This window comes from Amia ocellicauda, unplaced genomic scaffold (assembly GCF_036373705.1).
Source record: "Amia ocellicauda isolate fAmiCal2 unplaced genomic scaffold, fAmiCal2.hap1 HAP1_SCAFFOLD_90, whole genome shotgun sequence".
NCBI lineage: Eukaryota > Metazoa > Chordata > Actinopteri > Amiiformes > Amiidae > Amia > Amia ocellicauda.
Genome location: NW_027103015.1, coordinates 85,054 through 146,001, shown reverse-complemented (window position 1 = coordinate 146,001; position 60,948 = coordinate 85,054). Strand labels below are relative to the sequence as shown.

Genomic DNA, 60,948 nt, shown 5'->3' with positions numbered 1-60,948 from the left:
TTCACATTGAAATTCACATTCATGTTGATGTAGGACTCGTCAACACAAAACTGTACAAAAATACATGAAATACGTAAACAATACAAACATTAAGAACAGAAACCACTTTCAATCTGACATTTCACAGTATAGAAATTAAATAAGTTTGAATTACCTCATGGTTTTCCTCAGGCTCGGAGCCAGGCCCCATGTTGCCATCAGCGTCAGAAGCTGAGCGCTCTGTGTAAGATTCAGAATAACGTTCAGCTGTGTGCGGTGGAGAGGGGAAATGGCGATGCAGAGCAGGCATAGTGTCTGTGAGACGGGTCTCTGTCCTGCTTGTCCTGCAGAGCCTCTCTTATCTGAAATGGCACTGGACACAACCAAAGCAGCAACGTCCCACAGGCAACAGGTCCTTAAGAGAGAACACTGTCAAATTTAACATTCAATAAAAGTCCACAGTTTTGACCATTTTCAGTTGAATTAATCCTCCGCATCAAATGCATTGAGACCATACACAGCTTTCAGATGCCTTGTACTTTAAGATATGTTGTATATTTAGGCTACCCTGTTATTGCTTGAATAAAATGTTATTTTAAGAGAGCAGTAAGAAAAAGGGGGAACAAAGATATATAATTCAATTAATAATTTTAAGCACTCTTGCTATTAGAAATAACTAAGATGAAGGCCTAAACTGGCTATCTAGTAACTGTTTAAAAATAAATGGTTTTCCGTGAGTGTGCTAAAGAAATGAACTTCTCATTTCTGTCATTACAGTGAACTAACTGGAATACGTACAGCATACACCTAACAATTGCTAAGAATTAAATGCTTTTCTTTATGAAATGTAAGATTAGTGCTCAAAATAATTAGACATCTATATTTCTACCTGGGCTTGATTATGTTGACAGTTTATGGCTGTGCTTTGCCATTAATCCAGATTTCACCTTGTTCTCTATGGGTTGGTTTCAGAGCATGATTAGCACTAGTTTAAGTACATTACTCAGAATATGTCACTCACCATTGTTTGGTATACAAAATGATTTAGCCTGAAGGACAATAAAGCATTGGTATATAGTACTATACTAGGCTAGCAAAAGTAATTTACCCATGTACATAAACAACCTACAGTCTGAATTCAACCTTCTTGGCTCTGTCTCACATGTACCAACTTTTAAAATCTCAATTTGACTTACTAGTAAAAGTTACAAAGTGAGAGGGATTTAACCATAGACAAAGAACGATAGGTTGCATATGCAACCCCGGTTATCTGAGAAAAGAAGGACTTCCCAAGGGGGAGGGGTTTTCAGCGTGCATCGCTGGAACGCATCAAAGACTTTTGTCTATCAAAGCTGCCATTGGCCCTTGTGCCCGTCACTCAAACAGGACCCTTCCACTTCCTGTTTGTATAAAAGGTGACGTCTGCACAAGGACTTCCTCTTTTTGCTGGGAGCTTGAACTCCCGCGCGAGCTTGCAACCCTTGGGCAGTGCTTCTTTTCTCAGATAACCGGGGTTTCACACGCAACCTATCGTTATCTTTCGAGTCAGAAGCACTGCCCAAGGGGGAGGGGTTACAGTATAACCAAACCGTCGCAAGGGAGGAGGCAGCGAGCTGGTAAGAGAGCCTGCCCCGAGGCGAACCTACTAGGAGCCGTACCAACTCTATGATAGAGCCACAGGGGCCCCTTGGGCCACATCTGTGCTGCTCAGACGCGAAGACCACAGTCACGCTGAACTGGGAAGAAACAAGCAATGGTGTATCCACAGGCAACAAGACCTTGTGCCTACCATGAAGCCTAGTAATAGCAGCCTCCTGCTCTACTAGCAGGGCTAGGAGCAGGGCCAATACCCAGACCACACCATATAAGCACAGGACGTAGTGTCGCAGCCCGTGCTCAACATACAGCGGGCTAACCAGACTAGATAGCCACTGCTGGATAGTTCAATTATGAATAATGGAACAATATACACAGTGGACCAACAAGAACCAACTCAAGTGCCTTCCGCTGGACACCACAGCAGTGGCCTCAGTACTAGCATAGCTAGGGCGGGGCCACAGACTGCTGGCAAAGGAACTATATACATAGCGAAGCACAAGTGCCCTCGCTAACAACAGGAGCAGTTGTCCATGCTAAACTTAATAAGGAGCGGACAAGCTCAACTGTATATTCTAAAGAACTATATACACTGCGGGGCGCAGGAGCCAGTTCATGCACCACACACAAGACACAGGAGCAGGTTACCCACTGCGGCAGCTAGCGGCAACAGATGCTCTACTGATGTCAATAAATGAACTATATACACAACGGGGCACAAGAGCAAACTCAAAGCCTACTGCTGAATACAGCAGCAGCGGCCCTCAGCACAGCTAGTATAGCTAGGGAGGGGCCAAGGCCTGCTGACAAAGGAACTATGTACAATGGCGGGGTACACGTGTAAAAAACACATGCACTCCCACCTATAGAATGAACTGTATACAAGTCACAGTCCGGTAGGAAGGGATAACGGTTCTGCATTGCTTTTCCCAAGCATGCTCAACAGGGGCAGACAGGGATAGAAAAGCCAGGAGCCAGTGCCTAACAGGCTACTGCGACTCAGCTGAAGCCAACACCGGATTCCCAATAGAAGGAACTGGGCCTGTCACGTCCAGCCTGTAGAACCGAACAAAGGTGTGCGGTGAGACCCAACTCGCAGCCGCACAGATGTCTGCCAGTGGGGCGCCTTGGAAAAAGGGCCCACGACGTGGCTACACCTTGAGTCGAGTAGGCCAGCAGGTGTTCAGGCACTGGGGCTCCAGTTGACTCATAAGCCGTGGTAATGGTGTCCACAATCCAGTGCGAGAGGCGCTGCTTTGAAAGCGCCCGGCCACAAACAATTGGTCCGAGCATCGAATGTCCTTGGTGCGCTTCAAATAGCACCTGAGAGCCCGCAGCAGGCACAACAGGTGTAGCCTACTCTCCTCCTCCGAAGAGAAGGGTGGAGGATGGAAAGCCATTAACTCAATAGGCCTGTTGATATGGAAAGGAGACATATCCTTCGGGAGGAATGCAGGATTAGGCCAAAGTGTAACCCTGGAACCATCTCCTGCAAAACGCACACACACAGGGTGAACAGACAGGGCATGTAACTCGCTCACACGTTTTGCTGACGTGATTGCCAGCAAAAACGCCGTCTTCAGTGACGCAAACCTTAAGTCATATGAGCAAGGGCTCAAATGGGGCCTTGGAAAGCGCGTCCAGCACTACATCAAGGCGCCATGCGGGCAAATTTCAGAAACTGCGCTGCTAAAAAATGAGGGCCCGGAGGCTCGCCATCAATCCTGACATGACATGAGGAGAGGGCGGCTAAATAAACCTTGAGCAGCCAGTAGGGCACAGATCTGGTCCATCCTGGAGCAGCATCTCGCCCCCTGTCTTTCAGGACGTGACTAGGACCCCCGGTCCCTGACAGAGGGGGCAGATCACGTCACCACTCCAAGCCGGTAGCATGTGGTGGCCACACGTGGCACAGCAGCGGGGACGGGAGGAGAAGGAACGGGGTCTCTCCATACCGTCAATACCACGCTCGTGCACTGCAACGTACGCGCGCAGCGAGCACTCCGGTCAGCCATCACCTTTTATACAAACAGGAAGTGGAAGGGTCCTGTTTGAGTGACGGGCACAAGGGCCAATGGCAGCTTTGATAGACAAAAGTCTTTGATGCGTTCCAGCGATGCACGCTGAAAACCCCTCCCCCTTGGGAAGTCCTTCTTTTCTCAGATAACCGGGGTTGCATATGCAACCTATCGTTCTTTGTCTATGGTTAAATCCCTCTCACTTTGTAACTTTTACTAGTAAGTCAAATTGAGATTTTAAAAGTTGGTACATGTGAGACAGAGCCAAGAAGGTTGAATTCAGACTGTAGGTTGTTTATGTACATGGGTAAATTACTTTTGCTAGCCTAGTATAGTACTATATACCAATGCTTTATTGTCCTTCAGGCTAAATCATTTTGTATACCAAACAATGGTGAGTGACATATTCTGAGTAATGTACTTAAACTAGTGCTAATCATGCTCTGAAACCAACCCATAGAGAACAAGGTGAAATCTGGATTAATGGCAAAGCACAGCCATAAACTGTCAACATAATCAAGCCCAGGTAGAAATATAGATGTCTAATTATTTTGAGCACTAATCTTACATTTCATAAAGAAAAGCATTTAATTCTTAGCAATTGTTAGGTGTATGCTGTACGTATTGCAGTTAGTTCACTGTAATGACAGAAATGAGAAGTTCATTTCTTTAGCACACTCACGGAAAACCATTTATTTTTAAACAGTTACTAGATAGCCAGTTTAGGCCTTCATCTTAGTTATTTCTAATAGCAAGAGTGCTTAAAAATATTAATTGAATTATATATCTTTGTTCCCCCTTTTTCTTACTGCTCTCTTAAAATAACATTTTATTCAAGCAATAACAGGGTAGCCTAAATATACAACATATCTTAAAGTACAAGGCATCTGAAAGCTGTGTATGGTCTCAATGCATTTGATGCGGAGGATTAATTCAACTGAAAATGGTCAAAACTGTGGACTTTTATTGAATGTTAAATTTGACAGTGTTCTCTCTTAAGGACCTGTTGCCTGTGGGACGTTGCTGCTTTGGTTGTGTCCAGTGCCATTTCAGATAAGAGAGGCTCTGCAGGACAAGCAGGACAGAGACCCGTCTCACAGACACTCTGCCTGCTCTGCATCGCCATTTCCCCTCTCCACCGCACACAGCTGAACGTTATTCTGAATCTTACACAGAGCGCTCAGCTTCTGACGCTGATGGCAACATGGGGCCTGGCTCCGAGCCTGAGGAAAACCATGAGGTAATTCAAACTTATTTAATTTCTATACTGTGAAATGTCAGATTGAAAGTGGTTTCTGTTCTTAATGTTTGTATTGTTTACGTATTTCATGTATTTTTGTACAGTTTTGTGTTGACGAGTCCTACATCAACATGAATGTGAATTTCAATGTGAAGAGCACGTGTCATGCTCTGTAATGCAAGGGAGCAATGAGGGGCTGTAGAGACACTCATAAGAGTAGCAGATTTAACACTTTTTTATGAACTACTAATTTGTTCTATTTTAATAGAATATGAAATGTAGTAGAAAGTTGTATCAGATCAGACCACTGGACAGAAACACCCCACCAAGACTGAGTTTTCATGTTTCTGCACATGTCACCTACAAACTGTTGACAGAGTGGATGAGGGTCTACAGCAGAGGTTCCCCATCCTGAGGTTGTGACAAAGTCAGGGTGAGTTTTGTTTAATATGTTTTTAAATTATTATTATTATTATTAAATTATTATATTGTTATTTTATATATATTATTTTGTAAGTAAAAATATGATTGCTTAATATGTTTTTGCATTATTATTACTATTATTATATAGTATTTGTTATTTATATATATGAATTTGTAATTAAAAATATGATACAATTATGTCAAATTAAATCAAAATTATAAACCACATTAATGTACATAGTAATACAACATGATACATATGATACAAAAAACATGTCTTAGTATTTTAGGGGTTGGAGGCTAATTTGACAATGTTAAAATGGGGTAAGGTTTTGAAGCCCTGGCCTACAAAGTCATTTTAAACCCCACTGCACAGCATTGTCAAAGCCCTGCTACCCGTTATCAATGCAGTTGTTAGCTCTGTATTAGACAAGTGTCTAAAAGTTGCATGAATAGATTAATAATACCCCTGTACTACTGGTAAACCTTTAAGTTTACATCATAATTTTTGTAAGTGTTGGAATATGTTGAGGGTGAGCCTATTTGTTTCTGTGTCTGTGAAATAAGCCATTTTACAAAACATAGAGTTTGTAGTGATTTTTCAGAGTTTCAGGGTTTAGTAGAATGCAGTTTTGGTTCATATAAATATGACGTTGTGCTTATTTCAGTCTGCTGTGTGTGTTTCCTGAAGACTGATTGCATTTTCACTATGTAGTTTGCAGATTATTCCTAGAAGTTATATAAATAATTTTACAAAACTTAAAATTTGCAGTAAAATACCATCTGTGCTTATTATATCCTTGCAATGTGGTCCCTATTTCTGTGTTTTGTATGTGTGTCATGCTTGCAGTTGTCACCATGTATTTGTAGGTTTGAAAAATAAGGTATTTCCAAAGGAATAGAAACTTAAGTGTTTCTCACTTTATTTACAATAGATACCTGATGTACTTTGTCGCCAGAACCTGGTATAACTTTGAAAAAGAAGCCAAGAGTGAAAGACTTAATAGAATATATATGGAATATGCTGGAAATGACATTACTCCGTACAGGTCAGTGTTTCTTTCTGTCCAATGTTGGTGTTGTGAACCAGAAATTAATGATTACAAGTATCTATACAACATTTCATGGAGTATCTTTTTCTACTTCTGACTATGTTCCATGTTGTAAAATGCTTGTTTGTCACAATAAAAGTCACCATTGTGTGTGTGTGTGTGTATTTTATTAATTCTATACATTTGAGCACAAACAAATCATATATACATATATTATTTATTACATATGAGTATTCACAAATAGTGCTTCACTGTGTCTCTCTAAGAAAAGTGGTGTGCATGTCTTTAGTGTCTATTGATAAATAAAACCTTACAAGATATATATATATATATATATATATATATATATATATTTGTGTGTGTGTGTGTGTGTGTGTATTTTATTAATTCTATACATTTGAGCACAAACAAATCATATATACATATATTATTTATTACATATGAGTATTCACAAATAGTGCTTCACTGTGTCTCTGTAAGAAAAGTGGTGTGCATGTCTTTAGTGTCTATTGATAAATAAAACCTTACAAGATATATATATATATATATATATATATATGTTTGTGTGTGTGTGTGTGTGTGTGTAATGCAATGAGATGCAGTATATTCTTAAATATGATACATGTTAAGGCTACGTTTGTAACAAATATAATAAGTACAGGGCTGGTCAAAATGTACAGAAATAATTCTATACATTTCACTGTTGTTCTCTATTGTCTATTGATAAATATAAACTAAAGAGATATAGGTATGTGTGTTTATCAGTGTTTGCTTAAATATATATGTAATGACATGCAATATATGTAAGTCTATACATTTCTTAATTGATTTTTTCTTACCTTTTTATTTTGCCAACACAGTATCATCCTAAGCCTAATCATAAAACATATAAACTAAAAACACATGTGGGTTCAAATCCCACTCTGGGTAAATATTAATGTTTCTTTTTTAATTTACTAAAACAGTATCATAAAACAGTATAACCTTAAATATATATACAACGTTTATTTTTCTTATTTTTTAATTTACTAAAACGAATCATAAAACATTATAACCTAAAATAAAATATCAAACTTTTATTTTCTTATTCTCTTTTTATTTACTAAAACAGTATCATAAAACAATATAACCTATTGTTATATATATATATGTATATATATATTAAACTTTAATTTTTCTTATTTTTTAATTCACTAAAACAGTATCATAAAACAATTTAAACTAAAATATATATATATAAATCTGTATTTAAAACTTGTATTCTCTTTTTATTTACTAAAACAGTATCATAAAACAATATAACTTTAAATATATATATGTATTTAAAACTTTTCTTATTCTCTTTTTATTTACTTAAACAGTATCATAAAACAATATAACCTAAAATATATTAAACTTTAATTTTCTTATTTTTTAATTTACCAACACAGTATCATAAAACAATATAACCTTAAAAACACAGTTTATGCTATTAAACATTACACCTCCACACCAGCAGGGTGAGGTGCCCTTGGACATTCACCATGATGGATGTCACCCTAACAAAATGGCTACCATCTTACCAGATGACCTATGACCTTACAAATGGTCGATATCAGCCAAAATGGCTGATATCATCCAAGATGGCTGACAAGGGAGGGTCAAATGGTAACCCTGGGGGGTGCTGGGAAGGAGAGAGGAGTTCCGGTTCAATGGTACATAAGGAGGGAGGGTCAAAGGGTAACCCAGGGTGGTGCTGGGAAGGAGAGAGGAGTTCCAGTTCAAAGGTACATAGGGAGGGCGGGACTTCCGGCTGTCAAAATAAGTGATGCTGCCATCTATACTACTCACAGACACAGTTAGCCACAGCCACGGCTTCTTCCAATTCTCGTCAGTGTTCCAGATTCAATGTTTTTTTTCTTCAGTGACGTTGTAAACACGCACGTGGGGAGCACATCAAAACCCAGTTTTGTGATTCAGTTACAGCAACAACTGACACAGCGGAGCAGTAGGGGTTGTAGCATTTTTTGGTCCAAGGTCTGGATCACAGCGACTGAGTGGTCCGGACCTCGGCACTGTGGTCCACGGAGTGGTCCCGATCACGTAACGCAAATTGGGATGGGTTTTTGTTTTGTTTTTTTGGACACAACGTATAAAACCCATTTACTGTCAAATATATTATCGACATATCCAAACTACAAACATAATGATCATAAATGTACAATATTAATAGTATAATTCTCATTTGTAACATAGCCGATAGCTGATTTCTTTTTTAATCTTATCTATCAGACAATTTGTAGGAAGCTGTGCTAACGTTACTCTGAAAAATGCGCTTACATTGAGCAACTTTGTCATTCTGAATGAAATTATTCAAGTTATTAATTTTTCCTCATCATGACTGAAGAGAAAAGATAGCTTATTTAGAATCTTATCTTTAATTTAATGTCAGCCTATTTACATGTCCTCTGTTTGCGCTCTGCCAAGAAATGTTTTATCAACTTTGGTTAAACCATATCTTCCTTATTTTATCACTGTGAGATCTAGCAACATTAAAAACAAAAGCATAGGTTGTTTTGTTTATGTATGGTTAACATTGTAATAGTTGGTATTTTAAAGAGAGATTATAAGAGATGTATTAACGTATTGATCATCTGATGCCCTTTGTCTTTTCTTGAAGGATAATGTCATTATGAAGAAGATAAAACTTTTTTTTTTTAAACACCTCCCCCCACCAGGATTAGGGTCGCCTCCGCACTGTTTCTACTGAAACAAAAAAACAAGTGTCAATCTCTGCAGGAATCTACTCCGGCTCCCCCTTCTGGTGATGAAGAGGAACCCGAGTCCAAGATGCTTCCAACCAGCCCTCAGGCGCTCCCTTCGGGTGTAGGTCACGCTCCAGGGGGCCGGGGGAGTTAAGAGGGAGTCACTGGACGGGGACGACAAACGCCTCCAGTGACAGACGGACGCACACAGAGAGAGAAAGAGACAGAGAGAGAGAGTTGCACTTCCTCCTGCAATGCAATAAATATGCCCAAAATAAGGGACACATTCCTTAACAAAATAATGAATGCCACCCTACCTTTGACAAAACTGAGAAAAAATTAAAATGGTCAGTCCTCCTGGAGGAGGGACACACAGCCTCCCTGGCTGCCCAATATGTCACCACCTGCCACAGCCTGAGGGGCACAGTGACACATGAGCACCAGCTGTAAATAAAATGTAAATACTCATTTGTAATGCATGTCATTGTATTTCCAAAAAGGAATCTGTAAACACTAAACCTATTTTCTTTAGTTCTATGTATTAAAGATCATTTATAGTTTATTACATTTTGTTTTTCTGTACTTTTATACATCTTATTGTGATTTTGGCAGGACGCTGTCTGTCACGGCATGGCTGCTGCTGACGCACACTAATTAGGTGCTCATGTGTTGCAGCCGTGTTGTCCGCTGCTTCGCAGACAGCTTGTGAGCTCACGGCTGCATGCAATGAGCACTGAGGCGACTGTGACGTCATTGGCAGGTGTGCTTCATCTATTTAATCCCTCTCCTTCCCTGAGGGAGACAGCTAACCATTGAGAAGGAGGACTGGTGATCCTACCTCTGACTGCCCGGAGCACCCTGTTTATGTGGATGTTTTGTGTGCTGGTTTTGCCTTGTTTTCCCCTTTTTGTGTTTTTTTCTGTTGGACTATTGTGAACCCCAATAAAGCTCGGACACCGCCGGAACCCGAGACTCTCTCCGTTTATTGTGTCCGGCATTTACAATTGGTGGCCAATGTGGGGAAGCTTTGTGACATACTTACCCTGAACTCTGTACCCGGAAGGACAGCTATGGAGGCGTCTCCAGTGGAACAGTTGTTGGCCCCAGTGGTGAAGCTGCAGGCTCAAAAACAACAAACTCTCGAGACGCTTGTCCAGCAACTTCAAGTACCAACTCCTGCACCTAACCCTGCTGTGGCCGCAGCAAACCCAGCTTGGGCAGGTCTGCAGGTTCCAAAGATGGGACCGGAGGACGACCCAGAGGCTTTCTTCATCATCTTTGAACGTACTGCCCGGTGTTGCGGCTGCTCTGAATTTCTGTCCAATATTAAAGATCCTAGGCTCTCATTGTCTGATTTGGCTGGGGCACAATTGGGACATGTCTCTTGGGACCGATCACCATTAGTGACTGCAGGTGATGAGCGGGGCAGGGACAGCCTTCCCTCTGACTCCAGTCGTGTAGCAGCCAACAGTACCCTGTTGGACCCAGGGGAAGGAACGAGTTCTGGGACTCACCTCCTCTCTCCTTCTTCCCGTGGAAGGCCCAATACAGGATCCCACCTTCAACAGTTTTTCCGATTTCGCTATGGACCAGACACAGGATGATGCCCTGGGACGTATATATGACCAGGTCAGAGTTGTTGATGGTTGCATAGTGAATACACAGAGGGCACTTTGTGTTTCTCTCCAAACCAGCAGCCAAACCGGTCATGCTGGATGATGTTGCAGGCAGAATGACGTTCACCACGGTGCCTCCAGACTCTTTCACGAATACCAATCGAGCTGCACGGTGCTGGGCTGTGAGCACAGGTCCCACTAGAGGATGACGGGCCCTCATGCCACCCTCATAGAGTCTGTTTCCTCCTGTTCCTCCTCGCACAAAGAAGCAGATACTGGTCCTTCTGGTTCTTCTGATAGCACTATGGATGTGACATCCTGGCGAAGCTGGACTTCCTACTCTACATTAATTGGGCTGCAGGGAGCGCCTCATAATACCAGTAGTGACAAGGACACTAGCAAAATGCAAAACTAGAGAAGAATCAGTCAGGAAGGATAAGGAGAGAGCAATCGTCCGTGGCCACCACCTGCAAAACCATTCCCTTATTGGGGTGGTCTTGCTGTTTCCTCTCTCCGGTGCACCTGCTGTCACTTTCATTTGCACCAAAAAAGGAGACAGTGATTCACAACCGCTTAGGCTTCCTAACTGTACAGATTAATATGCCTAAAGTGTAACTGACTTGGTGTTATGCTGTGATGATTACTTGTTCCCTTATTTTTTTGAGTGGTGTATTATAGAAGATAGCCTTGAGAATGAGGCCACAGAATTGCGGGATTCCGTGACTTTCAACACTTATGAAACCGAGTCGAGGTGACGAAAAGCTAAATGTTTGGTTGGCAACATGGCTTAGATGTGCCATTCATGAAACTTGTGTTGATTCTTGAAGCCATTGGCTTTGCTTCCCTCTCCAAGTCTGTGTAATTAAGAATTGGCAGGAGCCCACGAGTTGAAACAATCAGAGGACAGAATGCAAATGAAGTGTTCTGAGAAAAGCAAAGCAGAGAAAGGACATTTTCCCGTGTGCATGTAGATGGCCGACTTTGACACGGCTTGATGAAGTCTTGAGGATCCTACCACTGCTTAAGTGCACTACTACGCTTGCCTTCAGGGAGTGTCGTCTATAACTTTCAAAAAATAGGACTCGAACTAGGCAGACGAGCACCTTGGATTGGCCTGGGTCAATGTGAGGATCGAACCCAAGATCTTGTAGTTATTAATGCCATGCTCTAACCAACTCAGCTAACCAGCCAGCAAAAGCAATCTCTCTGCCAGGCATTTGCTCATGTTTATGTAAAATGGCTGCAAAATGCATTACACACAAGTGTGAAAAGAACACTTTTGCAATTCCTAGCATTGGTGATGCTATAAACCAATCTGTCAGAAGTGGGATTTGAACCCACGCCTCCATCAGGAGACCAGAAAACCCTTCTACACTCTTCAAGGGAACAACACCTTGAGTCTGGTGCCTTATACCACTCGGCCATTCTGACAGGATGTACATGTCCACCGGGAGATTATATAGTGCTCAAGAAAACTGCGGGGACACTTAAATCACACATCCTATCTCCGTGATCGAAGTCTAGGAAACCTCAAAATCTTCACCGTACATTGCAAAATTCGTAACTCTCCCACCTTCATGCTTTTGAGACTGTACTGGGAGACACAGAAAAACTTTCTTCAAGCGCCACGTATGGATGTGCCATACTGGAGGAGCTGGACTACCTGTGCAACCTGAATGGGCTGCAGGGAGCGCCTCATATTACCAGTAGTTACAAGGACACTAGCAAAAGGCAAAACGAGAGAAGAATCAGTCAGGAAGGATAAGGAGAGAGCAATCGTCTGTGGCCACCACCTGCAAAACCATTCCCTTTTTGGGGTTGTCCTGCTGTTGCCTCTCTCCGGTGCACCTGCTGTCACTTTCATTTGCACCAAAAATGGAGACAGTGATTCACAACCGCTTAGGCTTCCTAACTGTAAAGATTGATATGCCTGAAGTGTATCTGACTTGGTGTTATGCTGTGATGATTACTTGTTCCCTTATTTTTTTGAGTGGTGTATTATAGAAGATAGCCTTGAGAATGAGGCAACAGAATTGCAGGATTCCGTGACTTTCAACACTTATGAAACCGAGTCGAGGTGACCAACAGCTAAATGTCTGGTTGGCAACATGGCTTAGATGTGCCATTCATGAAACTTGCGTTGATTCTTGAAGCCACTGGCTTTGCTTCCCTCTCCAAGTCTGTGTAATAAGGAATTGGTAGGAGCCCATGAGTTGAAACAATCAGAGGACAGAATGCAAATGAAGTGTTCTGAGAAAAGCAATGCAGAGAAAGGACATTTTCCCGTGTGCATGTAGATGGCTGACATTGACACGGCTTGATGAAGTCTTGTGGATCCTACCACTGCTTAAGTGCACTACTACGCTTGCCTTCAGGGAGTGTCGTCTATAACTTTCAAAAAATAGGACTTGAACTAGGCAGACAAGCACCTTGGATTGGCCTTGGTCAATGTGAGGATCGAACCCAAGACCTTGTAGTTATTAACGCCATGCTCTAACCAACTGAGCTAACCAGCCAGCAAAAACAATCTCTCTGCCAGGCATTTGCTCATGTTTATGTAAAATGGCTGCAAAATGCATTACACACAAGTGTGAAAAGAACACTTTTGCAATTCCTAGCATTGGTGATGCTATAAACCAATCTGTCAGAAGTGGGATTTGAACCCACGCCTCCATCAGGAGACCAGAAAACCCTTCTACACTCTTCAAGGGAAGAGCATCTTGAGTCTGGCGCCTTAGACCGCTCGGCCATTCTGACAGGGTGTACATGTCCACCGGGAGATTATATAGTGCTCAAGAAAACTGCGGGGACACTTAAATCACACATCCGATCTCCGTGATCGAAGTCTAGGAAACCTCAAAATCTTCACCGTACATTGCAAAATTCGAAACTCTCCCACCTTCATGCTTTTGAGACTGTACTGGGAGACACAGCAAACTTTCTTCAAGCGCCACGTATGGATGTGCCATACTGGAGGAGCTGGACTACCTGTGCAACCTGAATGGGCTGCAGGGAGCGCCTCATATTACCAGTAGTGACAAGGACACTAGCAAAAGGCAAAACGAGAGAAGAATCAGTCAGGAAGGATAAGGAGAGAGCAATCGTCAGACGGCACGTATGGATGTGCCATACTGGAGGAGCTGGACTTCCTGTGCAACCTGAATGGGCTGTAGGGAGCGCCTCATAATACCAGTAGTGACAAGGACACTAGCAAAAGGTAAAACTAGAGAAGAATCAGTCGGGAAGGATAAGGAGAGAGCAATCGTCTGTGGCCACCACCTGCAAAACCATTCCCTTTTTGGGGTTGTCTTGCTGTTGCCTCTCTCCAGTGCACCTGCTGTCACTTTCATTTGCACCAAAAATGGAGACAGTGATTCACAACCGCTTAGGCTTCCTAACTGTAAAGATTGATATGCCTGAAGTGTATCTGACTTGGTGTTATGCTGTGATGATTACTTGTTCCCTTATTTTTTTGAGAGGTGTATTATAGAAGATAGCCTTGAGAATGAGGCCACAGAATTGCAGGATTCCGTGATTTTCAACACTTATGAAACCGAGTCGAGGTGACGAAAAGCTAAATGTTTGGTTGGCAACATGGCTTAGATGTGCAATTCATGAAACTTGCGTTGATTCTTGAAGCCATTGGCTTTGCTTCCCTCTCAAATTCTGTGTAATAAGGAATTGGTAGGAGCCCACGAGTTGAAACAATCAGAGGACAGAATGCAAATGAAGTGTTCTGAGAAAAGCAAAGCAGAGAAAGGACATTTTCCCGTGTGCATGTAGATTGCCGACTTTGACACGGCTTGATGAAGTCTTGTGGATCCTACCACTGCTTAAGTGCACTACTACGCTTGCCTTCAGGGAGTGTCGTCTATAACTTTCAAAAAATAGGACTCGTACTAGACAGACGAGCACCTTGGATTGGCCTTGGTGGATGTGAGGATCGAACCCAAGACCTTGTAGTTATTAACGCCATGCTCTAACCAACTCAGCTAACCAGCCAGCAAAAGCAACCTCTCTGCCAGGCATTTGCTCATGTTTATGTAAAATGGCTGCAAAATGCATTACACACAAGTGTGAAAAGAACACTTTTGCAATTCCTAGCATTGGTGATGCTATAAATCAATCTGTCAGAAGTGGGATTTGAACCCACGCCTCCATCAGGAGACCAGAAAACCCTTCTACACTCTTCGAGGGAACAACACCTTGAGTCTGGCGCCTTAGACCACTCGGCCATTCTGACAGGATGTACATGTCCACCGGGAGATTATATAGTGCTCAAGAAAACTGCGGGGACACTTAAATCACACATCGGATCTCCGTGATCGAAGTCTAGGAAACCTCAAAATCTTCACCGTACATTGCAAAATTCGTAACTCTCCCACCTTCATGCTTTTGAGACTGTACTGGGAGACACAGCAAACTTTCTTCAAGCGCCACGTATGGATGTGCCATACTGGAGGAGCTGGACTACCTGTGCAACCTGAATGGGCTGCAGGGAGCGCCTCATAATACCAGTAGTGACAAGGACACTAGCAAAAGGCAAAACGAGAGAAGAATCAGTCAGGAAGGAAAAGGAGAGAGCAATCGTCAGACGGCATGTATGGATGTGCCATACTGGAGGAGCTGGACTACCTGTGCAACCTGAATGGGCTGCAGGGAGCGCCTCATAATACCAGTAGTGACAAGGACACTAGCAAAAGGCAAAACGAGAGAAGAATCAGTCAGGAAGGAAAAGGAGAGAGCAATCGTCAGACGGCATGTATGGATGTGCCATACTGGAGGAGCTGGACTACCTGTGCAACCTGAATGGGCTGCAGGGAGCGCCTCATAATACCAGTAGTGACAAGGACACTAGCAAAAGGCAAAACGAGAGAAGAATCAGTCAGGAAGGAAAAGGAGAGAGCAATCGTCAGACGGCATGTATGGATATGCCATACTGGAGGAGCTGGACTACCTGTGCAACCTGAATGGGCTGCAGGGAGCGCCTCATAATACCAGTAGTGACAAGGACACTAGCAAAAGGCAAAACTAGAGAAGAATCAGTCGGGAAGGATAAGGAGAGAGCAATCGTCAGACGGCACGTATGGATGTGCCATACTGGAGGAGCTGGACTACCTGTGCAACCTGAATGGGCTGCATGGAGCGCCTCATATTACCAGTAGTGACAAGGACACTAGCAAAAGGCAAAACGAGAGAAGAATCAGTCGGGAAGGATAAGGAGAGAGCAATCGTCAGACGGCACGTATGGATGTGCCATACTGGAGGAGCTGGACTACCTGTGCAACCTGAATGGGCTGCAGGGAGCGCCTCATAATACCAGTAGTGACAAGGACACTAGCAAAAGGCAAAACTAGAGAAGAATCAGTCGGGAAGGATAAGGAGAGAGCAATCGTCTGTGGCCACCACCTGCAAAACCATTCCCTTTTTGGGGTTGTCTTGCTGTTGCCTCTCTCCGGTGCACCTGCTGTCACTTTCATTTGCACCAAAAATGGAGACATTGATTCACAACCGCTTAGGCTTCCTAACTGTAAAGATTGATATGCCTGAATGCAAATGAAGTGTTCTGAGAAAAGCAAAGCAGAGAAAGGACATTTTCCCGTGTGCATGTAGATGGCCGACTTTGACACGGCTTGATGAAGTCTTGTGGATCCTACCACTGCTTAAGTGCACTACTACGCTTGCCTTCAGGGAGTGTCGTCTATAACTTTCAAAAAATAGGACTCGTACTAGACAGACGAGCACCTTGGATTGGCCTTGGTCGATGTGAGGATTGATCCCAAGACCTTGTAGTTATTAACGCCATGCTCTAACCAACTGAGCTAACCAGCCAGCAAAAGCAATCTCTCTGCCAGGCATTTGCTCATGTTTATGTAAAATGGCTGCAGAATGCATTACACACAAGTGTGAAAAGAACACTTTTGCAATTCCTAGCATTGCTGATGCTATAAATCAATCTGTCAGAAGTGGGATTTGAACCCACGGCTCCATCAGGAGACCAGAAAACCCTTCTACACTCTTCGAGGGAACAACACCTTGAGTCTGGCGCCTTAGACCACTCGGCCATTCTGACAGGATGTACGTGTCCACCGGGAGATTATATAGTGCTCAAGAAAACTGCGGGGACACTTAAATCACACATCGGATCTCCGTGATCGAAGTCTAGGAAACCTCAAAATCTTCACCGTACATTGCAAAATTCGTAACTCTCCCACCTTCATGCTTTTGAGACTGTACTGGGAGACACAGCAAACTTTCTTCAAGTGCCACGTATGGAGGTGCCATACTGGAGGAGCTGGACTACCTGTGCAACCTGAATGGGCTGCAGGGAGCGCCTCATAATACCAGTAGTGACAAGGACACTAGCAAAAGGCAAAACGAGAGAAGAATCAGTCAGGAAGGAAAAGGAGATAGCTATCGTCAGACGGCATGTATGGATGTGCCATACTGGAGGAGCTGGACTACCTGTGCAACCTGAATGGGCTGCAGGGAGCGCCTCATAATACCAGTAGTGACAAGGACACTAGCAAAAGGCAAAACGAGAGAAGAATCAGTCAGGAAGGAAAAGGAGAGAGCAATCGTCAGACGGCATGTATGGATGTGCCATACTGGAGGAGCTGGACTACCTGTGCAACCTGAATGGGCTGCAGGGAGCGCCTCATAATACCAGTAGTGACAAGGACACTAGCAAAAGGCAAAACGAGAGAAGAATCAGTCAGGAAGGAAAAGGAGAGAGCAATCGTCAGACGGCATGTATGGATGTGCCATACTGGAGGAGCTGGACTACCTGTGCAACCTGAATGGGCTGCAGGGAGCGCCTCATAATACCAGTAGTGACAAGGACACTAGCAAAAGGCAAAACTAGAGAAGAATCAGTCGGGAAGGATAAGGAGAGAGCAATCGTCAGACGGCACGTATGGATGTGCCATACTGGAGGAGCTGGACTACCTGTGCAACCTGAATGGGCTGCATGGAGCGCCTCATATTACCAGTAGTGACAAGGACACTAGCAAAAGGTAAAACTAGAGAAGAATCAGTCGGGAAGGATAAGGAGAGAGCAATCGTCTGTGGCCACCACCTGCAAAACCATTCCCTTTTTGGGGTTGTCTTGCTGTTGCCTCTCTCCAGTGCACCTGCTGTCACTTTCATTTGCACCAAAAATGGAGACAGTGATTCACAACCGCTTAGGCTTCCTAACTGTAAAGATTGATATGCCTGAAGTGTATCTGACTTGGTGTTATGCTGTGATGATTACTTGTTCCCTTATTTTTTTGAGAGGTGTATTATAGAAGATAGCCTTGAGAATGAGGCCACAGAATTGCAGGATTCCGTGATTTTCAACACTTATGAAACCGAGTCGAGGTGACGAAAAGCTAAATGTTTGGTTGGCAACATGGCTTAGATGTGCAATTCATGAAACTTGCGTTGATTCTTGAAGCCATTGGCTTTGCTTCCCTCTCAAATTCTGTGTAATAAGGAATTGGTAGGAGCCCACGAGTTGAAACAATCAGAGGACAGAATGCAAATGAAGTGTTCTGAGAAAAGCAAAGCAGAGAAAGGACATTTTCCCGTGTGCATGTAGATTGCCGACTTTGACACGGCTTGATGAAGTCTTGTGGATCCTACCACTGCTTAAGTGCACTACTACGCTTGCCTTCAGGGAGTGTCGTCTATAACTTTCAAAAAATAGGACTCGTACTAGACAGACGAGCACCTTGGATTGGCCTTGGTGGATGTGAGGATCGAACCCAAGACCTTGTAGTTATTAACGCCATGCTCTAACCAACTCAGCTAACCAGCCAGCAAAAGCAACCTCTCTGCCAGGCATTTGCTCATGTTTATGTAAAATGGCTGCAAAATGCATTACACACAAGTGTGAAAAGAACACTTTTGCAATTCCTAGCATTGGTGATGCTATAAATCAATCTGTCAGAAGTGGGATTTGAACCCACGCCTCCATCAGGAGACCAGAAAACCCTTCTACACTCTTCGAGGGAACAACACCTTGAGTCTGGCGCCTTAGACCACTCGGCCATTCTGACAGGATGTACATGTCCACCGGGAGATTATATAGTGCTCAAGAAAACTGCGGGGACACTTAAATCACACATCGGATCTCCGTGATCGAAGTCTAGGAAACCTCAAAATCTTCACCGTACATTGCAAAATTCGTAACTCTCCCACCTTCATGCTTTTGAGACTGTACTGGGAGACACAGCAAACTTTCTTCAAGCGCCACGTATGGATGTGCCATACTGGAGGAGCTGGACTACCTGTGCAACCTGAATGGGCTGCAGGGAGCGCCTCATAATACCAGTAGTGACAAGGACACTAGCAAAAGGCAAAACGAGAGAAGAATCAGTCAGGAAGGAAAAGGAGAGAGCAATCGTCAGACGGCATGTATGGATGTGCCATACTGGAGGAGCTGGACTACCTGTGCAACCTGAATGGGCTGCAGGGAGCGCCTCATAATACCAGTAGTGACAAGGACACTAGCAAAAGGCAAAACGAGAGAAGAATCAGTCAGGAAGGAAAAGGAGAGAGCAATCGTCAGACGGCATGTATGGATGTGCCATACTGGAGGAGCTGGACTACCTGTGCAACCTGAATGGGCTGCAGGGAGCGCCTCATAATACCAGTAGTGACAAGGACACTAGCAAAAGGCAAAACGAGAGAAGAATCAGTCAGGAAGGAAAAGGAGAGAGCAATCGTCAGACGGCATGTATGGATATGCCATACTGGAGGAGCTGGACTACCTGTGCAACCTGAATGGGCTGCAGGGAGCGCCTCATAATACCAGTAGTGACAAGGACACTAGCAAAAGGCAAAACTAGAGAAGAATCAGTCGGGAAGGATAAGGAGAGAGCAATCGTCAGACGGCACGTATGGATGTGCCATACTGGAGGAGCTGGACTACCTGTGCAACCTGAATGGGCTGCATGGAGCGCCTCATATTACCAGTAGTGACAAGGACACTAGCAAAAGGCAAAACGAGAGAAGAATCAGTCGGGAAGGATAAGGAGAGAGCAATCGTCAGACGGCACGTATGGATGTGCCATACTGGAGGAGCTGGACTACCTGTGCAACCTGAATGGGCTGCAGGGAGCGCCTCATAATACCAGTAGTGACAAGGACACTAGCAAAAGGCAAAACTAGAGAAGAATCAGTCGGGAAGGATAAGGAGAGAGCAATCGTCTGTGGCCACCACCTGCAAAACCATTCCCTTTTTGGGGTTGTCTTGCTGTTGCCTCTCTCCGGTGCACCTGCTGTCACTTTCATTTGCACCAAAAATGGAGACATTGATTCACAACCGCTTAGGCTTCCTAACTGTAAAGATTGATATGCCTGAATGCAAATGAAGTGTTCTGAGAAAAGCAAAGCAGAGAAAGGACATTTTCCCGTGTGCATGTAGATGGCCGACTTTGACACGGCTTGATGAAGTCTTGTGGATCCTACCACTGCTTAAGTGCACTACTACGCTTGCCTTCAGGGAGTGTCGTCTATAACTTTCAAAAAATAGGACTCGTACTAGACAGACGAGCACCTTGGATTGGCCTTGGTCGATGTGAGGATTGATCCCAAGACCTTGTAGTTATTAACGCCATGCTCTAACCAACTGAGCTAACCAGCCAGCAAAAGCAATCTCTCTGCCAGGCATTTGCTCATGTTTATGTAAAATGGCTGCAGAATGCATTACACACAAGTGTGAAAAGAACACTTTTGCAATTCCTAGCATTGCTGATGCTATAAATCAATCTGTCAGAAGTGGGATTTGAACCCACGGCTCCATCAGGAGACCAGAAAACCCTTCTACACTCTTCGAGGGAACAACACCTTGAGTCTGGCGCCTTAGACCACTCGGCCATTCTGACAGGATGTACGTGTCCACCGGGAGATTATATAGTGCTCAAGAAAACTGCGGGGACACTTAAATCACACATCGGATCTCCGTGATCGAAGTCTAGGAAACCTCAAAATCTTCACCGTACATTGCAAAATTCGTAACTCTCCCACCTTCATGCTTTTGAGACTGTACTGGGAGACACAGCAAACTTTCTTCAAGCGCCACGTATGGAGGTGCCATACTGGAGGAGCTGGACTACCTGTGCAACCTGAATGGGCTGCAGGGAGCGCCTCATAATACCAGTAGTGACAAGGACACTAGCAAAAGGCAAAACGAGAGAAGAATCAGTCAGGAAGGAAAAGGAGATAGCTATCGTCAGACGGCATGTATGGATGTGCCATACTGGAGGAGCTGGACTACCTGTGCAACCTGAATGGGCTGCAGGGAGCGCCTCATAATACCAGTAGTGACAAGGACACTAGCAAAAGGCAAAACGAGAGAAGAATCAGTCAGGAAGGAAAAGGAGAGAGCAATCGTCAGACGGCATGTATGGATGTGCCATACTGGAGGAGCTGGACTACCTGTGCAACCTGAATGGGCTGCAGGGAGCGCCTCATAATACCAGTAGTGACAAGGACACTAGCAAAAGGCAAAACGAGAGAAGAATCAGTCAGGAAGGAAAAGGAGAGAGCAATCGTCAGACGGCATGTATGGATGTGCCATACTGGAGGAGCTGGACTACCTGTGCAACCTGAATGGGCTGCAGGGAGCGCCTCATAATACCAGTAGTGACAAGGACACTAGCAAAAGGCAAAACTAGAGAAGAATCAGTCGGGAAGGATAAGGAGAGAGCAATCGTCAGACGGCACGTATGGATGTGCCATACTGGAGGAGCTGGACTACCTGTGCAACCTGAATGGGCTGCATGGAGCGCCTCATATTACCAGTAGTGACAAGGACACTAGCAAAAGGCAAAACGAGAGAAGAATCAGTCGGGAAGGATAAGGAGAGAGCAATCGTCTGTGGCCACCACCTGCAAAACCATTCCCTTTTTGGGGTTGTCTTGCTGTTGCCTCTCTCCGGTGCACCTGCTGTCACTTTCATTTGCACCAAAAATGGAGACAGTGATTCACAACCGCTTAGGCTTCCTAACTGTAAAGATTGATATGCCTGAAGTGTATCTGACTTGGTGTTATGCTGTGATGATTACTTGTTCCCCTATTTTTTTGAGTGGTGTATTATAGAAGATAGCCTTGAGAATGAGGCCACAGAATTGCAGGATTCCGTGACTTTCAACACTTATGAAACCGAGTCGAGGTGACCAACAGCTAAATGTCTGGTTGGCAACATGGCTTAGATGTGCCATTCATGAAACTTGCGTTGATTCTTGAAGCCACTGGCTTTGCTTCCCTCTCCAAATCTGTGTAATAAGGAATTGGTAGGAGCCCACGAGTTGAAACAATCAGAGGACAGAATGCAAATGAAGTGTTCTGAGAAAAGCAAAGCAGAGAAAGGACATTTTCCCGTGTGCATGTAGATGGCCGACTTTGACACGGCTTGATGACGTCTTGTGGATCCTACCACTGCTTAAGTGCACTACTACGCTTGCCTTAAGGGAGTGTCGTCTATAACTTTCAAAAAATAGGACTCGTACTAGGCAGACAAGCACCTTGGATTGGCCTTGGTCGATGTGAGGATCGAAACCAAGACCTTGTAATTATTAACGCCATGCTCTAACCAACTGAGCTATCCAGCCAGCAAAAGCAATCTTTCTGCCAAGCATTTGCTCATGTTTATGTAATATGCCTGCAAAATGTATTACACACAAGTGTGAAAAGAACACTTTTGCAATTCCTAGCATTGCTGATGCTATAAATCAATCTGTCAGAAGTGGGATTTGAACCCACGGCTCCATCAGGAGACCAGAAAACCCTTCTAGACTCTTCGAGGGAACAACACCTTGAGTCTGGCGCCTTAGACCACTCGGCCATTCTGACAGGATGTACACGTCCACCGGGAGATTATATAGTGCTCAACAAAACTGCGGGGACACTTAAACCACACATCGGATCTCCGTGATCGAAGTCTAGGAAACCTCAAAATCTTCACCGTACATTGCAAAATTCGTAACTCTCCCACCTTCATGCTTTTGAGACTGTACTGGGAGACACAGCAAACTTTCTTCAAGCGCCACGTATGGATGTGCCATACTGGAGGAGCTGGACTACCTGTGCAACCTGAATGGACTGCAGGGAGCGCCTCATAATACCAGTAGTGACAAGGACACTAGCAAAAGGCAAAACTAGAGAAGAATCAGTCGGGAAGGATAAGGAGAGAGCAATCGTCTGTGGCCACCACCTGCAAAACCATTCCCTTTTTGGGGTTGTCTTGCTGTTGCCTCTCTCCGGTGCACCTGCTGTCACTTTCATTTGCACCAAAAATGGAGACAGTGATTCACAACCGCTTAGGCTTCCTAACTGTAAAGATCGATATGCCAGAATTGCTGGATTCCGTGACTTTCAACACTTATGAAACCGAGTCGAGGTGACCAACAGCTAAATGTCTGGTTGGCAACATGGCTTAGATGTGCCATTCATGAAACTTGCGTTGATTCTTGAAGCCATTGGCTTTGATTCCCTCTCCAAGTCTGTGTAATTAGGATTTGGCAGGAGCCCACGAGTTGAAACAATCAGAGGACAGAATGCAAATGAAGTGTTCTGAGAAAAGCAAAGCAGAGAAAGGACATTTTCCCGTGTGCATGTAGATGGGCGACTTTGACACGGCTTGATGAAGTCTTGTGGATCCTACCACTGCTTAAGTGCACTACTACGCTTGCCTTCAGGGAGTGTCGTCTATAACTTGCAAAAAACATGACACTTACTGGACGAACGAGCACCTTGGATTGGCATTGGCTGATGTGGGGATCGAACCCAAGATCTTGGTGTTATTAGCACCACGCTGTAACCAACTGAGCTAACCGGCCAGCAAAAGCAATCTATCTGCCAGGCATTTGCTCATGTTTATGTAATATGGCTGCAAAATGCATTACACACAAGTGTGAAAAGAACACTTTTGTAATTCCTAGCATTGGTGATGTTATAAATCAGTGTTTTAGAAGTGGGATTTGAACACACGCCTCCATCCATCCGTCAGACGGCCAGCGCTGAAAGCTCAGAAGCCTCCGGTTTGAACCTGGCTTCCGGCGCCTGCCACCGCTGGCTCAAGCCGGAGGAGCACTCCGCCACGGAAGTTGCCGACCTGGTGGCCTTGGAGCAGTTCATCTGCCATCTCCCACGTCCTCACGTCCAACCCGAAGACCTGGAGGAGGCCTCCAGGCTGGCACAGAACCATCATTGCCTGGGACGATGCCACCTTCTGATGCCCGATGGCAGGCACCCTCCCTTCCGTTCCCAAGACCCCGACTGTCCTAGATACCAGCACGTTGCCAAACACCACACCTAAACATGTTTCTCCCCAACCCACTTCCCCTTCTTGCCTTACCCGTCCCAAAAACAAATCTGTCTCCTTAGCTCCTTCTTTTTCTCTCTCTCCCGGCAGTGTGCGGTCCCCTGGAAAAACCACGGTGATGTGCCGGCGTTGCGGGCAGCCTGGACATCGCCCGGCCGGGTGCTCGCTAGTGAAAACTATCTATCTAATATTAAGGATCATAGGCTCTCATCTGATTTGGCTGGGGCAGGTCACCTGGGTCGTGACAAGACCTTAAGCCGGATAATGGACCGATTCTTCTGGCCAGGCATCAAAAAGGTGGTAGAAAGATGGTGTGCTGCCTGTCCGGAGTGCCAGAAGACCAATGCCAGTGCAGTACCGCGGGCTCCGCTGGTACCGCTGCCTCTCATGGAGATAACATTTGAGCACATTGGGATGGATTTGATCGGTCCGTTGGAGAAAAGCTCCCCGGGGTATCAATTTGTGCTGGTCATAGTAGACTATGCCACTCGGTACCTGGAGGCAATTCATCTACGGACAATGTCAGCGACTAGGATCGCCGAGGAGCTGTTTAAGGTCTTCACTCGGGTGGGGATCCCAAAGGAAATCCTGACAGATCAGGGCTCTCCATTCATGTCAAGCGTGATGCGAGACCTCTGTAGGCTGCTGGGGATAAAGTCCATCAGGACCTCAATCTATCATCCCCAGACAGACGCCCTAGTGGAGCGCTTTAATAAAACCCTAAAGAACATGATCTGTAAGTTTGTGAGCACAGACGCTCGGGACTGGGACAAGTTATTGCCACCCCTGCTGTTCGCTGTACGCGAGGTGCCCCAGATGTCCACCGGCTTCTCTCCCTTCGAGCTGCTGTACGGGAGGCGGCTGAGGGGCATCCTCGACTTAATAAAGGAGGACTGGGAGGCGACCGCCCCCTCCCAGACCTCTATGGTACAGCACATCCTGCACCTGAGAGATCGGCTATCGGCACTGGGGAAACTTGCACAGTCGCATCTCTTACAGGCCCAGGAGCGACAACAGCGCATGTACAACAGGAGAGCCCGGTTACGATCGTTCACCCAAGGACAAGGTACTGGTGTTATTCCCAAATTCAACATCTAAACTGCTGGCTAAGTGGTAGGAACCCTTTGTGGTCACACGCCGCTTAGGGGATGTTGATTATGAGGTGTGTCGCCCGGATCGTCGGTGGGAAAAGCAGATCTATCATCTGAACATGCTGAAGAAGTGGCGAGAGGAGGAAGCATTGGGTGCTTCTAGTTCCCCCCACAACAAAGAGTCTGAAGCCGCTGTTTCTGAGGTTCGCACTGAACTCAATTTAACAAACGCCCATTTAACAAACGCCCAGAAACAGCAGGTTCGCTCTTTATTGTGCCACTTCCAGCATGTCTTTTCTCACCGACCCGGGCTCACACCTCTCATTGAACACCACATCCACACGGCACTGGACACCTGCGTGCGTGTCAAACCCTATCGCACCCCTTATTACAAAAAGTAGGCTGTCAATGAAGAGGTGCAGAAGATGTTGGAGCTGGGAGTCATTGAAAAGTCACAATCGGAATGGTGTAGCCCTATAGTCTTGGTGCCAAAGCCTGACGGCAGCACTAGATTCTGCGTTGATTATAGGGAGCTCAATGCAGTGTCTAGGTTTGATGCCTATCCGATGCCCCGTGTGGATGAGTTGCTGGATCGGCTGGGCGCTGCTCACGGAAAACCCGGGCAAGTGAACAGTTGGGAGGAGGGAGACCAAGTATCTGGGGTACCTCTTAGGAGGGGGGCAGGTACGGCCAGTCGTTGACAAAGTGACCGCTATTGCCTCCTGTCAGCCTCCTAAGTCCAAAAAGGAAGTTTGGCAGTTTTGGGGGTTTTCCGGGTATTATCGCCAGTTTCTGCCGGACTTTGCCACCCTGGCTTACCCCCTGACCGAAGTGACGCGAAAAGGTGCTCCAGATACGGTCCAGTGGACGGAGCAGTGCCAGGTGGCTTTCCAGGCGATTAAGGACCGCCTCTGCCAACACCCTTTTTTTAAATGCCTTGACTTCTCTCTCCCTTTCATTCTACAGACCGACGCCTCAGAAGTTGGAGTGGGCGCGGTCCTGTCCCAGAGTGTTGGGGGTCAGGAACACCCCGTCCTCTATCTAAGCAAACAATTATCGCCCAGGAGCGTAAATATAGCACCATTGAAAAGGAGTGTCTCGCTATAAAGTGGGCTGTGCCCTGTTTATTTAATCCCTCTCCCTCCCCGACGGAAGCAGCTAACCGACAAGAAGGTGGACTGAGTCTATTACCCCTGTCTGCCCGGAGCACCCCGATTGTGGACACTTTTTGCTTTTGCTTTTGATTTTGTTTTTGTTTTGTATCTCCGCCCTTTTTTGACATACCTGAACTCAATAAAGCCCGGACACAACCGAAACCGGAGACTCTCCCTCTCTCTCTCCCCGTTATTTGTGTCCGGCTTTCACAGTAGGCTATTCAAGAAGGGGGGCTCAAAGATGGCCAGATATAAATGTATCTATTTTATTTTATTTTATTTATTGTGCTTTGTTGGCACAGTGTTTAATGTTCAGTCTTAAATATATATTTTTTAATTGTAGTTTTGTAATTGATTTTGTCTTTGAAAAGCAAGACAAAATAATAAAAAGCACATTTTAGACTATTTAATTTATGCAATGGTGAAAAAATTGTCAAAATAACTGAAATGTAAAAAACAACAAACAAAAAAAAACTATCAAAACAATCTGATGCATTTAAAAGAACAATAACGGTCAATGCATTTGACAAATAAAAAAACCATCAAAACATTCACAAACAGTGAAACCAGTGCTATTTAGAAATAATTAATACAATCATTTCCATAATTTCTTTACGTACTGTTGGAAATATACCATCTGGCCCAGGTGATTTGTTTGTTTTTAATTCTGCTAGTCCCTTTACTACCTCCTCCTCATTTATCCTGATCTCTCTTAGGGTTTGACTGGACTGGTTGTTAACCTGTGGCATGTTATCTGTTTTTTCTTTAGTAAAAACCTCAATATCGTCAGCTCAGCATACCTTAGTATAACTTAATATAAGCAACAGAGATGCTGCTGTGAAGGAGTGCAATAGTCTCTATAGCTGCTCTGTCACAGCCACCTCAATAAATACATCAATTCATTAATCATTGTATTGACTTCAACCATTTAAACACATGTAATGTTTTGCTTTATGCTAGGGGTGGCTAACCCTGGTCCTGGATTTGAGCCCCCACCTCCCCAGGGATCTGTATTGGCAAACTGCTGAGCTGATGATATTGACTGCAAAGGGGAATCTCTCTGGAATGGTCCATTATACAGGGGAGCTAAAGACCTCCAGGAAAGCACTAACCTGTGGCCCTGGGGCCCTGGGGTTTGTCTGCCTAACGCTCGTCCTCTGTTCTTTGGGTCTGCACTGGTTCTGGTCCTATCTGACCAACCTGTTCTGAATAGGGCAGTGGTTCTCGACCTGCGGCCCGTCACACATGGAAGTGCGGCCCACGATATGACACCCACATTTAACACTACAAGCGCAGAGCCGGTCAATTTGACCGTTTTGGTTATTCAAATTTGAATTATACTGTGTTCCAAAATACACTGCGCATATACCCATTCGTGACTATTCCTAACTATATGTATTAAACATGCCTACAGCGTTTTAGCTGCATAAACACGAAAATAAATAAGTTATAAACACATTTACCTAGAATAGCCAAAATCGGGTTATTTTGACTGGTCATTTAAATACATAATAAATCAAATATAACACATAATCCTGCCTTCCCTTTACAATAGAGTCAGTCTGGCACTCAAGTGGCGATCTCTACCTGTCTACAATCTTTCATGTGCTTGAAAAACACATGCATTGTACAGCATTACAGGTGTTTTCTTACAAATGTAGTAAGATTGAGTGGATACAGTGATTACCCGCAAATCAACATGGATTTGAAACGGAGATTGAAGAGAGCTCGTTTTGGAAATTGGACAAGTAAAATCATGTTCTGTGAAATTGCAGTGTCTCACCACACAATAAGATGAGTTACAACAACCTCAACTTGAACAGAATTGTAAAACTTTAAATAACGTGTTCAGGTAACCACAAAACATATGTTCTATGAACGTTTTGTTTAATGCGCATGTGCCAAAACCATCACGTCATGATGACATACTACTTTACCGGAGTTGAGAAATTTTTTGTATTAATTAGCATGGGATAAAGTTGCTGATCATGCAAGAAAAGATGAAGTAGCCCGCGTTTGAATGATTATAGATGGACTTGTGGATTGCAAATAATGAAATTAATAAGTACAGTGGGGGAAAAAAGTATTTGATCCCCTGCTGATTTTGTACGTTTGCCCACTGACAATTAAATGATCAGTCTATAGTTTTAATGGTAGGTGTATTTTAGCAGTGAGAGACAGAATAACAACAAGAAAATCCAGAAAAATGCATTTCAAAAGTTATAAATTGATTTGCATGTTAATGAGGGAAATAAGTATTTGACCCCTTCGACTTAGTACTTGGTGGCAAAACCCTTGTTGGCAATCACAGAGGTCAGACGTTTCTTGTAGTTGGCCACCAGGTTTGCACACATCTCAGGAGGGATTTTGTCCCACTCCTCTTTGCAGATCCTCTCCAAGTCATTAAGGGTTCGAGGCTGACGTTTGGTAACTCGAACCTTCAGCTCCCTCCACAGATTTTCTATGGGATTAAGATCTGGAGAACTGGCTAGGCCACTCCTGGACCTTAATGTGCTTCTTTTTGAGCCACTCCTGTGTGTTTTGGGTCATTGTCATGCTGGAATACCCATCCACGACCCATTTTCAATGCCCTGGCTGAGGGAAGGAGGTTCTCACCCAAGATTTGACGGTACATGGCCCCGTCCATCGTCCCTTTGATGCGGTGCAGTTGTCCTGTCCCCTTAGCAGAAAAACACCCCCAAAGCATAATGTTTCCACCTCCATGTTTGATGGTGGGGATGGTGTTCTTGGGGTCATAGGCAGCATTCCTCCTCCTCCAAACACGGCGAGTTGAGTTGATGCCAAAGAGCTCGATTTTGGTCTCATCTGACCACAACACTTTCACCCAGTTCTCCTCTGAATCATTCAGATGTTCATTGGCAAACTTAAGACGGGCCTGTACATGTGCTTTCTTGAGAAGGGGGACCTTGCGGGCGCTGCAGGATTTCAGTCCTTCATGGCGTAGTGTGTTACCAATTGTTTTCTTGGTGACTATGGTCCCAGCTGCCTTGAGATCATTAACAAGATCCTCCCGTGTAGTTCTGGGCTGATTCCTCACCGTTCTCATGATCATTGAAACTCCACAAGGTGAGATCTTGCATGGAGCCCCAGAACGAGTGAGACTGACAGTTATTTTGTGTTTCTTCCATTTGCGAATAATCGCACCAACTGTTGTCACCTTCTCACCACGCTGCTTGGCGATGGTCTTGTAGCCCATTCCAGCCTTGTGTAGGTCTACAATCTTGTCCCTGACATCCTTGGACAGCTCTTTGGTCTTGGCCATGGTGGAGAGTTTGGAATCTGATTGATTGATTGCTTCTGTGGACAGGTGTCTTTTATACAGGTAACGAGCTGAGATTAGGAGCGCTCCTAATGTCAGCTCGTTACCTGTATAAAAGACACCTCGGAGCCAGAAATCTTGCTGATTGATAGGAGATCAAATACTTATTTCCCTCATTAACATGCAAATCAATTTATAACTTTTTTAAAATGCGTTTTTCTGGATTTTTTTGTTGTTATTCTGTCTCTCACTGTTAAAATACACCTAACATTAAAATTATAGACTGATCATTTCTTTGTCAGTGGGCAAACGTACAAAATCAGTAGGGGATCAAATACTTTTTTCCCTCACTGTAAGTAATGAAAGTTGAGGAAGAATGACTATTTTGTCAATTAGACTTGGTTTATAGTTGTGAAAACTTGAAAAATTAAGTTCAATTAATATGTTTTTCAGTTGACCCTGACAGTGTGGCGAGAGACGGGAAGCCACGGAATTTATGCGCTCTGTGATGTCATAGAAGTCAGCTGTGAAAGAGATCTGAGATGTCATCGCTGAACTCTCTCACAGCTGACTTCTATGACATCACAGAGCGCATAAATTCCGTGGCTTCCCGTCTCTCGCCACACTGTCAGGGTTGACTTTCTCACTCACTATGCCAGCTTTCCCAGAAACACTGCAATACGTGGATGAGTTTGTACCACTTTTGGAGGTTTTGCCCACCTGGGGCGAGGCTGTGATCCAGCTGAAAAGCAATTCGGGCATGTGGGCAGGGAAAGATGTATTTGTGATGAAGAGAAACCCAGGTCGATGATGTTTCCAACCAGCCCCAACGGTCCAGCCACAGACACACACACAAGACAGCCACAAGCACAGACTGCCACAGACACACAGACAGCCACAGATAGACACACAGACAGACACACACACACAGACAGACTGCCACAGACACAAAGACAGCCACAGATAAACAGACAAACACACAGTGTGCCTGACAAATACTTCCCCTCATAGTCAAGTCAACATGAGTCGCATTATCTAAAAGAAGAACCATTCATTTCCTTTCGTCTCAATATCAGCGAGACAGGGATTAAAAAAACACATCTGTAAATGCTACTTGTACAAGCACGCTGAGATGCCCCGTCATCAGTAGGCGTGCAGAACAGTATGGCGATAAACGTCTTGTGGGGCTCTGTGGCGCAATGGATAGCGCGTTGGACTTCTAGTGAAAAGGGCAGTGGTCATTCAAAGGTTGTGGGTTCGAGTCCCACCAGAGTCAGTGCTCACTTCATGAAGCTTACAGCTTGCTGGGCTTCCTTGTGACAGCCAGAGGTATCTTGCAGTCAAGTGCCTCGCTGACGCCTTCACTTCTTACTTTTCTGGAATGCCAACTTTGTCCCAAATCCTTGCTTGACTATCAAGACCTCATACCCTGCTTCTTTTCCTAGCCACTGTCACTGTACCAGTCCCCCTCCGTGTCAGTTGCATCTCCGGGAACAGCTGGATCAGGTGGCCTTGTACTTAAGGCCATGGACTACTAAGCCGTTGTGTTTTGCACACGTGGCTTTCTATCCCACGTGTCGGTTAAAGTGGAGAGTTTCCCCAGCAGCGGCAATGATGACAATAACTAAGGAAGTGACGAGTGCCACAGAGAAGGTGACCTCAGACTACCACTCGGGCTCCACCTCGGTCTAAGAGAGCAGCACCTGGGACGCCCAGCACGCCCCCCCCACCCTGGATCCAGCGATAATATAGAGAGCACAGAATTAAAGCGAGAAAAGTAAATTCGGATACTTGTGAAAGTCTACAGAAGCCCCCGCACTGCGACTGTCTGTTTACTCTGATGGTGCTCAATTCATGTTGCCGTTCTAGACAAGCGGCCTGTGTCATTAATGCTGGCTGAACACGGCTGATCGTGGCACAGAGCGCCAGCAATTGTGAAAAGGCACATTAAATCGGTTATGGTTCCTTTCATCACTTAGCTGGCTTGCCCTGTGTGATAAATGTCTGAGCTTTTATCGAGATCATGTATTCTACAATTTATGACAGTTGAGCAATAACATATAAACTGTTTTGCAGGTGCCTGATTTTGTGTGCCAGCCTGTTCCAGCATGGCAGCAGCTACCCAGGAATAAGTGTGTTCTGTACATAGCATAGTGCTTTGCCAAACATAGTGCATTGTTTCTCTGACAGCAGATGGTGAAAGTTATCTAATATGTAAACATTGGTACAGGATTAAGTTAGTAACTCAAAGGTGTTGCCCTTTGGGTCAGATTGCAACACAAGTGGAGGATACGCACTAAATTGCAGCCTAGTATATAATTTCCTGGGGGATTGTACGCACCTGCGGTTTAAACCAATCAATTAGCAACAAACAAATGATCCGGAGGTCCGATATAGAGCAGAGGAACAGCTTTCCAAAGCCCAGTGGGTCATAGGGAACATGTTGCCTTTGTGATTGAAAGATGCTTCTTAAATAATGCTCAATTTGCTCTGCTTGTGCAACCAATGCATATATTGTTAGAAAGTGAAATTGATAAGCGGGATACTCATTTTGCTGCCCTTATCCTTGTAGAATTTGTAATTCGTGTTCAGATCCTTTATGGAGAAAAAAATATGACATTCAATGTGCATCAATTTACTCCTCTGGCCTCAAATGTCAATAATTGGGGAGCCCTGTGAGCACATTCTGCTTCTTATTTTGAAAATGGAAATGGAAAGCTTGTTAAGCTGTTGAGGTGCACCACTACACAGTTAATATGTTTATGCTGTCAAAGACTCTCCATTTAGCAATCTACACAACATTACTGAGAGGGTATCGAATTTCTGTAGCAAATTAACTGAACCACCATTTTTTTTATAAAAAGGAAAATTAATAAAATCGTCCTGAATGGTTCAAAAACTGTACTCCTTGGTTTAAGTACATTTGAAGAAAGTACTAAGAGCAACAGGTGACCAAGTCTTGGATGGATATCATATGTATAATCACCAAATATGTATTATCAATAAACAAATGGTTCTTTCATTAGAATATAAAAACGTGACTCTTCAGAGCACCGGTCAGGCTGCAGCCTCACAGTCCTACACTGCAGTCTGCCTGTAACTTCCAGCATAACCTGACCCCGATCGTAGATCCATGCCTGGGGGCATCGAATAAATCACATAATCCTGAAATTAAATCTTATACAAACAAAATGAATAGTTATCCTATTAAAACAGTAATTTTTCATTGGCTTGGAGAGACCTGGTTAAGACCAGACGACACTATTCCATTAGTAGAAGCCTCCCCTATTGACTTCTCTTAATGCCAGAAGGCCCGTACAACAGGCCGTGGGGGGGGGGCCTAGCCACCATCTACCGCACAGACCTGCGCCTATCTACTAAGCCATTTGACAGCTTCACATCTTTTGAAATTCACCAGGTTTAGGCTTAATCCACCTTCAGCTTATAGCTGTTTATAGGCCATCAGGCCCCTATTCCTGTATTATGACCAAATTTAGCGATCTCTTATCTGACTTAGCCATACACCATGGTAAACTCATTATTTTGGGGGACTTTAACATACATATTGACATTAAAGACGACCCCCTCAGTGTTAGTTTCTTGTCCCTATTGGAGTCTGTAGGCTTCACTCAGCATGTGTCAGGACCCACACATCATCACAATCACACACTGGATCTAGTTATTAGCCATGGGGTACAGATTCACAACTTAATAATATCACCCCAGAACCAGATGATTTCTGACCACTGCCTTATTACATTTGAGCTGCCTGGAGTAGAATCAGACACACAGGAGAGGAACATAGAAACTTGCTGCCTAAATCCTACTGCTATTCATAAGTGTACTACTCTGTTGCCAAATGCTAGCTTTATCAAAACGGGATCTGTAGATGAATTATTAAATAATTTCAACAATACACTAAGCACTGCTTTAGATACAGTAGCTCCATTAAGGACACGACAGATTAAAGCAACAAACCACTCACCATGGTTTAACGAACACACTCGCTCACTTTAAACAGGATGCCGTAGATATGAACGTAAATGGAGAGCAACAAAACTTCCATATGGTCTTCCATATGGCATTATAAAAAGATACAAGCAAGCCCTGTCCTCTGCTAGGTCTGCCTACTACTCTAATTGAATAGAGACGCATAAGAATAACCCGCGTTTTCTTTTTAATACAATATCGACACTTACTAATCAGCATTTAAAGCCTTCAGAGGTTATCCCCCCCAATATTATCTGCAATGACTTCATGGATCATTTCAATAGCAAAGTTAACGGCATTAGAAAACAGACAGAAGTGGAAACACACACAAATGCTATAGCCGATGTCTGCAGTCCTTCACAGCCCCTGCCTACCTTGGACTCATTTAACGCAGTAAATCACCAGGAATTGGTCTCCTTAATTACTAAAATGAATACTACAACCTGCGCACTAGACCCTATATCCACTAAACTGCTAAAACAATCTCTGCCATTCATTATTCACATAATGCACAATATTATTAATTCATTATTAGTTTTTGGTTTTTCTCTCCTCCGTGCCTAAATGGTTTATTTATTTAAATGTTCACTTACTTTATTTTAGATCATGTAAACTGTTTACAGGTCTATATTTATTTTACTTATTTTACTTGTATTTACGTATTATTTTATTTTGCTGTACATTTGTTGTGTTTACCACTCTGTAAAGCACTCTGTGGCTACCCTGTGATTATTGATTGAATAAACTAAACCAAAAGAAGTCCAATGACACTGGTGCTTTAGTATAGGATGGCACAATTGGTGAAGTCAGCATATGTTTGCTTCGAACGTGTCCAGTGCAGAGAGTTTCTTTTACAGACTTTACTATATTTTCTGGATTGTCTGTTACATAACCAAGCTATACATATGGCTTGATTTTGTTTTCCCTTGCCTTGCCTTATACCATTTCCTAATATTTTGGTTAGGTACTGTGTTATTTTATGAGGGGTAAAAAATACATTACATTTCCTATTAAAAGTAAGATAAGACAGAGTTGAGAAAATAAAGTAAAATTAAATGTAATTTGTATATTTTGTTTAATTGTGAATGTATTGTATACAAATTACAGATTGTTTTGTTGAATTTTGTAACTTTCGGTGACAATCATGTTACACAGTTAATTTGTTTTATTTAAACTATTTGAATTCTTCTGATTAAAATATAAAAATGTAATTCTAGTAGTCCCACAGTTGGTTAGTACAATTCCTAACAGAAACTACATCATTAAATCAAATCCGGAATAAGGTTCTTTAAAAGCACCAATCAGGGGTAGGAAATAAGAACGTTTCCAAGGCATTGAATATCCCCTGGAACACAGTAAAGGCCATTATTAAGAAATGGAGATAAAATGTGAAGACTGTGAATCTGCCTAGATCAGGTCATCCTCAAAAACTGAGTATCTGGGCAAGAAGGGCACTAGTCACAGAGGCCACCAAGAGTTACAGTCTTCCACGGCTGAGTTGGGGGAGACAGTGCAGACTGCAGCAATAGCCTGGGTGCTTCACAAAAGTGGCCTTCATGGGAGAGTGGCAAAACGAAAGCCGTTGTTGAAACAAACTCACATCAAATCTCGGCTAGATGAGTCTGATAAGACCAAAATAGAGCTTTTTGGCCTCAACGCCAAGCACTATGTTTAGCGCAAGCCTAACACTGCACATCATCCTGAGAACACCATCCCTACCGTGAAGCATGGTGCTGGCAGCATCATGCTATGGGGATGCTCTGCATCAGGACAAATACAGGGCAAAATGGATGCAGCAAAGTACAGAGAAACCCTGGAAGAAAACCTGCTGGAGTCTGCAAGAGACCTGGGACTTGGGAGAAGATTCACCTTCCAGCAGGACAATGACCCCAAACATACAGTCAAAGCCACACTGGAGTGACTTAAAAACAAAAAGGTGAATGTCCTGGAGTGGCCCAGTCAAAGCCAGGGCCTCAATCCAATTGAGAATATGTGGAAAGATTTGAACATTGCTGTTCACCAAAGGTCCCCATCCAACTTGATGGAGCTTGAGCAATTTTACAAACAATGGGCAAACATTGCTGTTTCCAGATGTGCAAAGCTGGTAGAGACTTATCCACATAGACTCATGGCTATAATTGCTGCCAAAGGTGCCTCTACCAAATATTGACTGAAGTGGGTGATTACTTATGCATTCAATTATTTTCTGTTTTGTATTTGTAATTCATTTAGAACAATTTGCAGTTTTCACTTTGACATTATGGACATTTTCTGTGTTGATCAGTGGCAAAAACTACAAAAACTGATTTCCTGTTGTAACACAAGGAAATGTGGAAAAGTCCAAGGGGAGTGAATACTTTTGAGAGCCACTGTATACAGTGTATATATATGTGTGTTTGTGTTTGTGTGTGTGTATATATATATATATATATATACACACACACACGTTAAATATAAAAACATTAGCACTAGTCAGCAACTTACAACCTATTTTTATTTTTCTATTTGCAGGGTTCACACACACACACACACACACACATATATATATATATATAAATATATATATAGTTTAATTCTATAATATTTAAATATAATAGCCTACATTTAAAAATAAAATAAAAATATGACTTACCTGTACTACTCACCCATTCCCAGTCACCTCTCCCAGCTCCCTTCATTCAATCATTCAATCACATTCCTGAAACCCATGTGCACTTCCACAATGCCCCTCTGCTGCCATTCACCCTGCACCTCCCAACCTGGTTTTCTGTTCCACTTATAAACCCCTCACTGTCTCTCACACATTGTGAAGTTCTGTCAGCTCTTTCTACAATTCCAAGCATTCTTTCTTGTTTAGCATTGTCTCAGCCTTGCTTCCTTGACTTCCCGACCACGACCTTGCTCTTCCCCTGTTTGCCTGATCGCCTGACTCTTGCCTGTGACCACGACCACGTCTTTGCCTTGCCCTTGATTGCCCTGATCTGATCGTATCTGACCCACGACTGTCTGACCACTTCTACCACGCACTGCAATTGGTTCCCGTGTTCCTGTGCCCCACGGTACGTTACAGAAACTTTACCTGCTTCTTAGAGATTTGAAACGCTCTTCATTGTAACGCGTGCAGGTTACCTGCAGGTGACGGCGAGTAGTTAAGAGAAATAACCCACACGCTGGGTTGAGATCTCAGAGCAGTAAGAAACTAGACTCAACACACAACCCAATGATTGGGTTCAAATTATTACCCAGCACATTTCAGAGTGTAGACTCAGGGTAGAAAAGGCTACTCTCCATGCATGCTGGGAGAGGCTTAGAGCAAGGAGTGCTGTTTTACTCTTCTGTGTTCAACTCTCAATAAAGGAATTTAATTAAAAAACATAACATTTTGTATTTATATATTTTATTATTATTTTTAAATGACAATGCTGGAGATTTATGGGAATTTGCATATCAAATACACAAGAAAACATGAGCTATAACACAGGGAATTAAGGCTATTTAAGATTGTGGAGAACAATAATAGCAGATTATAAAATAATTGGGATTTTAAACCTGACTCTCGTGTATTATTGATAAGTGCATGCAACTTCATAATTGATCACTAATAACCACCTTGAGCATACATTGCTTTAGATCTTGATCAAGGCTGAAAGAAAGATCATCTCATTGCCAGTTTAGCTGGTCACTTTAGCCAGGTTTAGCCAGGTTACATGGTCAACCAACCAGCTTGACCAAGTTGGTCTTTCAAATGACCATCTCCCAGCATCATATTGTCATTTACCAGCTTTACCAGCATCAAACCAGCTAAACCAACTTGGACCAGCAATAGACCAGCATTGCCCATCATGAACCACCTTAGACCATCTTGGAATTGAAGCTGGTCTGAGCTGATTTTCTCAGCAGGGCAGGGAGACAGTAGACAGGTGAAATTGATAATTAAATTATTAGAAGGGAAACCACAAAACTTGAGACAGGGGTGACAGCTAGCGGTGATCTGGGGAATCCATGCAGCAGGTCCGACAACGAGACACTTGGCACCGGCAGCACATGCTTCAGTGCTCTGGGAGTGTTTATAGCCTGTGAGTTTAACACTTCATGACTGACAGCTGCCCTTCATGCCAACACAATACACATCAACAATGACTTTCATCACCATGTTAATCTGGACACTCTGCACTCAGGGTGGGAATTATTTTGATTTTATTATTTCCATTTTGTATGTATTTCTTTGTAATATCTAAACAGGCACACATCAAACTCATAGACCAAATCAGATTGTTTTCATGTATATTACATATATATGTAAGCATTGTTTTTATTCTTCGTTTCCAGAATCCAGCGGACAGTATACTGTGACTCAGACTCCATCAGTGAAATCTGTTCAGCCAGGAGAGACACTCACTGTGACCTGTAAACCCAGCAGTGCAGTGTATATTAACAACATCCTACACTGAGACCAACAGAAAACTATTTTGCCACTACCCGTCAGTCTGGGATCCCCATTATAGTGTTGGGCTGTGGTGAATGAGGGCCCAGAGTGTGAGCCATCTCTGAGTGACTGTGCTACACTGCTCCACAATATCACAATATGTACTGCTGGTCATAGCAATACAACAATAACAATACCCTGCACACAACACATGCCCTTAATAAGCTCCTTCTCTGTCAGAGGGCAGCCTGAGACACGTCTTGGAATCCAGCATGACTTCACTATTGACAAATAGTACATAGATTAAAAAAAAAAAGTTTCTACCTACATTAGTCAGCTAATGTGTCACCTCACCCCTTTCTAGAAAATAAAATGATATTTGTTACATCAGTAATACTTGCATATCATATGAAAGAGGCAGACTGGGACACAGATTAATGTGATTAGACATTAGTATTAAACTGGGATCTCTGAAAGGGGTAAAAATAGAAGAAAACCAGGAAAGTGTCCCACCCCTATCAAGTCCCACCTGTGTTCACAGCTCCCAACTCATCTAACTGTCTGTGACAGGATTTGGATGAAGGAAGCTGCTCTGCATACCTGTCCTCCCCGAGGTAACTGTATTTAAACTGCATTTTAGGTAACTTTTGTTTAATCATTCTGACAATGGATTTTATGTATTTTTTGCTTTGTTTTTATCCATCTTTAAACTACTGTTATATTATGATTTGTAACGTACAATAGTTTTAAAAGTCATCTGTCTAATTGCCACTTGGTGAACGGGTAGTTGGGGTTTCTTATTTGAATGGTTTCTTTTTTGGAGTTGAGTTGTTACAATGATCACGATTTGTTTTCACATTGAGAGTTTGGTTTTTAGTGTGGTTTATTTGTTTATTTTACTTCACTAACCCCAGTTCGCCTGTGGCATTTAAGATGAATAATTATTGAATCGTTTATTGCATATCCTGCTTTTATTCTTGGATTTTTCCTTGTAATAAACTGTTAAACATTTTGTACAATTTATTCCGGTCTCTGCTTACTTTTATTTGATTAAAAAGATCTTGTAGGGGGAAACCTGAGTTGTGCGCATTATATCTAAAACTATTTGGGCGAAACGAGTGGCATGGTCAGTAATTTAGCCAAGGGTAAATTATTATGATGCACAAGACAATATGCATTATTGTGAAAAAAAATATATAGAGAGAGAGTCTGCCCATGATGACATCTGTCTAGGTCACTCACAGCAATAATTGCCCTCATAGAAATCTTGCACAGCGTCAGGGGCGGCAGCGGGGTATGGCTTGGTTAGGCTACAGCCCCACCTTAGCACCACCATGGAACAACCAAGAATATCACCGAGCAGAATAAGTGCCAGCCAGTTCCATTTGCGTCACTGCGTCATTGCTGCGTGAAACTGCGGGCGTTAGCATGCAGTGTAGTGATGCAGCGCATCACACATTACACTGATCTGAGTCAAATTAGTTAACGCTAGCTAGCTAAGTAATTTGGGAAATTGGAACATTGTTAGCATTATTATGGATCGATCCAACCACGACAACCGGCAGATTGTGCTCCTTTGAAAACGTAAATGCCGAGTTTGAATATATTTTAAATAATAGGGTCGATTTGGAAACTGTGCTGACTTTGTCGTGTTTTGTGTGGCCTCGGCGGCCACCTCTTGTGCTCCGTTAATTACTGTAGCGCTCTCTCTCTCTATCTGTCTCTCTCGGTGTCTCTCTATCTCTTACTTTGTGTGCGTGTGTGTGAGGGGAGTGTGACGCGTGATGTACAATCCGCTGGGTTTGACAGACAATGTGAACGACTTTAAATAGCATGCATAGTAATTATTGCCTGAACTCAGTAGTAGTGACCGTCCATGTCTGTTGCTCTCGATGTAATTTTGCGTGTGAAAAAAGGAGTCAGTGCAATCGTCTAACCCAGTGGTTTTCAAACCGGTCCTGGAGTACCCCCTGCCCTGCTGGTTTTTGTTCCAACTGCAGCGTACATTTTGTTGTCTCAAATTTGCATAGCAGTTATGCTAATCAAATATAATTTTGCTTAGCAACACCAGTTGCTTGATTAGCAACTTAAATTGGTCTACCAATTATCAAAAGTGGTGATTATGATTTGTTCTCATGACATATGATATGTGCATTCGTATCTACATTACTTTGCATGCATTTTAGATTGTGAAATGCATTTTACAGATATTTGCATTGTTGTTTAATGATTGCATGTTGCAGGTGTGTGACTGTAGATAATATCCTGCCCTATGCTCATCCCTGTACCCAAGTTATACCACCAAGACTTCCATGCTTCTCCTGTAGTATGTAGTCAAGCCTTTCCAGAATCCTGCACAGTACTATCCATCTCTGCTCACAGACTCTGACTGCATTGTCTACTTATTAAATAATGCCTGCATTCACCATTGCATAGGAGAGGAACTGGTGTGCTAATACAAGTTTGAAACTCTATAGATGCATAACATTCAGCATCAGACTGAATGCAGATCATAATATCTGTCTTGACTAATACAGTTATGCAATTGACTTTCAATACAACTTCTTTATTTAACCCACTGAGGCCCCACATTTTTGCCTGATTTTACTGTTGTCATATAACTCTGTAACTACAAGGGCTAGAGGCAAGTATCTTATATGGAAACACTCAGCACAAAATGGAAATTCGGAAAATAACAAATAATTGTGTTTGCCCCACCAGAGTTAATACAGAACTCAAAAAAGTGAAGAAAATCAAAAGCGCTTATAAGAAAAAATGAATTTATTGTAAATATAACACTTTTTTAGTGCTCCAGGTAGACTTTTGACACTGGACAGTGAAACTTCGAAGTCTTATGAACTTGTGTAAAAATAACTACTCAAATCTGACCTCCAGAACAGAAATTACAGCCATTTATATTAGACTACCACCAGCCGGAATAACTATATACAAGTACATAAGAATGCTAAACAGGGAAACAGAATTCCAAACATCTGGCTTTTGAATATTGTCACTTCAGGCCTTACATAGACACAGGCTATTCTTTACAAGAGCTCCTATCTATGTTGATGCAGTAACTCATCCCAGCTACCACGCCGCCCTGGCGTTTTATTCTTGCAAACAACACACTGTCAGTGGCTTTCATAGTGCTGTAAACAGACTCCGCATGTATGATTTGTTTCTGAAAGCTGATTTGTTTTATTTATTTTGTCAGATTGCATTTTTTCTACTTTGTATTTGTTTTTTCGTGCTGTATGGCGTCTTTGTGCTGTCTGTGAATCGCCTCTATTCTGTGTGCGCCCCGTCTTCCCCATGTGCGCTCTGTGCCTCTCACACAAACACGCAGCGCAGCCAAGTGCTCGGATATGGGCGTGTCTGGTGTAATTGGAAAGCTACAGCCCTGCCCTGTATGAGTGACAGACCCGCTGGCCAATGAGGGACGGGATTCGGGTAACAGGGCACGGAGTGCGGGCCGCCTCTCGGGCGTCACAATAAAAAAATAAAAAACGCGTTTCTTAAAGGGGAGGTACCTCAGCATTGCTTATAAGCATTTTCGATGCTTGATTTGGGTCGGAAAAACGTATTTTAATGCATCGTAGAATCAACGAATCGATGAAGAAAATACATCGCAAATGGAGGTGAATTTGTCTCACTTTTTGCGATGTGAACCCTGACAAAATGTTCACTGCAACTGGGGTCTTAAATTGCTTAATTGAATCCTTAATTGACCTAACAAAGCAATATACCATTCAATTAAGTAATTAAAACCTAAATTGGAACAAAAACCAGCAGGGCAGGGGGTACTCCAGGACCGGTTTGAAAACCCATGATCTAACTCATAGCAGCCTAATGCGTGGTATTTCTAGCTACTGGGAAGGGTGCTATTTTATTGTATATGTATTCACACTGAAATTCAGACGTTGCATTACGGGTTCGCCATCCCTGCCATAGTGTGTGTGTGTGTGTGTGTGTGTGTGTGTGTGTCTGTCAGTCCGACAGAGCAGAGCAGCGGCTGCAGCTGCGTGATTTCCAATGACACCGACACGTTCAAAAGAACCGTAACGTCGGAGTTCATCAATACTACAGTCTTTAATCATTTAGCACCGGGGCCCGTTTAATACCGGGTTGGTACACAGCCCTTCTCATGGCCAGTGAAGCAGTGTTTTTTTTTTTCTTATCTAGTGAAGTGAATGTGCTAACGTTACTTAAAGGTTAAGCTTTCTAGCTGACGTTTTATTTGCTAGTCTACCAGCTCCTCACTTTTGCCATGTTCAGCTTCGCCTATCATACCTGGTGTTCATGCTTTGCAAGAAATGTGGCCATTGCCTCTCTGCTTCTTTCGATTCCTTTTCCTCTCTGTCCCCTGATTTTTGCCTTTGGTGAGGCATTTTGACTCGCTAGTCAGTTTCCGCTTTGCTGAGCTGCAAAATGCACATCAGTGTGTTCCGCACATCTGACTGGCCAAGTGTTTCGACCGCACCATTTTCACAATAACAGCGGGGGAGTGGGGTATCAGATGTCCCGCTGCGTGAGGCTTCCTCTAGTTCAACTGCGTGTTGAGCTTTCTTTTCATACTTTCCCTGCCATGGAAGATACTCTCAAAAAGTGGATACAAAATATTTGGTGTGAGCAGTTCAGCATAACCCCTCATACTAGCGTCTGCAGTCGCCACTTTCAAGAGGAAGATTTGAGTGAGCCTAAGCTCCAGCCTAAACGGTCCCGAATTAATAAATTGGACAGTTTACTGTACAACCATGATAATAAGAAATCAATTCTGTACAACATGAAAAACAGGACAAAAACAATTTCACTGATGAACAGGGGTGATTTCTAGGATTTTGAAAATGGGGTGTGGGCCATAAGGAGGCCATGATTATTACAGAGAGGTCTGCTAGGGGGGTCTGGGGGCATGCTTTTAAAATTGATTTTAAAAACTCAGTTTGTAAGTCAAGATTGAAGCAAATTACAAGGATAAGCTGAGCTATTCATAACAATCCAGCATTAATGTACCACCATATTTGCTACCATTTGCTAGTGACAAATGTATTTTAAAATGAACACAATAGACAACGGTGATGCCTTCTTGCCATGAACACAAGACAATACAGACAACTTTTCCACCCGCCTCACCCCCAAAAGTGCTTCAATATGGACACATTCCTTGAGCATGTGTTCAGTGCAAGAGGGAATGGTATTAGTGAACAAAATAGGGTCCCCTTAATATGCAAAAACAAAGAAAATGCCTGACTGGAGAGAATGGGTACACAACTCCCCCCAACATCACTAGAATGCATCTTTAACACTGTATGTTAAGTAGTCCCTTTTACAACAAAGTGTTATGACCTCAAACAAGTATTTACATGCAAAACAAAATCTATGTATTAATGTCTGAACAATAAGTTATGAGTGTAACATTCAATCCCTGGACCCTTATGTAACATTATATACTGTGCAAAAGCACTTCTTTGTTCAATACATGGCAAAAAGGTGCTAAAATGCTTTACCAAGAAAAGATCACAAAAACTTGTGAGCTAAAACATATTTTTTTAACAATCAATAACAAACAATAAATAACATTAACGATTAGTATTATTTTTACTAAAAAGAATATCATATTTGTTTTAGTTAATATGATTAATGTATATAAAAATTATTTACTTTGAAAAACCACACTATTAAATGAAAATACATTTTAACACTATAACAAGGTAATATAGTACAAATATAACTGAAGAAACAGTAACAGCTAAACACTCAAAGATAGAGGAGGAGCAACCTCCTCTGCCTCTGTGGACCAGCCTCCTCTGATGTATGGTAACCCTAAACTAGCTATCACCATTCATCAAATTGTCAGTGTCATAGCAGAAATAAAATCCAGCACAGCAAGAGTATTTCAATGGTCAACTTACTGCGCACTGTCTGGTTCTGAGACTGACCTGCAGTGCGCATTGGAGAGCAGAGCGCAGCAGCAGGTGTGTTTGATCCAGAACTGCTCTCTCGCACCTCTATGCACCAGCCTCCTCTGGTATGTAGGAAGGTAGCAGTTGCCACACTGAACACAGGGCCCGATCTGTAATCAATGTATACCAGTGATGGCACCAGTGACTTTTATAGTCTTAAACCCCCCCACCAAGAATTGGGTCTGAGTTCATGGTCATTGTGCTTGTACATTAGTTGAACTAGTTTAAGTGTATGCGTACAGTTACAATGTTACAGTATCCTTGTATGTACTCGCTTTGCTTTGTGGAATGATGTTCTTTGCTTTATTGTTGTGTGTTTCAGATGATCATTTTATCATTTTCAGAGTTAGCATAACTAAAGTTTCAGCAATAGTTTGGTGTTCATATGTGTGTAGTGTTATCGCTTTTCAATATAGTGTGCCCAGTGTGCATAATGAGAAACATGTTCAGCTCATCTGCTGTGATGTTACGGATATCAAAAATGTCAACCCTCCACAGACACACACACACAGAGACACAGACACAGACGCACTGATAGGGACAAATTTTACTCCCTTAATAAACAGGCGGACAAGGAATAATCAGGACCTGATTTAACTGAAATAATACCAAAAAAGTTTATTGAGCTACAACGAAGCGCTCCGGAGATGGTCACTGGGCAAGACACATCTAAAGTTTTTCTAAAGAACTTGCTATCATATACAAAAGGACTCCCTTTGGTTTCTGGGCAACTAGATGATGGTAATGAGGTACCTCAAACTTTAACACACACGTCTCCTGTGTCTTACATTATGTTCTTTCTATGTCCTTGGATGAAAATGTTTTTCTAAAAATCACCTGCACAGAACTACTGTACCTGTCCTCTCCGGAGCCATACACAAAGCTTAAATTCATATATGGGTTACACAATCTTGCTGCAACAATGGTGGGAATATAATATATTTGGCACTCAGACAGGGCACTGTCCCACATCACACACAGAGACACACACACACAAGCACAGACACACACAGACAGCCACAGATAGACAGACAGACACACAGACAGTGTGCTTGACAAATACTTCCCCTCACAGTCAAGTCAACATGAGCCGCATAATCTAAAAGAAGAACCCATCATTTCCTTTTGTGTCAATATCAGCGAGACAGGGATTGAAAAACACATCTGAAAATGCTACTTGTACAAGCACGCTGAGATGCCCCGTCATCAGTAGGCGTGCAGAAGAGCATCATCACCAGTTGTTCATGTGGCTCTGTGGTGCAATGTATAGTGTGTTGGACAGCCAGAGGTATCTTGCAGTCAAGTGCCTCGCTGAGACCTTCACTTCTTACTTTTCTGGAATGCTGACTTTGTCCCAAATCCTTGCCTGACTCTCAAGACCTCATACGCTGCTTCTTTTCCTAGCCAATGTCACTGTACCAGTCCCCCTCCGTGTCAGTTGCATCTCCGGGAACAGCTGGATCAGGTGGCCTTGTACTTAAGGCCATGGACTACTAAGCCGTTGTGTTTTGCACACGTGGCTTTCTATCCCACCTTCGTCGTGGGCATTCCTTGTTTGACATTTCTTGACGACTGACGCCGTGTACGTCCAATGGACAGTTCCAAGATTCGCAAGACAGAGCTACTTGTGCATTATTGCCCGCTTAACCTGGCTGCCTCTCGAGTGAGCAAAGCATGGAAAGTGGCTGCAACAGAAATCAAGACGGTGGAATCGGACAGAGTATAAACCACGCTTGTCGGGAGGGATGGGCTTGCAAGATCTTGCCTAACCCTGCTGGCACGGGCTGAGACGCCCGGTCATCTGCAGGCATGCAGAAGAGAATCTTCATCGTACAGTTTTGTGGTTCTGTGCCACAATGGATAGTGTGCTGGACTTCTAGTGACACACACACACACACACACACACACACACACACACACACACACACACACACACACACACACACACACACACACACACACTACAATTCAATATTCAATGTGCAAACAAGTTTAGCCAGAAGAAACAGAACTCTTTCAATCAATAAATCATTAATATACATTACATATCGATTCAGAATATGCATAATACAATGTAAAAGCCAGACACAGGGAGGGAGAGAATCTCTGGTTCCGTTGGTGTCCGGGCTTTATTGTGGTTCACAGGGTAAACGGGACAAGATACAAGGGGTAAAAACAACCAAAACGAAACGTCCACACAAAACAGGGTGCTCCGGGCAGTCAGGGTTGGGAGTGTCAGTCCTCCTTCTCGGCGGGTTAGCTGCCTCCGTCTGGGAAGGAGAGGGATTAAATAGAGAAGGCACAGCTGCCACTGACGTCACAATGGCCTCGGTGCTCATTGTCCGCAACCGTGAGTCCACAGCCTGTTAGCGAGGCAGCGACAACACAGCTGTGGCACATGAGCACCTCATCAGTAGACGTCAGCAGCAGCCGTGCCGTGACAGACAGCGGCCTGTCACATACAATTGTATATTTCCTGCGTTCCGTTCCTGCACTCTCTCATTCACCCATTCCAGCTGAGGCAGCCAGTGAGCCCACACACGTGCTATCCCTTCCTCTTCCTCTCACTTCACTGCTATATCAGCGATGACATAATAGAAATCGAAAGATGTATTCGTAATGAAGAGAAACCCAGGTCCAACCCTCCGGTCCAGCCACAGACAGCCACAGAAGTAGTATAGATGGCGGCATCACTTATTTTGACAGCTGGAAGTCTCGCCCTCCCTATGTACCTTTGAACCGAAACTCCTCTCTCCTTCCCAGCACCCCCCTTAGGTTATCATTTGACCCTCCCTTGTCAGCCATCTTGGATGATATTGGCTATTTTGGATGTCAGCCATCTTGGCTGACATCGGCCATTTGTAAGGTCATAGGTCATCTGGTAAGATGGTAGCTATTTTGTTAGGGTGACATCCATCATGGTGAGTGTCCAAGTGCACCTCACCCTGCTGGTGTGGAGATGTAATGTTTAATAGCGTAAACTGTGTTTTTAAGGTTATATTGTTTTATGATACTGTGTTGGAAGATTAAGAAATAAGAAAATAAAAGTTTTATATATTTTAGGTTATAATGTTTTATGATACTGTTTAAGTAAATAAAAAGAATAAGAAAAGTTATATATATATATATATATATATATATATATATATTAGGTTATATTGTTTTATGAAACTGTTTTGGTAAATTAAAAAATAAGAAAAGTTTTAAATACATATATATATATATATATATTTAAGGTTATATAGAGAATAAGAAAATAAAAGTTTTATATTTTATTTTAGGTTATAATGTTTTATGATTCGTTTTAGTAAATTAAAAAATAAGAAAAATAAAAGTTTTATATATATACAAGGTTATATTGTATACATTTGAGAAAAATAAAAGTTGTAAATACACATATACATTTTATTTTAGATTATGTTTGATTATACTGTTTTAGTAAATTAAAAAATAAGAAAAATAAACGTTGTATATATATTTAAGGTTATACTGTTTTATGATACTGTTTTAGTAAATTAAAAAAGAAACATGAATATTTACCCAGAGTGGGATTTGAACCCACATGTGTTTTTAGTTTATATGTTTTATGATTAGGCTTAGGATGATACTGTGTTGGCAAAATAAAAAGGTAAGAAAAAATCAATTAAGAAATGTATAGACTTACATATATTGCATGTCATTACATATATATTTAAGCAAACACTGATAAACACACATACCTATATCTCTTTAGTTTATATTTATCAATAGACAATAGAGAACAACAGTGAAATGTATAGAATTATTTCTGTACATTTTGACCAGCCCTGTACTTATTATATTTGTTACATTAGTGAATGCTCAAACGTAGCCTTAACATGTATCATATTTAAGAATATACTGCATTTCATTCCATTACACACACACACACACACACACACAAACAAACATATATATATATATATATATATATATATATATATATATATATATATATATATATATATATATATATATATCTTGTAAGGTTTTATTTATCAATAGACACTAAAGACATGCACACCACTTTTCTTAGAGAGACACAGTGAAGCACTATTTGTGAATACTCATATGTAATAAATAATATATGTATATATGATTTGTTTGTGCTCAAATGTATAGAATTAATAAAATACACACACACACACACACACACACAATGGTGACTTTTATTGTGACAAACAAGCATTTTACAACATGGAACATAGTCAGAAGTAGAAAAAGATACTCCATGAAATGTTGTATAGATACTTGTAATCATTAATTTCTGGTTCACAACACCAACATTGGACAGAAAGAAACACTGACCTGTACGGAGTCATGTCATTTCCAGCATATTCCATATATATTCTATTAAGTCTTTCACTCTTGGCTTCTTTTTCAAAGTTATACCAGGTTCTGGCGACAAAGTACATCAGGTATCTATTGTAAATAAAGTGAGAAACACTTAAGTTTCTATTCCTTTGGAAATACCTTATTTTTCAAACCTACAAATACATGGTGACAACTGCAAGCATGACACACATACAAAACACAGAAATAGGGACCACATTGCAAGGATATAAACAGCACAGATGGTATTTTACTGCAAATTTTAAGTTTTGTAAAATTATTTATATAACTTCTAGGAATAATCTGCAAACTACATAGTGAAAATGCAATCAGTCTTCAGGAAACACACACAGCAGACTGAAATAAGCACAACGTCATATTTATATGAACCAAAACTGCATTCTACTAAACCCTGAAACTCTGAAAAATCACTACAAACTCTATGTTTTGTAAAATGGCTTATTTCACAGACACAGAAACAAATAGGCTCACCCTCAACATATTCCAACACTTACAAAAATTATGATGTAAACTTAAAGGTTTACCAGTAGTACAGGGGTATTATTAATCTATTCATGCAACTTTTAGACACTTGTCTAATACAGAGCTAACAACTGCATTGATAACGGGTAGCAGGGCTTTGACAATGCTGTGCAGTGGGGTTTAAAATGACTTTGTAGGCCAGGGCTTCAAAACCTTACCCCATTTTAACATTGTCAAATTAGCCTCCAACCCCTAAAATACTAAGACATGTTTTTTGTATCATATGTATCATGTTGTATTACTATGTACATTAATGTGGTTTATAATTTTGATTTAATTTGACATAATTGTATCATATTTTTAATTACAAATTCATATATATAAATAACAAATACTATATAATAATAGTAATAATAATGCAAAAACATATTAAGCAATCATATTTTTACTTACAAAATAATATATATAAAATAACAATATAATAATTTAATAATAATAATAATAATTTAAAAACATATTAAACAAAACTCACCCTGACTTTGTCACAACCTCAGGATGGGGAACCTCTGCTGTAGACCCTCATCCACTCTGTCAACAGTTTGTAGGTGACATGTGCAGAAACATGAAAACTCAGTCTTGGTGGGGTGTTTCTGTCCAGTGGTCTGATCTGATACAACTTTCTACTACATTTCATATTCTATTAAAATAGAACAAATTAGTAGTTCATAAAAAAGTGTTAAATCTGCTACTCTTATGAGTGTCTCTACAGCCCCTCATTGCTCCCTTGCATTACAGAGCATGACACGTGCTCTTCACATTGAATTTCACATTCATGTTGATGTAGGACTCGTCAACACAAAACTGTACAAAAATACATGAAATACGTAAACAATACAAACATTAAGAACAGAAACCACTTTCAATCTGACATTTCACAGTATAGAAATTAAATAAGTTTGAATTACCTCATGGTTTTCCTCAGGCTCGGAGCCAGGCCCCATGTTGCCATCAGCGTCAGAAGCTGAGCGCTCTGTGTAAGATTCAGAATAACGTTCAGCTGTGTGCGGTGGAGAGGGGAAATGGCGATGCAGAGCAGGCAGAGTGTCTGTGAGACGGGTCTCTGTCCTGCTTGTCCTGCAGAGCCTCTCTTATCTGAAATGGCACTGGACACAACCAAAGCAGCAACGTCCCACAGGCAACAGGTCCTTAAGAGAGAACACTGTCAAATTTAACATTCAATAAAAGTCCACAGTTTTGACCATTTTCAGTTGAATTAATCCTCCGCATCAAATGCATTGAGACCATACACAGCTTTCAGATGCCTTGTACTTTAAGATATGTTGTATATTTAGGCTACCCTGTTATTGCTTGAATAAAATGTTATTTTAAGAGAGCAGTAAGAAAAAGGGGGAACAAAGATATATAATTCAATTAATAATTTTAAGCACTCTTGCCATTAGAAATAACTAAGATGAAGGCCTAAACTGGCTATCTAGTAACTGTTTAAAAATAAATGGTTTTCCGTGAGTGTGCTAAAGAAATGAACTTCTCATTTCTGTCATTACAGTGAACTAACTGGAATACGTACAGCATACACCTAACAATTGCTAAGAATTAAATGCTTTTCTTTATGAAATGTAAGATTAGTGCTCAAAATAATTAGACATCTATATTTCTACCTGGGCTTGATTATGTTGACAGTTTATGGCTGTGCTTTGCCATTAATCCAGATTTCACCTTGTTCTCTATGGGTTGGTTTCAGAGCATGATTAGCACTAGTTTAAGTACATTACTCAGAATATGTCACTCACCATTGTTTGGTATACAAAATGATTTAGCCTGAAGGACAATAAAGCATTGGTATATAGTACTATACTAGGCTAGCAAAAGTAATTTACCCATGTACATAAACAACCTACAGTCTGAATTCAACCTTCTTGGCTCTGTCTCACATGTACCAACTTTTAAAATCTCAATTTGACTTACTAGTAAAAGTTACAAAGTGAGAGGGATTTAACCATAGACAAAGAACGATAGGTTGCATATGCAACCCCGGTTATCTGAGAAAAGAAGGACTTCCCAAGGGGGAGGGGTTTTCAGCGTGCATCGCTGGAACGCATCAAAGACTTTTGTCTATCAAAGCTGCCATTGGCCCTTGTGCCCGTCACTCAAACAGGACCCTTCCACTTCCTGTTTGTATAAAAGGTGATGGCTGACCGGAGTGCTCGCTGCGCGCGTACGTTGCAGTGCACGAGCGTGGTATTGACGGTATGGAGAGACCCCGTTCCTTCTCCTCCCGTCCCCGCTGCTGTGCCACGTGTGGCCACCGCATGCTACCGGCTTGGAGTGGTGACGTGATCTGCCCCCTCTGTCAGGGACCGGGGGTCCTAGTCACGTCCTGAAAGACAGGGGGCGAGATGCTGCTCCAGGATGGACCAGATCTGTGCCCTACTGGCTGCTCAAGGTTTATTTAGCCGCCCTCTCCTCATGTCATGTCAGGATTGATGGCGAGCCTCCGGGCCCTCATTTTTTAGCAGCGCAGTTTCTGAAATTTGCCCGCATGGCGCCTTGATGTAGTGCTGGACGCGCTTTCCAAGGCCCCATTTGAGCCCTTGCTCATATGACTTAAGGTTTGCGTCACTGAAGACGGCGTTTTTGCTGGCAATCACGTCAGCAAAACGTGTGAGCGAGTTACATGCCCTGTCTGTTCACCCTGTGTGTGTGCGTTTTGCAGGAGATGGTTCCAGGGTTACACTTTGGCCTAATCCTGCATTCCTCCCGAAGGATATGTCTCCTTTCCATATCAACAGGCCTATTGAGTTAATGGCTTTCCATCCTCCACCCTTCTCTTTGGAGGAGGAGAGTAGGCTACACCTGTTGTGCCTGCTGCGGGCTCTCAGGTGCTATTTGAAGCGCACCAAGGACATTCGATGCTCGGACCAATTGTTTGTGGCCGGGCGCTTTCAAAGCAGCGCCTCTCGCACTGGATTGTGGACACCATTACCACGGCTTATGAGTCAACTGGAGCCCCAGTGCCTGAACACCTGCTGGCCTACTCGACTCAAGGTGTAGCCACGTCGTGGGCCCTTTTTCCAAGGCGCCCCACTGGCAGACATCTGTGCGGCTGCGAGTTGGGTCTCACCGCACACCTTTGTTCGGTTCTACAGGCTGGACGTGAAAGGCCCAGTTCCTTCTATTGGGAATCCGGTGTTGGCTTCAGCTGAGTCGCAGTAGCCTGTTAGGCACTGGCTCCTGGCTTTTCTATCCCTGTCTGCCCCTGTTGAGCATGCTTGGGAAAAGCAATGCAGAACCGTTATCCCTTCCTACCGGACTGTGACTTGTATACAGTTCATTCTATAGGTGGGAGTGCATGTGTTTTTTACACGTGTACCCCGCCATTGTACATAGTTCCTTTGTCAGCAGGCCTTGGCCCCTCCCTAGCTATACTAGCTGTGCTGAGGGCCGCTGCTGCTGTATTCAGCAGTAGGCTTTGAGTTTGCTCTTGTGCCCCGTTGTGTATATAGTTCATTTATTGACATCAGTAGAGCATCTGTTGCCGCTAGCTGCCGCAGTGGGTAACCTGCTCCTGTGTCTTGTGTGTGGTGCATGAACTGGCTCCTGCGCCCCGCAGTGTATATAGTTCTTTAGAATATACAGTTGAGCTTGTCCGCTCCTTATTAAGTTTAGCATGGACAACTGCTCCTGTTGTTAGCGAGGGCACTTGTGCTTCGCTATGTATATAGTTCCTTTGCCAGCAGTCTGTGGCCCCGCCCTAGCTATGCTAGTACTGAGGCCACTGCTGTGGTGTCCAGCGGAAGGCACTTGAGTTGGTTCTTGTTGGTCCACTGTGTATATTGTTCCATTATTCATAATTGAACTATCCAGCAGTGGCTATCTAGTCTGGTTAGCCCGCTGTATGTTGAGCACGGGCTGCGACACTACGCCCTGTGCTTATATGGTGTGGTCTGGGTATTGGCCCTGCTCCTAGCCCTGCTAGTAGAGCAGGAGGCTGCTATTACTAGGCTTCATGGTAGGCACAAGGTCTTGTTGCCTGTGGATACACCATTGCTTATTTCTTCCCAGTTCAGCGTGACTGTGGTCTTCGCGTCTGAGCAGCACAGATGTGGCCCAAGGGGCCCCTGTGGTTCTATCATAGAGTTGGTACGGCTCCTAGTAGGTTCGCCTCGGGGCAGGCTCTCTTACCAGCTCGCTGCCTCCTCCCTTGCGACGGTTTGGTTATACTGTAACCCCTCCCCCTTGGGCAGTGCTTCTGACTCGAAAGATAACGATAGGTTGCGTATGAAACCCCGGTTATCTGAGAAAAGAAGCACTGCCCAAGGGTTGCAAGCTCGCGCGGGAGTTCAAGCTCCCAGCAAAAAGAGGAAGTCCTTGTGCAGACGTCACCTTTTATACAAACAGGAAGTGGAAGGGTCCTGTTTGAGTGACGGGCACAAGGGCCAATGGCAGCTTTGATAGACAAAAGTCTTTGATGCGTTCCAGCGATGCACGCTGAAAACCCCTCCCCCTTGGGAAGTCCTTCTTTTCTCAGATAACCGGGGTTGCATATGCAACCTATCATTCTTTGTCTATGGTTAAATCCCTCTCACTTTGTAACTTTTACTAGTAAGTCAAATTGAGATTTTAAAAGTTGGTACATGTGAGACAGAGCCAAGAAGGTTGAATTCAGACTGTAGGTTGTTTATGTACATGGGTAAATTACTTTTGCTAGCCTAGTATAGTACTATATACCAATGCTTTATTGTCCTTCAGGCTAAATCATTTTGTATACCAAACAATGGTGAGTGACATATTCTGAGTAATGTACTTAAACTAGTGCTAATCATGCTCTGAAACCAACCCATAGAGAACAAGGTGAAATCTGGATTAATGGCAAAGCACAGCCATAAACTGTCAACATAATCAAGCCCAGGTAGAAATATAGATGTCTAATTATTTTGAGCACTAATCTTACATTTCATAAAGAAAAGCATTTAATTCTTAGCAATTGTTAGGTGTATGCTGTACGTATTCCAGTTAGTTCACTGTAATGACAGAAATGAGAAGTTCATTTCTTTAGCACACTCACGGAAAACCATTTATTTTTAAACAGTTACTAGATAGCCAGTTTAGGCCTTCATCTTAGTTATTTCTAATAGCAAGAGTGCTTAAAATTATTAATTGAATTATATATCTTTGTTCCCCCTTTTTCTTACTGCTCTCTTAAAATAACATTTTATTCAAGCAATAACAGGGTAGCCTAAATATACAACATATCTTAAAGTACAAGGCATCTGAAAGCTGTGTATGGTCTCAATGCATTTGATGCGGAGGATTAATTCAACTGAAAATGGTCAAAACTGTGGACTTTTATTGAATGTTAAATTTGACAGTGTTCTCTCTTAAGGACCTGTTGCCTGTGGGACGTTGCTGCTTTGGTTGTGTCCAGTGCCATTTCAGATAAGAGAGGCTCTGCAGGACAAGCAGGACAGAGACCCGTCTCACAGACACTCTGCCTGCTCTGCATCGCCATTTCCCCTCTCCACCGCACACAGCTGAACGTTATTCTGAATCTTACACAGAGCGCTCAGCTTCTGACGCTGATGGCAACATGGGGCCTGGCTCCGAGCCTGAGGAAAACCATGAGGTAATTCAAACTTATTTAATTTCTATACTGTGAAATGTCAGATTGAAAGTGGTTTCTGTTCTTAATGTTTGTATTGTTTACGTATTTCATGTATTTTTGTACAGTTTTGTTTTGACGAGTCCTACATCAACATGAATGTGAATTTCAATGTGAAGAGCACGTGTCATGCTCTGTAATGCAAGGGAGCAATGAGGGGCTGTAGAGACACTCATAAGAGTAGCAGATTTAACACTTTTTTATGAACTACTAATTTGTTCTATTTTAATAGAATATGAAATGTAGTAGAAAGTTGTATCAGATCAGACCACTGGACAGAAACACCCCACCAAGACTGAGTTTTCATGTTTCTGCACATGTCACCTACAAACTGTTGACAGAGTGGATGAGGGTCTACAGCAGAGGTTCCCCATCCTGAGGTTGTGACAAAGTCAGGGTGAGTTTTGTTTAATATGTTTTTAAATTATTATTATTATTATTAAATTATTATATTGTTATTTTATATATATTATTTTGTAAGTAAAAATATGATTGCTTAATATGTTTTTGCATTATTATTACTATTATTATATAGTATTTGTTATTTATATATATGAATTTGTAATTAAAAATATGATACAATTATGTCAAATTAAATCAAAATTATAAACCACATTAATGTACATAGTAATACAACATGATACATATGATACAAAAAACATGTCTTAGTATTTTAGGGGTTGGAGGCTAATTTGACAATGTTAAAATGGGGTAAGGTTTTGAAGCCCTGGCCTACAAAGTCATTTTAAACCCCACTGCACAGCATTGTCAAAGCCCTGCTACCCGTTATCAATGCAGTTGTTAGCTCTGTATTAGACAAGTGTCTAAAAGTTGCATGAATAGATTAATAATACCCCTGTACTACTGGTAAACCTTTAAGTTTACATCATAATTTTTGTAAGTGTTGGAATATGTTGAGGGTGAGCCTATTTGTTTCTGTGTCTGTGAAATAAGCCATTTTACAAAACATAGAGTTTGTAGTGATTTTTCAGAGTTTCAGGGTTTAGTAGAATGCAGTTTTGGTTCATATAAATATGACGTTGTGCTTATTTCAGTCTGCTGTGTGTGTTTCCTGAAGACTGATTGCATTTTCACTATGTAGTTTGCAGATTATTCCTAGAAGTTATATAAATAATTTTACAAAACTTAAAATTTGCAGTAAAATACCATCTGTGCTTATTATATCCTTGCAATGTGGTCCCTATTTCTGTGTTTTGTATGTGTGTCATGCTTGCAGTTGTCACCATGTATTTGTAGGTTTGAAAAATAAGGTATTTCCAAAGGAATAGAAACTTAAGTGTTTCTCACTTTATTTACAATAGATACCTGATGTACTTTGTCGCCAGAACCTGGTATAACTTTGAAAAAGAAGCCAAGAGTGAAAGACTTAATAGAATATATATGGAATATGCTGGAAATGACATTACTCCGTACAGGTCAGTGTTTCTTTCTGTCCAATGTTGGTGTTGTGAACCAGAAATTAATGATTACAAGTATCTATACAACATTTCATGGAGTATCTTTTTCTACTTCTGACTATGTTCCATGTTGTAAAATGCTTGTTTGTCACAATAAAAGTCACCATTGTGTGTGTGTGTGTGTGTGTGTGTGTGTATTTTATTAATTCTATACATTTGAGCACAAACAAATCATATATACATATATTATTTATTACATATGAGTATTCACAAATAGTGCTTCACTGTGTCTCTCTAAGAAAAGTGGTGTGCATGTCTTTAGTGTCTATTGATAAATAAAACCTTACAAGATATATATATATATATGTTTGTGTGTGTGTGTGTGTGTGTGTAATGGAATGAAATGCAGTATATTCTTAAATATGATACATGTTAAGGCTACGTTTGAGCATTCACTAATGTAACAAATATAATAAGTACAGGGCTGGTCAAAATGTACAGAAATAATTCTATACATTTCACTGTTGTTCTCTATTGTCTATTGATAAATATAAACTAAAGAGATATAGGTATGTGTGTTTATCAGTGTTTGCTTAAATATATATGTAATGACATGCAATATATGTAAGTCTATACATTTCTTAATTGATTTTTTCTTACCTTTTTATTTTGCCAACACAGTATCATCCTAAGCCTAATCATAAAACATAAACTAAAAACACATGTGTGTTCAAATCCCACTCTGGGTAAATATTAATGTTTCTTTTTTAATTTACTAAAACAGTATCATAAAACAGTATAACCTTAAATATATATACAACGTTTATTTTTCTTATTTTTTAATTTACTAAAACGAATCATAAAACATTATAACCTAAAATAAAATATCAAACTTTTATTTTCTTATTCTCTTTTTATTTACTAAAACAGTATCATAAAACAATATAACCTATTGTTATATATATATGTATATATATATATTAAACTTTAATTTTTCTTATTTTTTAATTCACTAAAACAGTATCATAAAACAATTTAAACTAAAATATATATATATAAATCTGTATTTAAAACTTTTATTCTCTTTTTATTTACTAAAACAGTATCATAAAACAATATAACTTTAAATATATATATGTATTTAAAACTTTTCTTATTCTCTTTTTATTTACTTAAACAGTATCATAAAACAATATAACCTAAAATATATTAAACTTTAATTTTCTTATTTTTTAATTTACCAACACAGTATCATAAAACAATATAACCTTAAAAACACAGTTTATGCTATTAAACATTACACCTCCACACCAGCAGGGTGAGGTGCCCTTGGACATTCACCATGATGGATGTCACCCTAACAAAATGGCTACCATCTTACCAGATGACCTATGACCTTACAAATGGTCGATATCAGCCAAAATGGCTGATATCATCCAAGATGGCTGACAAGGGAGGGTCAAATGGTAACCCTGGGGGGTGCTGGGAAGGAGAGAGGAGTTCCGGTTCAATGGTACATAAGGAGGGAGGGTCAAAGGGTAACCCAGGGTGGTGCTGGGAAGGAGAGAGGAGTTCCAGTTCAAAGGTACATAGGGAGGGCGGGACTTCCGGCTGTCAAAATAAGTGATGCTGCCATCTATACTACTCACAGACACAGTTAGCCACAGCCACGGCTTCTTCCAATTCTCGTCAGTGTTCCAGATTCAATGTTTTTTTTCTTCAGTGACGTTGTAAACACGCACGTGGGGAGCACATCAAAACCCAGTTTTGTGATTCAGTTACAGCAACAACTGACACAGCGGAGCAGTAGGGGTTGTAGCATTTTTTGGTCCAAGGTCTGGATCACAGCGACTGAGTGGTCCGGACCTCGGCACTGTGGTCCACGGAGTGGTCCCGATCACGTAACGCAAATTGGGATGGGTTTTTGTTTTGTTTTTTTGGACACAACGTATAAAACCCATTTACTGTCAAATATATTATCGACATATCCAAACTACAAACATAATGATCATAAATGTACAATATTAATAGTATAATTCTCATTTGTAACATAGCCGATAGCTGATTTCTTTTTTAATCTTATCTATCAGACAATTTGTAGGAAGCTGTGCTAACGTTACTCTGAAAAATGCGCTTACATTGAGCAACTTTGTCATTCTGAATGAAATTATTCAAGTTATTAATTTTTCCTCATCATGACTGAAGAGAAAAGATAGCTTATTTAGAATCTTATCTTTAATTTAATGTCAGCCTATTTACATGTCCTCTGTTTGCGCTCTGCCAAGAAATGTTTTATCAACTTTGGTTAAACCATATCTTCCTTATTTTATCACTGTGAGATCTAGCAACATTAAAAACAAAAGCATAGGTTGTTTTGTTTATGTATGGTTAACATTGTAATAGTTGGTATTTTAAAGAGAGATTATAAGAGATGTATTAACGTATTGATCATCTGATGCCCTTTGTCTTTTCTTGAAGGATAATGTCATTATGAAGAAGATAAAACTTTTTTTTTTTAAACACCTCCCCCCACCAGGATTAGGGTCGCCTCCGCACTGTTTCTACTGAAACAAAAAAACAAGTGTCAATCTCTGCAGGAATCTACTCCGGCTCCCCCTTCTGGTGATGAAGAGGAACCCGAGTCCAAGATGCTTCCAACCAGCCCTCAGGCGCTCCCTTCGGCTGTAGGTCACGCTCCAGGGGGCCGGGGGAGTTAAGAGGGAGTCACTGGACGGGGACGACAAACGCCTCCAGTGACAGACGGACGCACACAGAGAGAGAAAGAGACAGAGAGAGAGAGTTGCACTTCCTCCTGCAATGCAATAAATATGCCCAAAATAAGGGACACATTCCTTAACAAAATAATGAATGCCACCCTACCTTTGACAAAACTGAGAAAAAATTAAAATGGTCAGTCCTCCTGGAGGAGGGACACACAGCCTCCCTGGCTGCCCAATATGTCACCACCTGCCACAGCCTGAGGGGCACAGTGACACATGAGCACCAGCTGTAAATAAAATGTAAATACTCATTTGTAATGCATGTCATTGTATTTCCAAAAAGGAATCTGTAAACACTAAACCTATTTTCTTTAGTTCTATGTATTAAAGATCATTTATAGTTTATTACATTTTGTTTTTCTGTACTTTTATACATCTTATTGTGATTTTGGCAGGACGCTGTCTGTCACGGCATGGCTGCTGCTGACGCACACTAATTAGGTGCTCATGTGTTGCAGCCGTGTTGTCCGCTGCTTCGCAGACAGCTTGTGAGCTCACGGCTGCATGCAATGAGCACTGAGGCGACTGTGACGTCATTGGCAGGTGTGCTTCATCTATTTAATCCCTCTCCTTCCCTGAGGGAGACAGCTAACCATTGAGAAGGAGGACTGGTGATCCTACCTCTGACTGCCCGGAGCACCCTGTTTATGTGGATGTTTTGTGTGCTGGTTTTGCCTTGTTTTCCCCTTTTTGTGTTTTTTTCTGTTGGACTATTGTGAACCCCAATAAAGCTCGGACACCGCCGGAACCCGAGACTCTCTCCGTTTATTGTGTCCGGCATTTACAATTGGTGGCCAATGTGGGGAAGCTTTGTGACATACTTACCCTGAACTCTGTACCCGGAAGGACAGCTATGGAGGCGTCTCCAGTGGAACAGTTGTTGGCCCCAGTGGTGAAGCTGCAGGCTCAAAAACAACAAACTCTCGAGACGCTTGTCCAGCAACTTCAAGTACCAACTCCTGCACCTAACCCTGCTGTGGCCGCAGCAAACCCAGCTTGGGCAGGTCTGCAGGTTCCAAAGATGGGACCGGAGGACGACCCAGAGGCTTTCTTCATCATCTTTGAACGTACTGCCCGGTGTTGCGGCTGCTCTGAATTTCTGTCCAATATTAAAGATCCTAGGCTCTCATTGTCTGATTTGGCTGGGGCACAATTGGGACATGTCTCTTGGGACCGATCACCATTAGTGACTGCAGGTGATGAGCGGGGCAGGGACAGCCTTCCCTCTGACTCCAGTCGTGTAGCAGCCAACAGTACCCTGTTGGACCCAGGGGAAGGAACGAGTTCTGGGACTCACCTCCTCTCTCCTTCTTCCCGTGGAAGGCCCAATACTGGATCCCACCTTCAACAGGTTTTCCGATTTCGCTATGGACCAGACACAGGATGATGCCCTGGGACGTATATATGACCAGGTCAGAGTTGTTGATGGTTGCATAGTGAATACACAGAGGGCACTTTGTGTTTCTCTCCAAACCAGCAGCCAAACCGGTCATGCTGGATGATATTGCAGGCAGAATGACGTTCACCACGGTGCCTCCAGACTCTTTCACGAATACCAATCGAGCTGCACGGTGCTGGGCTGTGAGCACAGGTCCCACTAGAGGATGACGGGCCCTCATGCCACCCTCATAGAGTCTGTTTCCTCCTGTTCCTCCTCGCACAAAGAAGCAGATACTGGTCCTTCTGGTTCTTCTGATAGCACGTATGGATGTGACATCCTGGAGGAGCTGGACTTCCTACTCTACATTAACTGGGCTGCAGGGAGCGCCTCATAATACCAGTAGTGACAAGGACACTAGCAAAAGGCAAAACTAGAGAAGAATCAGTCAGGAAGGATAAGGAGAGAGCAATCGTCCGTGGCCACCACCTGCAAAACCATTCCCTTATTGGGGTGGTTTTGCTGTTTCCTCTCTCCGGTGCACCTGCTGTCACTTTCATTTGCACCAAAAAAGGAGACAGTGATTCACAACCGCTTAGGCTTCCTAACTGTACAGATTAATATGCCTGAAGTGTAACTGACTTGGTGTTATGCTGTGATGATTACTTGTTCCCTTATTTTTTTGAGTGGTGTATTATAGAAGATAGCCTTGAGAATGAGGCCACAGAATTGCGGGATTCCGTGACTTTCAACACTTATGAAACCGAGTCGAGGTGACGAAAAGCTAAATGTTTGGTTGGCAACATGGCTTAGATGTGCCATTCATGAAACTTGTGTTGATTCTTGAAGCCATTGGCTTTGCTTCCCTCTCCAAGTCTGTGTAATTAAGAATTGGCAGGAGCCCACGAGTTGAAACAATCAGAGGACAGAATGCAAATGAAGTGTTCTGAGAAAAGCAAAGCAGAGAAAGGACATTTT

At 42.4% G+C, this 60,948-nt stretch overlaps 9 non-coding genes across 9 annotated transcripts; 1 reads left to right on the top strand and 8 right to left on the bottom strand.

Moving 5' to 3' along the window:
* Positions 1–11,984: 11,984 nt before the first annotated feature.
* On the bottom strand, positions 11,985–12,099 carry trnal-caa (transfer RNA leucine (anticodon CAA)). Its single transcript has 2 exons — positions 12,062–12,099; positions 11,985–12,030 (listed from the first exon to the last, which is right to left on the bottom strand). It is a non-coding gene; the product is annotated as a tRNA-Leu (tRNA).
* A 1,211-nt stretch (positions 12,100–13,310) lies between these two features.
* Positions 13,311–13,425, bottom strand: trnal-caa (transfer RNA leucine (anticodon CAA)). The gene is made up of 2 exons: positions 13,388–13,425; positions 13,311–13,356 (listed from the first exon to the last, which is right to left on the bottom strand). It is a non-coding gene; the product is annotated as a tRNA-Leu (tRNA).
* A 1,371-nt stretch (positions 13,426–14,796) lies between these two features.
* Positions 14,797–14,911, bottom strand: trnal-caa (transfer RNA leucine (anticodon CAA)). The gene is made up of 2 exons: positions 14,874–14,911; positions 14,797–14,842 (listed from the first exon to the last, which is right to left on the bottom strand). It is a non-coding gene; the product is annotated as a tRNA-Leu (tRNA).
* A 1,715-nt stretch (positions 14,912–16,626) lies between these two features.
* On the bottom strand, positions 16,627–16,741 carry trnal-caa (transfer RNA leucine (anticodon CAA)). The gene is made up of 2 exons: positions 16,704–16,741; positions 16,627–16,672 (listed from the first exon to the last, which is right to left on the bottom strand). It is a non-coding gene; the product is annotated as a tRNA-Leu (tRNA).
* Positions 16,742–18,595: 1,854 nt separating this feature from the next.
* On the bottom strand, positions 18,596–18,710 carry trnal-caa (transfer RNA leucine (anticodon CAA)). The gene is made up of 2 exons: positions 18,673–18,710; positions 18,596–18,641 (listed from the first exon to the last, which is right to left on the bottom strand). It is a non-coding gene; the product is annotated as a tRNA-Leu (tRNA).
* Positions 18,711–20,425: 1,715 nt separating this feature from the next.
* On the bottom strand, positions 20,426–20,540 carry trnal-caa (transfer RNA leucine (anticodon CAA)). Its single transcript has 2 exons — positions 20,503–20,540; positions 20,426–20,471 (listed from the first exon to the last, which is right to left on the bottom strand). It is a non-coding gene; the product is annotated as a tRNA-Leu (tRNA).
* Positions 20,541–22,394: 1,854 nt separating this feature from the next.
* Positions 22,395–22,509, bottom strand: trnal-caa (transfer RNA leucine (anticodon CAA)). The gene is made up of 2 exons: positions 22,472–22,509; positions 22,395–22,440 (listed from the first exon to the last, which is right to left on the bottom strand). It is a non-coding gene; the product is annotated as a tRNA-Leu (tRNA).
* Positions 22,510–23,421: 912 nt separating this feature from the next.
* trnai-aau (transfer RNA isoleucine (anticodon AAU)) lies at positions 23,422–23,495 on the bottom strand. The gene has a single exon. It is a non-coding gene; the product is annotated as a tRNA-Ile (tRNA).
* Positions 23,496–30,690: 7,195 nt separating this feature from the next.
* Positions 30,691–30,781, top strand: trnar-ucu (transfer RNA arginine (anticodon UCU)). The gene is given in 2 exon segments: positions 30,691–30,727; positions 30,746–30,781. It is a non-coding gene; the product is annotated as a tRNA-Arg (tRNA).
* The last annotated feature ends 30,167 nt before the right edge of the window (positions 30,782–60,948 follow it).